Genomic DNA, 72,089 nt, shown 5'->3' with positions numbered 1-72,089 from the left:
AAACACCGAATAGACTGCCCCCGTGGTATGATTTCGCACATATTTGCGATTTTACCCTAACATGCCACAAGAAAAAAGAAACACCGCTTGAACACATAATGCAAGATTTCTTAGAATTACAAAATAAATACAATGACTACACCGAGTTTTACACTGACGGTTCCAAGACAAATGAACATGTTGGAAGCGCAGTTGTATCGGAATACTGGGAAAATTGTCTTAGGTTGCCACAGTCTGCTTCAGTTTTTACAGCCGAAGTATATGCCCTGCTTATGGCCTTAGAAAAAATTGTAACAGAAGATTATAAAAAAGCGGTTGTCTACACAGATTCCCTTAGTTCACTTAATTCTCTCCATAGAAAATCAGAGTGCGAACCTTTTCTCGGCTGCATCCGGAGAATGCTCGGCAAATGTGAAAAGCATGGTAAAATAATTCGTCTCTGTTGGGTTCCAAGTCACGTGGGAATCCCGGGAAATGAAAAGGCGGACAAATGTGCAGCACTCACTGCCTGTAACAAAATTAGACAAATAAATCTTCCATTCAAGGACTGTGTCCGGGTGGTCCGTGCTGCGATCACCTCAAAGTGGCAACACGAGTGGGGCTGCCAAGTAAATAACAAACTACAAATAGTAAAACCCATACTACAGGAGTGGAAGACATCTTATCACCAGGAACGTTTCATGGAAGTCATTCTATGTCGCATTCGCATCGGACACACACATCTCACACATAACTTTTTATTGAAAAATGAACAACAAACGGTTTGTGATCACTGCCACAAATCCCTAACTGTGAATCACATTTTAATAACATGTCCGGCGTTGGAGGAAAAAAGACAGAAATAATTTTATGAACTTTACAAAACACTAACACCACTTCATCCATCCCTGATCCTAGCTGAAAATGCACTTGTATCTCTAGACGATGTTTTAAATTTTTTAGATGAAACAGGGTTCTTAAACAAATTTTAAAGTAAATGTACTTTGTTGCTTGAAGCACTTTTATCAAATTATATATTTTCAACCTGTGCATGGCGCATCATAGCCTTAGTTGCTTTTGCGCCACAAAACCTTACATAACTAACTAACTAACAAACAAGACGCTCTGGCGAAAGGCTAAACACATTCTGCATGATATACCGTGCTAACCTTGGAATCGACAAACGCACGTACATGAAACCTCTTACACAGCGTCCCACTCGTTCTTTCCACTCAAACAAAGTTTGCGAAATTTCTCTCAGGACTAACACATGCTTTCTTCCCCCATACCATCCGTGATTGGAATCGTTCGTCCAGAGAAGTAATCGAGAGCTCTTCTGTTGCCGCTTTCACTGCCGCACTTCAAAATGTGAAATGCTAGTGTCTTATCGTCAACGGTCTAGCAACGTTCCATGAAAGCGTCGCACTTATCCCTTGCTTTTCTTTGTTTGATGTTTTTTTCAGTTATGTTTTCTTGATACTATGCACTACGTTGACATGTCTAACGCATCTAACCAAATGTTTTCTTTTGTTTTCTTTTTTCACATTGCCAAGTGTTGGGCAACGCTCTGTCTAATTCGTCCCCTCACGTGTTCATATATGAACTATGCCATCTGAAATTTTATTATTGCATGGAGTGCCGTACTTGACACACCAATCGCATTTCTCCAATTCCTTTTGCTTGTATGTGTGCTCTTTTTGTTGTTCAGGTACATTTGTACCGAAAATTGTAACCCACTTATGCTTAAGGCCTGGAATTCAGGCTAGCAGTACTCAATAAATAAATACAATAAAAATAAAAAATAAACAAGTTGGCCTAAATTAAGACAGTTAATTTGTGTCAAGTGACAGTTATAAAAAATCTAGGTTCAGTATGGTGGTGGATTACACCAATCACCATAGTGAAATCCGGACTGTGAACGCGAATATAGAAGGAAGGCGGCCTGGAGAAAGTTACTGTATAATCGATGTCCACGTAATTGGAATGACTATAAATTTGCTGCAGCAACATTCAGGCAAACAGTTGATGAAGCGAAAGAAAATTATAACACCAAACATTACAGTTACATATTGCAATCTAGGAATAAAAAAGCCCTATTTAGATTTGTATGGTTTAAAAAGTTTGTTTCAGCCCCAATAAATGTAGAATATGTTCGCTTAACTTCCATTCAATGGCTCTAGTCACTGGAGGAGATTGGAAAAGGCTTAGAGCGTCGTTACAGATCAGTTCGCCCCTATCATATACCGGCGCCTGAACCAGCTAATGATTACATAGAAGTCATATTAGAAGAATTAATGAGAGTGCTAAAGATGCTGCCAGCTTCAGCCCCAGCTCCTGATGGCTCAACTACAGCAATTATAAAATTATTATTCGAACTGTCTCCCCAGGATTTGCCTAATCTTATAAATTTCTCGATTAAAATGCATGGTTTCATCCAGAGTGGGCATGGCAGCAGCCTCAGCGGCAACATGCTAAGGAATCCCTTCTGTTTCGTACTGCAGGTTAGTCAGTACTTACCTACTAAATGCTATCGAAGCGATAATCGCTTCTTAGTGCTGCTGCCCTGCCCACTAGCTTTTTTAAATGTTTTCAGTTATGTCATTTCTATGCCAAGTGACTTGCTGGTGTGTGGCGATATAGAGGCAAATCCGGGTCTTACCGAAAAAGAAATGCTTTCCGAATTATTTATTGGCCAGGGAAAGTTGACCACAATTGTGGAAGCCTTGCAGAGTTCTCAAAACGATATTGAGAAGATTTCCGCAATGACCAAACGCATAGAAGGCTTTGAAAAACAGCTGGCTGGTTTGAACGCTTTGAACAACCGCATGAAAACAATGGAGGACACTGTTGCGAAGGTTGATAAACAGTTATCTGCACTCATTTCTAAAGTCGATGACTTAAAAAATAGGAGTCGCAGAAACAATTTAGTTATATACGGGCTAACTGATGATGACCAAGAGACAGCAGCTGAACTTGAACGTAAGGTAGTGACTGAGGTCTTTCAGGCCAAATTAGGAATAACTGTCTCTGGCGTTGAGAGGTGTCATAGAATTGGTCGCAAATTTAAAGACAGGAAACGCCCTGTGATACTGAAATTTTTAGACTACCGAGAAAAGGCGTCAGCACTGAAATCCGCGCACAAGCTAAAGGGTTCCGAAATATCAATCTCTGAAGACTTTTCCACCAGAACGCGAGAAATACGAAAGCATCTGTGGAAGAGTGCCACGCAAGAAAACGCTAATGGAGCCAAGGTGAAACTAGTGCACAATAAATTGTCCGTTGACAATGTAATGTACGGCTGGGATGAAGTCAAAGGTGCCCGTTACAAGCTGAGCAATAAAAATAAGTGACAGCACAAGCCCATTCCTAAATCACTAAAAATACTAAATGCAAATTGTAGAAGCATAATAAACAAAATTAGTGAGTTGGAAGGAATTTTACTTTGCGAAGATCCTGACATCGCGGTCTTAACGGAGACACGGTTAAATGATACCATTTACGATAGTGAATTTGTGCCGGCTTCCTACACTGTACTTCGGAAAGACCGTGGTGGTAAAGGTGGAGGAGTTGCCACACTCTTTAAAAAATATTTAAATATATTGAGCATGCCTGACGTACCTAATATTGAATGCATTTTTTGTAAGGCATACCATAACAATGTCCGGTATATTGTGGGAGCACTGTATAGGCCGCCTGGATCGCCTGTCACAGTCTTGGATAACCTTAAAGATTATATGACAACCTTTATTAAGCTAAATGATCGCATTATTTTAACAGGCGACTTCAATTTGCCGGACATTGACTGGTCAACGTTTGCACTAAAAACGCATAGTGATGAATCAGGTGAGGCAATGCTTGATATAGCTTTCTCATTTGACTTGACGCAAACTGTAGAGCACCCAACCCGGATACAAGGGAATTCAAAATCTATTTTAGACCTCTTCTTTGTTTCTGGAACAATTTTCGATGCAACTAAGTGCGTAGTGATACCTGGTATCTCCGATCACCAGGCCGTTCTCCTGACTCTTTACGGCCTGACTGTTGATAAAAATTGCCCTCAAATGCATTTTAGAAACTTCTCCCGTGCTGACGATGTTTCCATTATTGATGTTCTTTCCTTTAATTTTTATACATTTTGTAATAACACTGCAAGTGTTCAAGAACTTTGGGACCAGTTTAAGACCATGGTACATGAATGTATTGAATGTCACGTGCCGGTTTTTGTTAAAAAGAAAACAAAAAACCCATGGACTTCTCGGGCGACACTGCAGCTAAAAAAAACTGAAGCGCATAAAACAGAAAAGAAAAGCAAACATTCTTTCTCCGGAATTGGAACAAAATATAACTTGTCTTAGCTCTCAGCTGAAAAAGCTAACGGTCATTGACAAACAGCGTTATTTTGAAAAATCTTTGCCCAACTTTATATCAGAGTCTCCTGAGAAATTCTGGCGTTTGGTTTCCCCAACCTCAAAGACCCATGATCAGTTTGAAATCAAAGGTGTTCTGGTTAGTGATGCACAAGAAATATCTAATGTCTTCAATGAACATTTTAAGTCCGTATTTACTAATGACAATAACATATTTCCAAAATTTGAAGCCTCACTGCCGCCTTTGGAGGATCTTGTCATTAGTGAGCATGGTATCCTAAATATGTTGCTTAACCTCGAGGTAAAGAAATCACCTGGACCGGACAACATACCTAACGCCTTCTTGAAAAGATATGCACAATGGACATCTAAATATTTGTTTTACTTTCACACAAGGACCTTGTAAATAAAACAAATTCCGAGAGACTGGGGGACTGCCAGAGTGAAACCACTTCACAAAAGTGGAGACAAGCGATTGATCAAGAACTACCGCCCAATTTCGCTAACATCGAGTGCTTGTAAACTACTTGAGCACATAATTCACAATCACATATCAAACTTCCTTGAAGCGAATAACTTTTTCACTAAATATCATCATGGATTCAGGAGGGGTTACTCAACTTGTACACAGCTAGTAGAAAGTATACATGATTTTTCCTCCTCAATTATCAATGGAACACAGATTGACGGTGTATTTATGGATTTCCCGAAAGCTTTTGACAGGGTCACTCACGAAAAGTTAATTTATAAGTTAGACACGATACTTCATAACAAACAATTAGTAAAGTGGATTTCAGCGTACCTTTTAAACAGAGAACAATTCCTTGTTTTTAACAATCATTGTTCTGACAAGCTTAAAGTTCGCTCTGGTGTCCCTCAGGGCTCTGTTCTTGGGCCTCTATTGTTCTTAATATATATTAATGATATTGTGTCTAACATTCCTGTAAAAATTAGGCTTTACGCCGATGATTGTGTCATTTATACAGAACTGAGAAGTGTCTCAGATCAAGCACTACTGAATAGCGCATTGCAAAAAGTTTCTGCATGGTGTGAATCATGGCAAATGTCCATTAACGTTGAAAAAACTGTATTGATGAGGATTACTCACAAAAAGAATGCCTTACCGTTTGATTACAGAATTAATAATGTGACACTCGCAGAAGTAACAGAATATAAATATCTAGGGCTCTGGGTCACTAACAATCTCAGCTGGAACAAACACATTGATTTTATTACGTGTAACGCTTTCCGTAAATTGTTTTTCTTAAGACGGGCGTTGCGGCTATCTACTCCATCTGTCCGCCTCCTTGCTTATAAATGTATTGTTTTGGCTACCTTAGATTATGCTGCTGTCATTTGGGACCCATTCACTAAGACCAACATAAACAAAGTAGAGAAGGTTCAAAAGAGGGCTGCTCGATACATATATAATAATTACCGACGTACATCGGTAACACATCTCTTAATCAAAGCTGGTCTGCCGACAATAAATGAGCGAAATCGTTCTGCAAGACTTAAATTTATGTACCAAATAATTAAAGGACATTACAGAACTGAACTCACCCATTTAATTCATTTTTCGTCTGGGTATGCGACCCGACAACGACATCAGCTATCTTTAACTCCTTTTCGCACCCGTAATAATAATAATAATAATAATCTTTATTTTCATCAGTTCACTGACAGGAAAGCTGCGGGTAAAAGCTGCTCTTTGTAGAGGCAGCTTGACAAGAGCCCGCAGCTACCTTTGTGTAGTACATACAGCAGTGGCAAGAAGCATAGCACACTTTAGTCAAACAAAAACAAAAAGACATACATAGCAGTAACGCAACTTATATTCCTAACATATGTAGCTCACGTAGCTTAGGCAGTGTACTGTTTTAAATACTCATTTCTTCCACGAACGATTACCGATTGGAATAACCTCACTAACAATGAAGTGTTGCTACCTTCACTGACGTTATTCGCAGAACATATTACTTAGTGTGTGTTACTGCATTTCATCACTTGACTGCGCTATTGTGTATTTTATTTTTACTGTTTGATATCTTGTTCAATTGTTGTATTCCTGATGCTGGCTGCAGAGCTTCAACCTGCTCCCTTGTTACTTTTGTTTGCATTTTGCCAGTTTTGTGAAACTGCTTATTTCTTCTTTCCCACCCTGCTATAATCCCGATACCGGAATTGCAGTATCAATAAATAAAATAAAATAAATATTTCATCCAGAAATAATTCCACTACTCAAAAATGCGAGCGATGGATATACAAGAGATAACATGATACATATTTCTTTTACCTCAAGTCTCGTAAAATTAATCGAGAGAGTTCTGTATGGTCACAGCCATAGGCGGATAGGCGAGAACCAAATATTAAGTAATTGTCAAATAGGATTCAAGCCCGGCGGCTCAATTTGGTGTGCCCATGTTAACTTGGAGAGTCGAATTCAACTCGCTCGCTGCAAGAACCAGTACGCCGCCTTAGTGACATTAGACATTGCGAAGGCGTATGACAGTGTCGACCACAGTACCTTAATCAACAGACTCGAAAGTGTGAATCTCCCACAGTATATAATAGCATGGATTGAAAATGTTCTAAGCGGACGAACATGTTATTGCTACTAAAACGATGTTTATTCTCACGGTTACAAACAGACAAGGGGCGTTCCTCAAAGTGCAGTACTTTCCCCCGTATTATTTAGTATTTTACTAAATAACATCCCGACGCATCATGACGTTCAGGTTTACGTGTACGCTGATGATATCTCATTTTTCGCGGTATCAAATGATACACATAGCCTACATAATACTTTGCAGTCGTATTTGAATCCAATTGAAATTTGGCTGAAAGGAATACAAATGTCGCTAAATGTCAACAAAAGTGTAATCATTGTTTTCCCCTTAAAATTTCCTATCCGAATAACACTGTCACATGGCCAGGAGATTATTCCGCAGGTACAATCTTTAAAATATCTGGGAATGATTTACACCGAAAAGCTTAATTTGCAGACACACATCGAATACATCGCATCTAAAGGAGCACGCGTTGTTGGTTTATTACGATTAGTCAGCCGCAATTGTTTTGGAATGCGCAGGGAGACCTTGCTGATGATTTATTGTATGTATGGCCGCCCCATTCTAGAGTTTGGATGTGTGTTGTTTTATGGAGGTCCCACTTATAAGTTACGCCCTCTGGTTCTTTTAGAACGGGAATCAATGCGTCTATGTCTCGCCCTTCCAAAATTTGGAGCGAATAATGTTCTTTATCATGAAACTAACCTGCCTTCTCTTCAAACTCGATTTCGTATGCTGACAGTCCATGCATTACTGAACATCTATGCGTCTCCCCAGAGACGCTCCTACTATATGTTTATTCGAAAACCGACTGCCTTCTTTGAGAATCATTGATCCAGACTGCGTTGTCCCCAGGTAGTTTTTGTGCAGAAGCTATTAGAGCCATTACAATTATCAATCCGTGATGTGACTTTTCAAAATTTACCTACTGCGACAGTAAGCGTTGAATTCGATAATATATTTCCCAATAACGCTAAGCCCTTGCCTATTCGATACCTAAATGGTTCGTTAGATGATCATCTCGAGAACCTCCGAATAAATACAGTAATAGCCACAAATGCTTCTGTCAGTGAAAAGAAGGCAGGGGTGGGAATTTTTTCGGCCTCAATAAATTGGTGTTTCTCTCTTCGACTACCCGACTTTACGCCAATATTTCAGGCAGAGTTATTCGCGGTCATCCTAGCTCTACGAAAACTTCCCACACCTATTTCTTCAGCCGTAATCTTAACCGAGTCCTTGTCTGTTTGCTTTGCTTTATCAGTGCCCCATTTATCTATCATTCTCCGAGAATGTGATTCAACCATCCCGCAACATTTACGCCTCATCCATCTGGTATGGGCGTCAGGGTGTCATCTCACTTTAAACGAGTCAGCTGACACACTAGCAGCGGCATCTCTCAAAGGCCCCCGGTACTGAGGATCCTAAGACCTTCGGCATACGTCAGTTCTGCTAGATTAAAAAAAAACTCCGTCCAAAAAGAACATGCCGAATCGTGTGTAATAAATACCGCCGATTTTCAGCACCTTACATTTCCTTGGCACAGCAGGTGGTCTGCAACAAGAAAATTTGAAGTGTCATTTACGCGAAGATGGTGTCGAATACCAAGGCTTAATTTCTATTCCCATAGGTCTGGTTTCACAGCTTCCCCTCTATGTTTTTATTGCAATGAACCCAAAACTATGGACCATTTCTTTATAGAGTGTCGTAGGTTCAGCGTGCATAGAAAACTACTTCTAGAAGGTCCCCTCCGCCAACTTGGATTAGCCATTAGGCTACCTATTATTCTGTTTCAGGAGGCGCCAGCACTAGGACACTGCACTAGGAACCTATGTGATGCCACATTTCATTTCGTAATGGAACTAAGGAGACTGCCAAGCTAATTTTATTGTTTTACTTTCCACAAGAAACAAAAATATTATTTCCAATTTTAAGATACTATACCAAGCAAATTAATACTAACGATTAGAATTCGTTTAATTTTTCATTGTTAAGTAAGAAAATTCAATTTAAATATTCATCCTTTTTCTACCCACTGCCGCCCGATTCATGGCCAATCCCCCGTAGTGGGTTGCGCTATATCTATAGGCGCCAAACCAAACCAAACCAAAGCCAGCCCCGACGGACGCGTTTTTCTGCTCTACCGTTTATTAAACCCACAAGCCTATTTCTGAAGGCTCGTGACAGTATGAAGCGCTTGGAATACATTTCTAGCCCCGCTTATAGTAGACGGACCGTACGGCTTGTATTCGCTGCTGGCTCCGTTTGTACGAAAATGAGCTCCAAATGTGCTTCAATGCCCTCTGAAGATTTGGTCAAAGTGGCTCATCGACCAACCAGCCATTGCCAACGATATCCGCCGAAGAAAAAAAAAGGTTTGGTGAGCCGTACCGGGGGTGTCACGCGTATTCATTGCAAACATGGAGGCAGCGAGGCAGTTCAGGCAAGAAATAGGCACGTCACCAGGTGATCAAACACTGCAGCGCCCACGGGATCACAGTGAAAAGGGTCAATAGCAGTCTTAGGCACTGAATTGCAATAAAATACCCCTTAAAGTTTCCAGGACATCTTTCTATGTAAAAAAATTCTGAAATGTGTGACATGTAGAAAATGTTAATACGACTATTAAAGAGAGAGAAAAAATATTTATTTGGACCATCATTGCTCTTGAGGTCGAGTGGGTGGTGTCTTCATTCTAGGACTCCACTGGCCATGGCTGCTCGACGTACTTGCTGGACGAGAGCTTCTTGTCCCGCCAGGGTATCGCCGGTTAGCTGTACGTCCCACCGTTCAAATGACGTGCTAGGCATCTTTAAGTGTTGTGGTTTGCCCTCGCACCCCCACGAGATGTGAAAGATTGTAGGGCGTGTGTGGGCACCAGAGGCAGATGCCGCGATATGTTTGTGGGTACATTTTTCTGTATCTGTGTAGGTTTGGGAAGTTCAAATCTTGTGACATGCTCAAGTGTGTCATTCTCTGAATGTTCACGACTTTTATATCTTTAGTAGCTGCGTGGGTATTGCAAAACGCCCTTCATGATATACAAACGTATACTCGTATGACAAATTTTCGCGGACGGCGAACACGTGGTCGGTGCTTGGACGTGCGGAACGTCCTCTTAGGGAAAACCGCACCAACCGCTCACCATCTCCCCAGCGCCGTCAGTCCCGTTCGCCCCAACCTCGCTGCTCTCTGTCTCCCTTTCACCGACTATCAGAGAACTACCCGTGCAGCCCCCGGAGGTGATGCTGCATTTACGACCCGGCCTGCAAATCCTCTGATTATCCCTGATACACCATGCAAACTTCCTGCAGTTCTGTTTGATGGTGGGGCAGTTACAGCTGTTGTTAAGGGTGCGCAAATCTCCGTAATAAGCTCGAACCTCCACCGCCGCCTACAGAAAGTCCTGATGCCCGCGGCTTCCCCTACCTTACGAGTAGCTGATGGAAGTACACCTGCCGTACTTGGAATGTGCACAGCACGCATCACCATTTCTGGTCACCACACGTCTATTCTTGTTGCTGTCCTAGAACGGGGCCCCCATGATCTCATCCTTGGAATTGACTTTATGTCCAACCACGCTGGCCTTATCGACTGCTCCGCGGGACGTCTCCGGCTAGAACTTCCTTCGTGCTCCGACATTGTCGATGCAGGCCACCCCACCTACGCTTCGTTGAATTTCTTCGACTGCCACCGCAAGCCGCATTACATGCCCGGCTTTCACTCTTTCGGCTCCTACACGACGGCGACTACTTTGCCTGCCTATTTCTGAGATCGCCATGAAACGCAACGTCGCACTCTCCTATACGGTGGTGACAATTACAAACAACCGAATCTCTTTCCCCATCCTCAATTTTGGCTTCCCGACGCAAGTTCTTCCTCGCGGCTTATCACTCGCTCATATGACCCTATTGGCCGAACACACTGTTCCTGCCTTGACGAGACACCTCCGCTGGATTTGTTACCGCCGTCATGGCAGTCAGGTTTGTCCTACGACCACTTCACACGCATGATATCAGACGACTTCGCTTCAGCACACGCCACAGCTCTTTGCCGCTTGCTGGTTTCCTACCAGGATATCCTTGACTTTGGTGACCGTCCTCTGGGCCAGACTTCCGTCGTCACCCGTCGCTTTCATACCGGCGATGCGAGTCCCATTCACCGACGGCCTTACCTTGTATCAGCACCGGAGCGTGCTGTGATACTACAGGAAGCGAACAAAATGCTAGGTGAAGGCATAACTGAGCATTCATGTAGTCCTAGGGCCTCGCCCGTCATGCTAAAAGAAGGACAATGGCTGCAGATGCTGTGCCGACTACCGCCATCTCAACCAGATTACCAAAAAGGATGTGTATCTTCTTCCAGATATTGATGATGGGCTCGCACTGGTTGCACGGTGCCAGATATTTCTCTTCCGTCGACCTGCACTCATGATACCGGTAAATCGCTGTAGATGACCAAGGCCACGAGAAGACCGTCTTCGTGACTCCCGATGGCCTCTATCAATTTAAAGCGATGCCTTTTGGCCTATGTAATGCTCCTGCTACTTTCGAGCGCACGGTGGATTTCTTCTTCGAGGCATCAAGTGGTCCATATGTCCTTGCTATCTGGACGAGGTCATCGATTTAACGCGACATCGTTAAGGGCCCCGTGTCGCAGAAAATCCGGCGTGGGCAACTGGCGCCGACGTGCGATGTCGGCGGGTGGCGGAGAAAATCATCCCCAACCACCGTGGACAATTAATAATATATTAAACAATTATTACAATAACAGGAAATGGTGCTAGGGCCTTCACATTTTAATAGAAGCCCACTCATATGCGCCCGTGGAAAAACGTCTTTCCAGCAATACATTTCTGTTTCAAAGTGAAGACGACTTTAAGGGGATCAGTGTAAGCTTAACGTTTGTAAGCTGGCTTTCCCACATTCAGTGTTGCAGTAAATGAAGCCTACTTGCCGTATGCGAACGATGCGATGCGAACGGGTCCCAATAACGCTATCGCGTTCTACTCTTCAAGGCAAAGCTTAAGCGTCCTCCAATTTTTTTCGACTGCTTATAAAAACCATCTCACTCACCTGTCCACCGTGCTTGATGTTTTCGCCATATTCCTCTTCCTCTTGACTCGTCGAAATGTCGCTTTGGGGGACGTCAAATCTGCGTACTCGGCCATCTTGTTGATGCTCAATGTTTGCAGCCAGACCTTGACGAAATCCGCGCGGTTAGTCATTTCCCTACTCCGCGGTCGGCAAAGGACGTGCGCAGTTTTTCTTGATCTGTGCTCGTATTTCCATCGTTTCGACAGGAACTTCGCGACAGCATCCCACCCTCTAACTGGCGTACTAAAGAAGTACATCCTTTTCACTTGTAGTCGTGAACAAGCGGACGCCTTTTCATCGCACGTTGGTACCCAAGCAAAACCACGTGTTCTAGCGCGTTTTTACCAATAACCCCCCAAGGGCGTTCGTACCGATGCCAATGGCCACGGTATAGGCGCCGTCCTCGCACAACAGCAGCACGGCCTACGCCGGCCGCTTTCTGTCACCATGGGAGCATAATTACTCCAGAGAACGCGAGTACTTAGCTGTCCTCTGGTCCATCGCACAATTCTGACTGTACCTGTATGAACACACTGTTAAGAAATTACAGACCACCATGGACATTGTCAGCTTTCTTCAGTCAAGGACCCCACTGGTCGCCTTGGCTGTTGGGCACTACGCTTGCAAGAATACACATTTTCTGCATTCTACAAATCCAGATGACGTCGACAGCTAGTCACGGTACTTAGTCGATCCCCCTGATACACTGAAAAATTTGTCTGACACCTTCGTTCTGGACATTACATACTTCTTCCACGTAGATTACGAAGAGCGCAGCGAGTCATTATTGACTCGCTGCGCTGTTCAGCGCGAAGATGACTCGCTGAGCTGTTCGTCATCTTTGCGGCCTACTATAAACGATCTCAACACTCCATAAGCTGACCCTTCCCTACTAATATTTGTGCTTCACAGCGAAACCTTACACCGCTACAACGTCCGGCCTGACGGCGCGTTCCCGCGCATCTTCACTCTGCTGTTTTGTGCCAGCTTCAAGATGCACCGAGTGCCGAACACATGGGCGAATCACTTACGTATGATCGCATCTGTAGACGCTTTTTTGGCCTGGTCTCTACCGTTCCGTACGACAGTACGTTGCGGCGTGTAACCTCTGTCAGGGACGCAAGACTCCTGCCTTATTGCCTGCTGGCAGCCTTCAGCCCCTAGATTTCCCTCATAAATCATTTTCCGGGTGTTTACCTTCTAGGGCCTTTTTTCATGTCAACTTCTGGCAATATATGGGTTGCAGTCGCTACTGACTACGCAAGGCCGTACGCTGTGTCACGAGCACTTCCCACCAGCTGTGCTACTGCTGTAGTAGATTTCATTCTTCACAATGTCATCCTGTGCCATGGTGCTCCTCGTCAGTAATCACTGGCCGCGGCTGCTACTTCGTGTCTGAAGTTGTCGACGGCATTCTTCGCGCCTGTTCGACCAACCACAAGTTCACCACTGCGTACCATCCGCAAACAAATGGCCTGACTGAACGCCTCAACTGTACTCGTACACACTTGCTTGCTATATACGTGTCTGAGGACCACTGAGACTGGGACAATAACTTGCCTTTTGTGACCTTCGCCTACAACTCTTCTCGTCACGACACAGCTGGCTACTGCAATTTTTATCTACTGTTTGGCTATGACCCACCATTGCCTATGGACACCATACTTCATCCTCACGCAGACACATTCTCTGCCTATGCTCGTGATACTGACATCGCCCGCCAGGTTGCCCGTGATTGCTTCTCGGCTTCACAGGTCAGTCAAAAATCTCTTTATTGCCGCCGACACCGGGAGGTGAACTTCTCTCCAGGATCGCTCGTCTTGCAGTGGTTGCAGTAACGTCGCGTTGGCCAATGCGAAAAACATCTCTCACGTTATGCTGGCCCTTACCGCGTCATACGCAAAGTCACTAATGTGACCTATGAGATCGCTCCGCTAAATGCTAAGTCAGCCTCTGCAACATTAGCGGGTGACATTGCCCATGTCTCACGCCTTAAACCGAACCACTGTCGGCCCGAGCCCTAATTGCACCGGGACGGTGCTTCTGCCGCCGACGGTTAATATCATGGGTGGCGTGCATGTGGCCGATGCTTGGACGATGAAGACGACGATGGTGTGGCCATCTGGTGTCCACGCGCTAGCTCTACCACTACTGCAGCGTCTTCCATCTCGCCTTGTAAATATATCAATTGTATATAGAATAAAACCGTAACAATATGACGATGATACCAGCCGTCATAGAGGCATTGCGTAATCAAGGAGTACAGGAAGCTTACGTGAATATCTTGGGAAATATCTACAAAGATTCCACAGCTATATTGGTTCTCCAAAAGAAAAAGAGTAAGTTACCTATCAAGAAAGGAGTCAGGCAGCAAGACACAATTTCTCTAATGCTATGCGCTGCGTGCTTAGGAGAAGTATTCGAGCTCTTAGACTGGGAAGGCCAATGAGTTAGGATCAACGGCAAATATCTCAGCAAACTCCGGTTTGCAGATGACATTGTCCGATTCAGCAAAAATGGGAACGAATTACAACAAATGATTGAGGACCATAGCCGAGAAAGTTTAAGAGTGGGGTTGAAGAATATTGTCACGTAGTAGCGATAGTGAAGAAAACAGTGGCAAAAGTATGATTGGCGAAACGGAGATTTAATTGGGAGAACTGTACCCACAAAATCAAGTTGCACTCCAAGCACAACGATAGCGGCTTTTATACATGAGTCATCGAAGGTTCCAGATTATTCTCTGGTGCCCGCGTGTCTTGCAGAAAGTACTAGACAATTCGCGTCGCTCATACAATCAGATTAAATAAGCGTCGGTGACAACAGACAACGGATAGAAGCATCCATAACGTTCGAGAAACTTCCGATACATTCAGGCGCGTCCCGTGTATAGCGATAACATTTAACATTTGTTAGCCGGTGAAAAGCGGTCACCGGTGAAAGATCAACATGTACACGTGCCAATACCCTCCCCTTAAAGAGCATCGTCCCGATGCTACAAACACGAAAGAGAAAACAAAACCACGCGTAATAGAGAGACGAAAAAAAAGCAATGACAAAGCAAAAACGTACCTAAGTTCGTCAGCGGGCATACAAAGGCTTAAGGCGCACCACATGGATGACTTCAGGTCGTGCGCGGCGAGAATTGATTAGAAGATTCCCAGGCTTTATTCATGCTACGGGATTCCAACTCCGACCGAATGTTCCAGAATCCCCGGTGAAAACAATAAAAGCGCCGTGCGGGAAACGGAAGGGGGATCAGACCGCGCCGGTGAAGAGATGTGACGTGAAGACATCCTCGCCGAACCTAAATGGCCAGACGTAGGGTGGTCGTGCATAGCACTCAGAATGGCTATGCGAAAACTCTCCGGCACCACTAGAAGAAAACGTGCGCCAGTTCTGGAAAAGTTATTCTTATATAGGAGTCCATCACGTACACAGAAATGGTTTGCTGTAGTAGAGGCGGTCGAGTCGGTGAAGAGCAGTGTTAATTTAGTGTCCTTTCGCTGTTTGGCTTTGAAACAGTCGAGGTCTGGAAAACTCGGCGATAGAGAAGCCACAAGGTGATCGAAGTCGTCGGCGTCACAGTCCCTAGTGCTAAGTGGTATAAGCGAGAGGCAGTCCGCCTCAGCGTGTCGTCGACCACCCTTACAAGAGACGCTGAAGCTGTATTCTTGTAGTCGGAGCGCCAAGCGCGCAAGGCGGCCACAAGGGTCACGAAGATTTACACGCCAACAAAATGAGCGGTGGTTGGTGACCACTGCGAAGGGGCGTCCATACAGGTAGGAACGAAACCGCTGAACCGCAAATATTACCGCGAGGTATTCTTGTTCCGTGACAATGTAATTCTGCTCGGGCCTACTTAATCGGCGACTTGTATATGCGATCACATGTTCGCGGTAACCGTGGCGTTGAACTAGGACAGCACCAATACATGTGCCACTGGCATCCGTATGGAGTTCCGTCGGAGAGCTGAAGGACTGGAGTATTGACGAACAGGTTGTGACGTCAGCGGAAACTTCAACTGACGAAAAGAAGAGTCGCACTCCGGAGTCCACTCAAAGGGGATGTCCTTTCGTAGCAGACAAGTCAGCGTACACGCACGTCGGCAAACTTAGGGATAAAGCGGCGGAAGTAGGGAACAAAGCCCCAGAAAACTACAGAGCTCCGTGACAGAGCGTGGTGCACTAAACGCTTTAACGGCCGCTGTCTTTTGGCGATCAGGGCGGATGCCGTCCTTATCGACAAGGTGCCGAAGCACAAGGGTTTGGCGGTCTCCGAAGTGGCATTTCTTTGAGTTTAAAACTAGGCCAGCGATTCTGATGCAGTTCAGGACAATATCCAGACGCGAGTTGTGTTCACAGAAGGTGCGGCCAAAGATGATGACGTCGTCGAGGTAGCACGTGCAGATGTGCCACTTCAAGCCGCGCAGAATAGTGTCCATAAATCTTTTGGAAGTTGCTGGATCGTAAGTCTACTGAGGAAAAGTAAGAGGTGGAATGAAGGCAGTCTATTGCGTCATCAATAGGTGGAAGTGGGTACACGTCTTTTTTTTTTGTTACCGCATTCAATCGGGGAGAGTCGACACAACATCCCCAAGATCCATATTTCATTTTCACAAGAATCACTGGAGCAGCCCACGGACTCGCTTACTCGTGAGAAAAGACGCAGTTGAAAACTTTGTAATAATTATGACCACCTTGGGCGCAGAGAAATATGTCTAAAAAAATTGACAGCAACAGCATTTAAATTGCATATATTGTACTTTTGTTGCAGGCTGTCGCAGCTGCCATAACTTTTTCTTGCAATACAAAGTCGGTAAACAAGAAAACTACAATTGCCCTCACCAATGATTAGATCTTAGCGCTTAATCGTGAGGGTGTTAGCCATAAGATACCCTCACACCCTTTAAATACTGATAAAGTTAGAATTCTTTTTTTTTTAAATGTAGGCTTAGCTATGCGGCCGGCTCCTTGCTGCTTTCGGGATGTGTAACTACGCGAAAGATGAACTGATGGACTTGTGGATGGTCTCTCTGAATGCCGCTTCTTGACTTCTAATATGTCGAATACGTAGCTTTCATTGTGACGTTTCATATAAAGTCCAAGTGCGATAAGATCCTATGGCGTGCCGTGTGCAATGGGTGGGAGAGAAAATATGTGAAGAGCCGAGAAGGATGTTGGTTTGATGCACGCCGTCTGCCTGTGCGCCCGATGCTGGTAAACCTCTGTTGAAATAGAGAATCCTCAAACATATATGTGACTCTATATCCTATCGGCAGACTGTTAAAGGTTTTTTCTGCTTTTTGCGTTCCACCAGGCTATTGAACTTGGTCAACGCCCATAGTGCAATTAACAATTTCATTCCTCCTCTCTCCATTGAAAGCCGCTTGTCCCCAACCCAAGTGCAGGGCAACAAACCAGTGTCCTGCTTCTCATTAACGTCCATGCTTTTCACTTTTCTAACCACCTTGTGTCATGTATGTGCGCTTCTGAACATCAATGCTACCGTGGAATCAAGATTGGGTACTCTCATGTACGCTTAGTGACGAGACTTGTACTGTTGACAGTGCGATAGGTGTAATAGTAGCAGCGATGTTTCCACTCTCCTGGAAAAAATTAAGGTAGTAAGAATGTCACGATGATTCTAAGTTAATGGGACAGCATTCATGCAAACATAGACACACACACGGTTGACCCCCCCCTCCTCTTCCACACGCACACACATGTTTATTTAAATTACATTTCAGCGTTTGCCGTGCCCTTGACAGCAACAAGGAGACTGTGAAGTCTTTAGCTGTTTGACACGTGGCTCGATGCTCATTGCTTTCTCGCAAGTGCTGTAGCCTGAGTTCACGTTATTGAGGTGTTTCTCGTGGGAGTCGTTGCCGCTGTGTTGTTTGCTGTTTTCATAGCCGGCATTCTCTGGCTGTCGCAGTTTTGCGTCATAGCGAAGAGGTACTGTTTCTGCCTGCCACCGCTTCTAACTTCAATTTGTTCTGCTGATGGAGTTCTTTTCCTAGGACCCATTCTAAGTGCGGCTAGACGTGTTTTGGGGTTTTATTTGTAGCTGTACAATGTAAGGCCTTGCTATTAGAAGAAGCCTAAGTTACTCACTCGCGACTAGCGCTGCCTTCTCTAATACTCCGTTTTCTTAATCTCGCTCATGCACGAACACTTCGGTTTTAATTCTGCACTTCGCCTCGTTAGTCACGCGTATTACGCCCCCCTTCTCCAATTGACCCGGCAGTAGAATTTCCTTGGTGTGCTGCCAAGTAAAAGCACTGGCGTACTACGCTGCGGACCCGGGTTCGATTCCTCGTCGGGGACGGAACTTCGTAAAATTCGTTTTCATTTTTGACGACGGCGTCCGAGTCAACCTACCGAGGTATAAGGCCAGGCAGAAATGGGTCATCATCATCAGCAGCAGCAGCCTGTTTTTATGTCCACTGCAGTACAAATGCCTCTCCCTGCGATCTCCAATTACCCCCGTCTTGCGCTACCTGATTCCAACTTGCGCCTGCAAATTTCCTAACTTCATCACCCCACCTAGATTTCTGCCTTCCTGTACTGCGCTTCCCTTCTCTTGGCACCCATTCTGTAACTCTAATGGTGAACCGGTTATTCATCCTATGCATTACATGGGTTGCCCAGCTCCATTTTTTACTCCTAATGTCAACTACAATATCGGCTATCCCCGTTTCTCTCCAATACACACCGCATTCTTCCTGTCTCTTAACGTGAGGCCTAATATTTTTCTTTCCATCGCTCTTTGTGCTGTCCTTAACTTTCTCTCGAGCTTCTTTGTTAATGTCCAAATTCCGCCCCCATATGTTAGCACCGGTAGAGTGCAATGATTGTACACTTTTATTTTCAACGACAATAGTAGGTGTTCGCAAAGAAATACCCTCGCGTTGAAGAAATGGCTCGTTGAGTATAGCAAAAGCACTCCGTTTCTTCTCTACAGGGTAATAATTATTGCGTTAATGATGATACGCGCACGATATGAATCATGAAAGCAAGTGTCCTGTGGCCGGCCCAGCGACACGGAGTGCGCACGCTACACCACCGCCGTCTACATGCCGATAATAATTTTTATTCTGGCGAAAGTAACTTATATACAGAGCGCTTTGGCGCAATCTGTCACATGTGACCTGCGTCACGTCGGCAGTGCCATGTGTTGCGAAGGCACGACACTACATGTAGCCCTCCCTCAAAAAGAGAACGCAGGTTATATACATACAAAGAAAAAACCGTCACTGCTTGTGGCAGCCAACTAAATTATTGCGCTAACAAATTGATAGTAAAGTAGTATTAGGCGTTTGCGTAATAAAGTCACTGCAATGAGTAAGTTCATTTCACATAATCCCTGAACTTTGCTGGCGGCCTTCGCTCGCGTGTAGAACGGCGGAGCCCTGACTCTACTGGCTGATGAGAGTTCCCTGATTCGCCACCACGATCAGCACACAGTCCAAAGGTCATGGTTCCAGCTAGTGGACTCTCTGGCCGTGTAGGTGGGCTTGGCGTGCAGGGAGGCAGTGGTGACACCAGCAGTTCTGCAGACCGTGCGTCATCAGGCGTTGGTGTTCTTTGAAATGTGGTGCTCTGTGTTCTTGAGGAGTGTGTCCGAGTTCTGGCGTTGCCTACCGGAATGTCTATGTCCATGTCCCCCTGCAAGGATTCTCGTCTCGCCATTGCTTCTTGTACAGCTCAGTGGAGCACATCGGACAATTAAGAGGCGTTCCACGTCCGGCCGTCCTCGCGGTGGAATCACCAACGTCCTATGGGTTTCAGGATTTTGACTGGAGCACCAAAACTGGGGGTGCCTTTCATTCCAGGTAGAGGACGTTTGACATGCACATAGGGACCCACTTTCAATTTAGGCTCCCTGGCTGCTCTTCACTTGTATGAATACACCTTGTTTCTGTGTTCTATATAGTGCGCCGAAGTCTACGCAGTTTCCGGGCGGGGTGGGTGCCGAAGTCTCCGGTTGGCTGGCTGATGACATCTAACGATGTCCTCATGTGGCTTCCATGGAGCAACACTGCTGGGGGCAGACCAATGGCGCTTTGGGGGGTGGTGCGGTAGATACCCAGGTATTCTTTAACGGCGGCCTTGATGGGTCACTCCTCCAGTAGAGAGAGTTGTATATACAGGGATAGAGGGTATTTCAGCAAACACTTTCAAAGTTTATTTAAGTTTGCCTGTGGCAGATAGCCCAATTCTAGTTAATGAGCTGGTCAACTAGAAGAGACAGACATTACTTGCACTAAAAATTGAAATGCATAATTGACTAATTACCAAAAATTTACTAATTAGGTTTTTAACTAATTACCTGATGGCCCATATTGCAATTTACAAATTGTAGCCGTTGAGTTCGCAAGGCGGATCCACTTAGAATTAATTCTTAGGATGACACCAATTTCGAGATATTAATTCCCGAACTTTGCGCAGAAATGCATTGGCGTTCCAGTTAATTTTCTGCTTCAATGCAAAAAGCGACGTTTTGTTAAGAACCTAACTGGAGCGCCAATGCATTTCTCCGCAAAGTTCGGGAATTAATATCTCGAAACTGGTGTCATCCCGAGAATTCGTTCCAAGTGGATGCGCCTTGCGAACTCCACGGCTACAATTTGTAAATTACAATATGCGCCATCAGGTAATTAGTTAGAAACCTAATTAGTGAATTTGTGTTAATTACTCGATTATGCACTTCAGTTTCTTGTGGAAGTAATGTCCGCCTCTTCGAGTAGACCAGCTCATGAACTAGAATTGTGCTATCTGCCGCAGGCAACCTTTAAGAATTTTTGAAAGTGTTCGCTAAACACCCCGTATGATTTAAGGACTCTGTTAAACCTTTGCGCCGCACCATCGGCTTGAAGGTGGTAAAGTGCAGACAAGAAATGTTTAATACCCCTGTCCTCTAGGAAACACTCGAATTCACTTGACGTAAACTGTGGGCCGTGATCCGAGACCAGTTCTGTAGGGTAACCCTCTCGTACACAGGCACCAAGGAGGTAGTTGATCACCGTACGGGAAATTATGTCACTGCAGAACACAATCTCTGGCCATCTGGAGAAGTAGTCCACCACCAGGATTACAAAGAGCCCCATTATTTCTATTGACACTTTGTCTCAGGGTCTGTCAGGCAGTGCGACAGGCTGCAGCAGCGCCTGTTAGTTCTTCGCGCACTTGTCAGAGGCTTGGCAAACAGTGCAGCTTCGGATGGCGGTCTCCACTTGCGTGTCAAGACACGGCCACCAGTACTTTTCCCTGATGCGTTGCTTGGTCTTGACTATTCCCGGGTGGGACTCGTGGCCTAACTGGATGAAGCTATCAGTTGGCTTGGCAGGTACCACAGGTGCTGTGCGCAAAGCAAGCCCGTCCACTATAGAAAGCTCCTCACATACACCATGGTACGGTGTCACTTCTGTATGGAGTGTTTTCCGGGTTGGCGATGATGACTGGATGATGTGCATGACCTCCTGTAGTATGCCATCCTCAGCGGTAGCAACCCGAAGATCCTCTAGATGTACAGACGATGTAACTAAAGACAACGCCGCCCTCTGTTTCTGCAACAGGCAGTCGGGACAAGGCATCTGCTACTTGGTTGTGTAGATGTAACCTACATTCGAAGGTTACATCTTTGCGTAGTAGACGGCGCATTATCGATACCTCATGGGCCAGTCGTGGGACAAACTTGGCATAGTATTCAACTAGCCCTAAAAAAGAGCGCAGCGTGACTGCATCTGTAAGCGAAGGAGCCTTAACAATCGCGTCAACCTTGTTCTGGAGTGGTGCTATACCCCATGCGCTGACCCAATCTCCTTAGAAAGACAGCTCCGATATTTTGAAGACGCATTTCACGTTGAGCTTGAGCCCAGCTTCCGCTCTTCGTTCAAGGACTTGGTTCAGGTTCTGTGTGTGTTCGCTCTCAGTCTTCCCAAAAATGATTATGTCGTGCAAGTAGCACAAGACCCATACTCTAAAGTGCCTTTGTTGCATTTTAGAACACTGCAAGGCAGGCTGCGCGGTCACGATCTCAGAGCCCTTGGATGCACCACTTCGCTCTCCTGGTCTTCGCTCGCTCGTCCAAACGCTGCTATCTAACACTTCCCCCCTCTAGTGAAAGCTTAACATGTTTTAGTCAATTTTATGTTGACATGTTGAAATGCCTAGTCACTCTGGCGCCTTCAGAACACGACTATAGCGACGGCGTGGTAGACGATCGGGAGCGGCTTGCGACTGTTCGGATCGCTGCGTTCTTTCGGATGTCCCTGCTCCAGTGGACAAATCCGGGGACGCATTAGGAGACGAGTCAAAAGCCCTGGGTGCATCTTCTGTCGGACGCACGGCCCCGGAACTCAGTAACGGTCTTGTTGTAGTGAAATGGTTGTCTTTTGAGTGAGTCATTTCCTGGACACGAATAATAGGGTGATTCTTGAACTCCGTTTTCAATCAATGTACATCTTTTTATATAATCCAGGTAACGCCTGTGCCGCCTGCCATCCTCAGTCATCGTTGCAAAGGACCTCTTGCCGCATTCTTCAACTACAACAGCGGGTAGCCAGGCGGGGTTATTGTTCAGGGAGTTCTTTATCCACTCCTTGTCACCTGGCACATAATCGTTTCTCATGTTGTCCACCCTCCCCTTTTAGGTGTCTTTTCGGGGGCGCATCAACATGAGACGGAAGCTGCCTGCCAAACATTATTTCTGCAGGCGTTTTCTGCATAGTGGTGTGCGGTGCCGTATGCTGCTTAAATAAAAATCGTGACAGCCGGCGGGAAAGGCTTCCATCCGTCAGTTTCTTGAGCGCCATCTTTGTTTCTGCAACCATGTGCTCCGCTTGTCCATTTGTAGCCGGGTGGTATGGTGCTGACGTTACGCGTTTGATCATGTTCAATGTGAAGAAGTGTTGCATTTGCGACGAAACAAATGCTGTGCCATTATTAGAAACTATCACTTGAGGTATGCCAAAAGTGGCGAACAGTGACTGTAGCACATCCGTGGTTGCGGACGTAGGCTGTGACGGCACTTGTCTTACGTCTAGCCACTTGGAGAAGGCATCCACTACGATTAAAAAGCTCTGATTGTTCACCGGCCCTGCAAAATCAACATGAACAACCTCTCAGGGTTCACCTGTACAGGGCCATTCCGGCATTACAACTTCTAGAGAAGATGGCTGTGCATCTGACATGTTTCACATGACCGTACCTTGGCCTTGATGTCGACATCCAATCCAGGCCACCATAGGTCACGGCGTGCGAAGCGTTTCATTGTAGTCATTCCTGGGTGGTTAGAGTGAAGGGCCTCTGCAGTAATAACAACCCGTGTGCCCCATTATACGCAACCACGGTGTGTAGAAAGTTCTTGTACCCGACCCTTGTAGGGTTGGAAGTGTATACCTTGCCATGACGCTGTTGATCCTGTTTGCAACCCTTTGTAAACTTGAGAAAGCATGGAGTCTTCCGCTGTCAGCCTTGCTATCTCCTCCGCAGTCAATGGAGGTCTGCGCAACCCATCAATCATCAACACGTCACCTAGTACCGCTAGCTCATCGACATTGGAAGCAAGAGGAAGTGGACTGAGCGTATCCTCTTTCTGATGTTTTTTCTCTTCTCGGTAGAACAACTCGTAGTCATAGGCGCTCAAAATTACGCACCAACGCAGCATCCGGGGTGATAACACTTGGTGAATTTGCTTCCTAGGGTACTATATTCCAAGAAGCGGCTTATGATCAGTCACTATGAGTACATGCCGACTGGCAATATACTGATGGAAATGCATGACTTCAAACACAATCGCAAGCCCTTCTTTGTCGATTTGGGAGTAGTTTTCCTCACATTTGCCGAGTGTCCTTGACGCAAACGCAACTGCTATTTCGTTTACGTTTCCGTTTAACTGCGCAAGTAATGCTCGTAAACCATAAGGTAAAGCATAACAGCTGAGCATCAGTGGACGAGAGTCGTCGTAATGCGCAAGAACAGTAGACTCACGTAGTGCCTTCTTAAGTTTGTTTAAAGCGGCTTTGTGCGGGGCTCCCCATTTCCAATTAGCTTCTATATCGAATAGACGATGAAGAGGTTCGGCGATGGACGTGTTGTCTCGGAGGGACCGGCTGGAAAAACTTCTCATTCCTAAGAATGATTATAGCTAGGACTTGTTTGTTGGTTCTGGTGCACTTGTTATTGCTTCAACCTTTTTAGACGTCGGCTCAACTCCCTTAGCGCTCACTTTGTAACGCAGGAACTACATTTCGCGTACCCCAAATATGCATTTTATTGCGATAGCAATTATATGGACACTTCAACCGGAGTTCTGCCGTCGGCGTCGTCGTCGCCGTGAGGTTCCGTATAGATTCCGAGGGCGATAAAATCGTCGCCGCACGCGGGGGACGCGCGCTATCACGGAGGGCAAACCTCCCCGCCCTCCCCCCCCCCCCCCCCCCCGAGCTATCACGGAGAGCGAACGCTCGGCGGAAAGCAAACGTGGCCATCGTGCGAAAGACCGTGGGGGTATGGGAAGGAGGGAGGGAGAGAGGGAGGCGGCGCTGTGCTCCGGCACCAAAGGCGTATCTTGCCACTCAATCTCCCACGCGAAAGCAACAAAGCGGGAAGAGGAGGGGAGGGGGGGCAACTTCTCCTCTGCCAACAACTTCTCCTTTGCGCTTTGCCCAGGGATGCCGGTCGTCCGCACGGTCTCTTATCTCCACACGGCTCTGACCTTTGTATGCGCTGTGCATTCGCCGCTCAGTTTTCGTTGAAGCGATAGACCGCGCTAACCTGCGCTTGCTGCCAACGTTTTGACAGTCGTTGGCTGCGGTCATTCAGTGTGATCTATTCATGTTTGCTTGTGCGCGCTGACACCACGATTGTTAATTCAGTTAGTAAGCCAGTGTGTCCAAGTTTATGCAGCCGATAAAACTACTATCCCTACTCCGAATAGCTCTCAACTAATTTGCTATCGAAATCGATGCTTCGCCTTTCGGGCGAAACTGCGACATTTTTTTCCATGTTTGCTTTGAGACCTGCTTGTTGCGAACGCTGCAAAACGTCTTCTAGTAGATCTAGATGCTCTTCATTTGATGCTCTCATAATGAGGATATCGTCTAAAGAAGCGCAAACACCGGGCAGTTCTGCGATCACAGTATCGATGAACCATTGGAATATACATGGTGAGGCTGAAACGCCGAATGGCAGTTGCTTCACTGCGTACAAGGCTTTAATTGTGTTGATAGTCAGCATCTCCGAAGTGGCCTTGTCGACGTGCAGCTGTTGATAAGCCGGTGTGAAGTCAATCTTTGAAAAAATCTGTCCTCCTCGAAGAGTTGCAAGCAACTCAGCTGCAATTGGCAGAGGATACGCCATTGGTTTGATGCTTGCGTTTACTGTGCTCCTGTAATCCCCGCACAATCGTAAGGATCACTTCTTATTCCTCACGATGACCAATGGCGTCGCCCAGTCACAGGCGGAGATTGCCTCAATTATGCCTTGAGCCTGAAGTTTGTCGAATTCTCGACATACGACATCTGGCAATGCAAATGGCCCTTGCCGGTACATCAGAAACTTTGGTGTCGCTTTTTCAGCAAGGTCAGTGCGTACAGGTGGCCCTGAATTTGCAGTGAGAGCTTCATCAAACACCGCACAGAACTTGGCTATTGTAGCGTGAATTGTTGTTCCCGTGAGATTGTTCAGTCCACGCTGCGTAATTCCCAGTTTTTCGAACCAATTTGTTCCTAACAAGCTGGCTCCAACTCCTCCAGCCACGAGCAAAGGTCGCTGTGCTTTGTTGTTGTTGAAAGATACATCGATAAGCACTAAGCCTAGGATGTCCAAACATTCTCCCGACCATGTCCGTAAAGCGAGCTTGCGCTCTCTTAACACCGGGGCATCGTCAGGCCAGAGGCGATTGAACGTCACTACACCTATTATTGAAAACGCTGCTCCCGAGTCTAATTCTATCTTGAGTGGTCGACCAGACACTCATGATGTCACGACGAACCTAGCTGTTGTTGTCATCTCTAGTCCTGTGTGAAAAAGAATAAGGAGGCCGCCTTCCTGTTCCTCTAAAACTGCATCCTCCTCTAAACGATGGCTTCTTTGGTACTTCTGTGGTTTAGCCTTTTTCGACAGGCAAGCTTTCGCGATGTGACTGTTTTTGTCGCAGAAATTACACGTAGCATTCTTGAAGTAACACTTCTCGGCATTATTATCTGCTAAACATCGGAAATACAGAGCACACGTGAACATTCTCACGATGTACGTCGAACTTTTCGGCGTGTTGCTGAGTGCGTTGAATGTGTCTCTGCTGATCTCTTGCTGATTCATCAGTCAAAACGAGGTCGTACGCTTTCTTAAACATTAGAATATCCTTAGCTAGCAACCGTTGTTGAAGATGAGAATCGTGCAACCCACATACCAATCTGTCTCCTAGCATAACTTTCAAAGGAAGCCTTGTACTCTCTGGTTGAGACTGCAATTCCGCGCTTCCGCCCGACATATCAGGGCCCACCATCGTGAAGTCTGTGTTGCCAAAGTTGCAGTTCTTTGCCAAAGTTCAGAGCTATCACATTGTCTTTGACCGATTCATTATCTAGCTAATCTCCTTTCTGGAAACGATATCGTCCCAGTAACTCGGAAGGCCGGGGGTCGAAGTGCTGGCTCATTAACTTGATTATGTCCACCAAATCCACCTCAGAAGGTTTCCGGGGTGCACCCAGGGCCCTAAGCGTCTCGTAGGTCTGCTCACCGCACAGCGTGAGGAGAACCGCTCGCTTCATGGAAGATTCGACGATGTCGTTGGCTTCATAGTAGAACTCCAGGCGCTCTACCCACGATGACTAGTCGGTGCCAGGCACAATTTCTGGTATCTTGCCTTTAGGCATCATCTTCCAGGAAAGCTTGCTTCGCGGGGTCGTGTTCCCTCGTCTCCAGCATTGTAAAGTGATTTTTATTGCATCTTAGAAAACAGCAAGGCAGGCTGCGTAGTCGCGAGCTCGGAGTCTTTGGTTGCGGCACTTCGCTCTCCTCGTCCTCGCTCGCTCGTCCAAACGCTGATATATAACAACACCTTTGCAGCCTTCAAGAATCTTCGTCATGATCTGCTGGAATGCAGACGGTGCTGACGCCAACCCGAAGCAAACCTTCTTGAACCTGAAAAGGCCTTCATGCTTAATGAACGCGGTTAGGTCTCTGCTTTCTGGGTGAAGCACAACTTGATAGTAGGTCGATGCCAGGTCCACCTTGGAGAAGCAGCGTGCTCCGTTGAAGGCATGGAGCAGATCCTCCATCTGAGACAACGGAAAGCTGTCCGCTACTAGAGCTCTGTTAGGCTCTCATAAATCGACGCACAGTTGAATGCTATGGTCTGCCTTGCGAGCTACTACGATTGGAGAAACCCACTCGGAGGCGTTAATTCTCACGATAACGTCGGTTGCAAGTAGCTTCTTGATCTCGTCGGAGACCAGCTGGCGGACAGAAAATGGTAGGGGCCTTAGCTTCTGGGAGACCGGCGTGACCGAGGTTTTAATCGTTATCTTACGTTGCACGCCTTTGACAAGTCCCAAGTCAGGCAAAAGCAAATGGCCAAACATGGTCCATAGTATTGGCGGCATACCAAATTTTGGAGGGCCTAGCGCTGCTTTTGGTGTGTCGCTTCGAGGTTGTAAAACCGGGGCTCATGGCGGAACTTCTGCATGTCCCTCCGCGGACATGTGCACGCACCGCAATTCTTTTCCCATAATGCGAAGGTTGAGGGCTTGAACCACATTCAGGCCGAGGAGAGATGTCCCACATGGCGTAACATGAAATGTTATCATGGCTGTTTTCCCTTTGTACCAGACTCGAGCGTGAAATGCCTCGAGAACGTCAAGTTTCCTGTTGGAGAAGTCCAGCAGCATGAGGTGCAAACTTGTCAGCTGTGCTTCGTGGCTAAGCAGGCTTTGGAATACATGCTCCCACATAATGGACACGGCCGAGCCTGTGTCAATCAGGAACGTCATGGCATGCGCAGGTGTCGTCGCGGTAACTGGCGTAACCTTGACATGGATGTGGATGCCGGTGTTCTTTTCCGCACGACCGCCAAAATGCGAATGACACTTGCAGCATCTTCTTCCGGTGCGATTTCGTGGACCTCGGCAGAGTGCCATTCTCGTGTGCGGCGGGAGCTTCGACAAGCTCTCCGAAAGTGACCGTGGCGTCCGCAGGCAAAGCATGTGTGACCGCGAGTGGGACACGCTGATGGCAAGCAACTTGCTGCGCCGTAGTCTGCGCAGACAGTTGCAGCTCCGGTCTCCTGGGCAATGGTGGCGGCGGTATTCCGATCAGGCGCGGATGCGGTGTGCGTGCGTGAGCTGAATCGGCGGTGACTCGGGGGGCGTATGCCGTTATTGGAGCGATCCACTCGTCTGCCCTGTCTCGTTAGATTGTCCCATAACTGCTGCTGAATTCAGTGCACTGGATTGGCGAAAGCCTCGGATTCGCGTTGGGTTTGCTCACGCAGAAGTGCTATCTGGACAGCATGATCGAACTTCAGTTTGTCACCCTCGAGCAGCAATATTTCCCGGAGCTGCGGTCACATGACACCGGCTACAAACTGCTCACACATGTTGTCGTCGGCTTGAGTGGCGAAGTCGCGAAGAACCGCCAACTCGCGAAGTGCGGTAGCGAAGTCCGTGATGGGCTTCCCCTGCAGTTCGCGACGCTCACGGAATCCATGGCGTTGCAGGCGAATCTTGCAAGGGGCAGCGAAATGCCTTGTTAGCGTCTCGAGGCTCACGTCGTACTCGTCGGGTAAGCGTGGGGCTTCCGCGGTTCCGTCGTGCGGCCGCGTCTGCGTTCCGGCAGTTTCCGCGGTTTCTCTGACATCGGCGGAATGTGAAGTGGGCGTGGCAGCGGCTACGGTGCTCGTTGCTCTACCTTGGTTTGCAGCGTACTCGGCAGAAGCACGTCGAAAATTTGCTGTCCTTCGGTCCCAAGATAGTGCAACAAACGAGCTCGGCGGCGGGTTGCGGATAGTTTGGTCACTCTGGATGCCAGTAAAAATGTCTCAGGCGTATCTAGCGGGGCCATGGCACAGCCGGTTTACCAGGCGTGTCAATGAATGTGGGAGGTGGTGAAATTCCGGTGGAAAACATCCTCGTCGCCAGATTGTCCTGTCGCCTGCCCAACGACCTGGAATGAGCACGCTACACCACTGCCGTCTTCATGCCGATAACAACCTTTATTGTGGCGAAAGTAACTTTCATACAAGAGCGCTGTGGTGCCATCTGTCGCATGTGACCTGCGTCACGTGAGCAGTGCCATCTGTTGCGAAGGCGCGACACTAAAGAAAACAATACAAAATCGTTTATTTTTCGAGGGTGCATGATGTGCGAAACTGATTTCGGCAGTTTAACCTTCCAGAAAGAACAACCCATACGCTCTTAAGCAGAAAATAGTCACATGACGGAGCCAGATGTTACGATGCTGTATGATAAGCGAGTTGGATAACAATAACTATCAGTTTTCCGATACTGCATCGAGGACAGTTTTAACTATTTGCATTTCCTGAAGGCGTTTTAAACAAGCTGACAAACACTCTATGAAGAGTAGCTTGCCCGCATTGCACAAACTTCATTATGGCTAGTACGCGTAGCTAACACGGCTTACACAGGCTATATAGTCATCATCGCCATCATCTTATAATTGTGTTCACTGTAGAACGAAGGCCTTCCCCTGTCTTATTACAGCGTTAGCTGTTATGAGCCCATTATAACAGCCGTTTCGGTTGGCCATTGTGTCTGCCGCCTCCACCGCCGGTGTCCGTAGCAGCTATCAACGGGAATGAAGGAAAACAAATTCCCAGATCCTGCCGGTATTGGACCCGGGTTCACTAAGCCACGCCAGGGCTTTTTTTTTGTTGAAATATGATAGTTTCATGCGACAATTAGTTACGCGCGCTACATTTATACACACATGAAAAACAATTGCACACATGCTATGTAGTCCAGTGAAAGTTCAAAAATCAGGCAAGCAAGCACAAGCGTTCAGATACGAGATCTACTCAGGAACGGGATCGGAGGTAGTAACCACACCACACACTTGAGCAGTCTATTCTCGAAAGACAAACCTTGTCAAGAGAGGTGGCTCGGCATGTCTGTCGATCATTCGTGTTTTCCATAATGAATTAAGTTTTAATACCATAAAAAACTATAGGCTGTATTACTCACTGTCTTTTTGAATTGAAGGAACCGGATACCGTCAGATGTGAGAGGAAATTATTTTTTGATAGTTTTTTGTAAAATGTTCCAAAAACAACATGCGTCACGAATAAGAATAAAGCAATGGGCTACTGTCTTGGGTTGATTGCAATATCTGCCATTTGTATTCCAGGGTACATATAATACTTTTTATGAAGCCATGTTTTAACTGGAAGGGTGAACTTGTGCAGCTTAAAGAAAAATGTTTTCGCTGCTGGTGTTATACACATTCTACAGACAGGGCTTTCGATACAGACGTGCAGGGAAAAGGTTATTTACAGGTGCAATATTTAGCGACGTTCCATCAACGCTAAACAAATATTCTACCGTGGATCTGTGTTTTAGAAATGAAATAGTGTCAACAAGGTATTTTAGGAAGCTTGCTAGCTTGCAGCGGAAAAATGTCCTATAAATGCACCCTAGCGCGCGAGGAGACAGACGATGTGACATGCGCGCCGCGTAGCGTCAATTCGTTCACACTTTGCATTGAAGTTGGATATTATTACACCAGGTAGAACGCCATGTAGCAGATGCACAGGTAGCGGTACAAGGTTGTTAGAGAAGAGTTGAGAAAGAAAGGAAGAAAGAAAGAAAGAAAGAAAGAAAGAAAGAAAGAAAGGGAAATGTATATAACAATGCTAGATAAATAAGGAATTCTGTACCTGATTAAATCAAGCTGACTAGGTGACTGTGTAACGGTCGCATTTCAAAGGGGATGGCAATAAATGATCACCATCATCATCATTAGCATCGTATCATGCCACCTTTGCGATGTTTGATGCGCGCCGAGTTGCGTCCATACGTGAGCTCTTTGCACTGCAGTTGCAAATATTTGCACCAAGTGTAACGCCAAGTACAATTTGCATAAACAGTTAACAATTCTACCGCCGCAGTGGTGTCCACCATGAGAGTGCTCAGGCTGCTGCTACAGGACAACCTAGTGAATCAAGGAACGATTAAACGACTACAGACTCTGGTGACGGGGCTACTAAGAAGAATGAGTGCAAGAAAATTTGGCCTCAAGAAGAAGGATGCCAAGAGGCTGGCTCAAGCCTTTTTCATTTGTAGAATAGCATATGTTCGTACATGCCCATTCTTATACCTTACAAAGACCGACCTAAACAAAATCAACGGCATGATAAGTCTACAGAGCGACTCTCGGGATACTGAGCTGGGCCAGCAATGACCATAGCACAGTAGAAGAAATCATCGCAGCGCAGAGAGCATCGCAGCTACGGCGCCTCGCCTACACTCAGCGAGGACAACAGGTCGTTAAAAACCCCGCGCCTAGCTGCCATCATCAAAGATGATAATGTATCGAAATGCACATATTGTGGCCCGGCAGAGGCGAGCCAGGACCACATTCTATGGGGATGCCCCAGCAATCCGCCCCCTAGAGAGCTCACGAAGCAGGCTACCTCACCGGAGGCGTGGAAATCGCCACTGCGATCGACAGACCTGGTCATTCAAACCAGGCTGGCAGAGTGGTCGGCTAGTGATGCGGCTCCGTGGGCCCCGACCAAGTCACCCTGACCAGCCTAGGCTCCATTTCCCTTCCCCTCTGTATACAATAAAGTTTATACCTCCCCCCCCCCACCCGTTACAAAATAGATGGAGAAGTCTTGAGGAAGGAAAGGAAGATTGGGGAGATGTATAAGTATTACTGTAATGAAAAACATGTATGGCATACCAGATTCAATAATGCAGGCAAGATGACTGTTTGTCACCGTCCCATTTCAATGGAAACGCCAATAAATGATCATCATCGTCGTCATCATTAGCTTCGTATCACGCCATTGGACTTGCGATGTGACATGCGCGCTGCGTAGCTTCGACACTTACAAACTTTGTATTGCAGTTCCTTTATATTCCACCAGGTGTGCCGACGTGTAGCAATGGCACATAGTTTTTAGCAGGACTGTGATGCGAGTTAGTCGGTTCATTTCGTCTAGTTTTCTTCGCGCTGGTCAAAGTTTGCGTATAGTATTGGGATGTTCCAAGTAGCTGGGCCTAGTTACCTCAAGCAGGCAAAGTGACTATTTTTCACCACCCGTTTCGAAGGGGATGCCAACAAACCATTATCATCAACATTATCATTACCAGCAACGTACGGGGCCACGGGTCAAGGGATGTGACACGTGCGTCAAGTAGTCTGGATACCTGCGTTTACTCTTCAGTACACGTTATGGCGTCTCCTCGCAAGGTGCGAACCGCTGCTGAAGAAGCGAATCGTAGAGCTACGTGCGCGGCTACAACCGGGCATCATCGGGCTCAGCAAACTGCTGTGCAGGGAGCATTACAAGCCGCAGCTCGCCGTCGACAACGGGCGGACAGTTTAGATCGTTCTCGTGAAAACAAGGCGAAGAGACTTCGCAGCGAAGACCTTGTAGCATGGTGCCGAAAATGGAGCTCCTATGGAGCCACTCCTCCAGCTTACGCTCTCACTCAGCTGCGTGTGCCGCGCAGGCCTGTGACTTTTCTGTCTCTCTTTTTTTTTGCTACTTTTCACCGGTAGCTCATTTTACCGAGTTATCAGTGTATCAAGTTATCGCTCGGTGATATGCACTATCGCCATAATTCCGTCAGTTTTGTTGCCAAATTCACAGCGATGGATGTGTGTCTAGCAGGATTGGTCGTACGACAACAGTAGTTGTCGTACGACCAATATAGTTTAACTATATTGATTAAAGGTGTGCACCAGCTGTTGTTTTGAAATATTAGAAATGAAATTCTCGGGTTTTAGGTGCCATACCCACAATATGGTTATGAGGCACGCTGTAGCGGGGGGCTTCGGATCACTTGTTGACCACCTGGGGTTCTTTAACGGGTACCAAATGCACGACACACAGGTGTTTTTGTATTTCGCCCTCATCCAAATGCGGCCGCCGCGGCCAGGATTCGATCCCGCAACCTCGGGCTTAGCAGAGCTACAGCAAAGCCTCTACGCCACCACGGCGCGTCGTTTTCAGATATATGCTGGCACACTTACAAGTATTAAAAAGACGTCTTTCCATGAGTTCGATCGCCGAGTTGGCGGTCGGGGTTAACGCTATTGTCACGCTTTCACCGTTGCATTGCTATTGACTATATGTGTGCCCACTAAATGTCGTTTTTTTTTCCTTTTAATACGAAACATCAGTGACCTTCAGGACCACAGTACACGCACTGAAATAGCTCCCACGGCACGCGCTGCTGCTTGAAACCTTTTGTGATACAGCCACTTCATCCCATTTCGCATGTCTTGCTTGCATTTTCGAAATACATATTCAGTAAAGTTGTGCCATATCTTCTCGGTAAGAGTTTCGTTTTCCTTAAAAACTGCGAAGGACTGGAACGGTGGAGTAGAATTTGTTACCACCATAAACTCGGTCACATGCACTCCTTCCAGTGCCATTTTATTCCCTGAAAAGAGAGAAGGCGGTCAGAACACACCCAAAAGGCACGCTACAGGAAGAGACATGTACATAAGGGCTGTTTTGAAAGTAGGAAATATTCAAAGTAGGAAAAACACTAGATAAAACACGCTAACAGTTCAAACTCATACACAGAAATATGCATTCGTGGAAATGTTTCTTACGCTTCATTGCCGATGCAGCCCACTAATGTGATACACCATGTAAAAAAAGACTCACTAGATTAGCTCTTTGATTTGGCAAACATGAACACGTTGTCTAATACATGTCTACAGAAAGAGTGAAGTGCCCTGTATTCTCAATAGAACGGCCCACGATTTGGAATATCACTGCACGAAATTAAGAATAAAAAAGATCAAAGTTTCACATAAGAAACATGCGCGTATCAAAGGTAAAGTCATTTTACGACGAACCTTGATCACGACTAACGTTAATGAAAAACTGACTACGATCGGACAATTATTCCTTTTCTGGGAGGCTTTGCTGACATTAGATTTCCAGGGAATGTATTATCAATAAGAATTGAGCACACTTTCTTGAAACTGTCGCCCTGGACGGCGCTCATACTAAATGCAACGATCCTTATTGCTGCCGGCTGATGAGCAGGCATCGAAAGCATGTTAAATGCGCTACAACGACAAAATAAAAAACAATTTTAACAGATTTTGTGCACAATCGAGCGTCATCACCGAAGCCTAAATATTGCTGTGTTTAAAATGAAAGAACGTAAATAAGCGCTTTTACGAAGTAGTTCAGTTCTAAATCAAAACTTTAACCTTTGCATAAAGTACGGATTCATAGTAATGAAGAACAAGCAGCTTAAGATCAAGGAAAAAGAAAGTAACGGACCACACGAGCGCTCCCTAACTAAGGAAATTTCATGCAGATGCCCACAGAATAAGAAATTAACCGCATATCCACGGGGTGAATGATGATGAGTGGGCGAAGCTCCGGAGGGAATCATCGGTAAACCATGAATCTTCCGTGTAATTCGCCCAGTCTCGCCGCACTAAATCGAACGATTGACTTCCACCAATGGCACGCGCCATATGTGACGTCATTCCTATTTTATAACAGCGCCCTTCATTATAATTGCACCATCTCCCGCCTAAGGGGACGCTAGCACAAACGCGTTAAAAACGTGCAGTACTCTCTAGTAAGGGGGAGAGGCCACAGCGTCTGACCATATGGTCTTACGCAGCCGTTTACACATGCCGGAACGTGCACCGCGTTTGCCGACGCCATCACATGACTGCTGAGAGAGTATAACCCCCGTATTCAGAAACGCTCCTCGACTTGAGCTTGACTTGCCACCGCCTTCAACGCGTTTCGAACGCGCTGCCCAAGGCGGTGGCAAGTCAAGTTCAAGTCGAGGAGCGTTTATGAATACGGGGGTAAGGCGGAGAGGCCACAGCGTCTTACACCAGCTTCTTACACGGGCCGTAACGCGCTAGCACAAACGCGTTAGAAACGCGCAGCCTTTCGTTAATGTTGGGTATTTATTGTCATCGTGGTGCGTGTGTCCATGTGCGGTTCGTGGCGTAGTGGTTAGCGCCGCGCGTTCGGAAGCGAGGGGTCCCTGGTTCGATTCCGCGCTAGGGACACAACTTTGGGAATTTTTTTTCCTCATAGAAGTAGACGTGGCTACCTACTACGACGACTACTACTACTACAGAGGAGGGACAGACCCACACCCTAAGGAGCTTCGCCCCTAAAATCAAAGCCCCTTTCTTAAAGAGATGGTTGAACGGCAAGCTTTCTACCATGCAAATTGAGTCAAAGTCCAAAGCGAACGACCACGCAGAAACGCTGAGCGACCCGATTTGATGGATATGTGATCTGATTGCTTGTTTAGGATTGTATTTCTTGAACGTTGAAGATGAATGAAGACACATTTTGTTAAGTTGGATAGCCTCTATTTTAGATCAAGTAGCCGTTGATTACACGCACACACTTAACTTTTCGCGGGTGGCTGTGCACTTGCACAGTATTGCCTTGTGATCACTGTGGTAGACGGCCAGAGGCTCTGCCGTTGCCGATACATGGGATCACCTTACGGGCACGATCACGCTCGCGCTCACGTTTGCGTACGGCAGCCTCTTCTGTCGTGCGCTGCACGCGAGGCCGACCCATGGTGGCGGTCGGGAATGCATTGCGTGACGTGCGTAATGCAATGCAGATATATACAGTTCATCTGGGTAGCGTCGCGTTGCAGTTCTGTTCTTATCGGTACAATTATTGGTACTGTTTATATCGATACAATTGCGAATGAAAACTGTTGTGTGCTACGACACGTACGTCAAACGCCTTTGTTCTATTTTGTGCGCAGATGCGCAGATATTTCCATTGTGTAGGTTGGCTTTCCGGCAGTTCGCTTTCGGCAATCATGGTCGAACAGTGAGACATAGAAAACTTGCCTTTATTATGCGCGCACAGAGGCCAAAAGTGTGCTCACATTCTAGTGTGATTATAATGGAAAAACATATCTCGCAGTTTCACGGGAAAGGCGAAGCATCAATTCCGATAGCAAATTAGTAGAGAGCTATACGGAGTAAGCATAGTAGTTTTATCAGCTGTATAAACTTGGACATGCCGCAGCACCAGCAGCGCGCAGAACTGTTGTCGACGCCGTCAGCGTTTTGCCTGCGTTCGCACGGAACGCGCGCGGCGTTGGTGACTGTTGCCGGTGCCTCTGGGGGCGGCTCGGAGGTTTTTGACGACATCAGAACGGGGCATTCGTTGAGCAGCGTCGGAAGCCTTTACCACATTCTCGCCTCGCAACGTTTTTATATAATTACGCATTCGGTGCAGCACCTAAACGTCGTCTCCCCTCCCTCCCTCCCTCCTGTTCCCCCACGGCCTTTTGCGCTACGGAAGACGCGTTTGCTCTCCACCGTGCATTCGCTACCCGTGAAAGCGTGCGTCCCTCCCGGGCTTTCACGCGCACATACAGCATACATCGCCGTGAGTGTCCATATAATTGCTATCGCAATAATAAATGGTGGCGTGTGCTACTACAAAAAAAGAATATAATTTTATTAATGGCCAATTTCGTCTATACTCTTGGAGAACAACAGAATAGTGTGAACTTCAACGCGGCCGATTTCAGCATGCATAGATGTCTTACTAGGCGGCCGCGTCTCGCTCCACGTATTGCCCGGAAGTGGCAATACCAGAATTCAGAGCCACATAGTATATCATTGGGGAGAGTTTGGTTATTCTGCAATGTTACCGTGCTCCTGGCACCGGCTGACGCCTTCCACGTACCGTGACGCTGCGCCTCTGATGTAGCCAACCAGGGCCGATGGGGATGATAATTTATTGTCAACTCTTTTTAAACGGGGCGCTGACAAATAGTCGCGTAGATTGCTTGAGTTAATCAGGTCTGCTATACATGCTTTTCATTCTTACTGTTTCGTATTAATTTCCTTTTTTTTCTCTTACCTAAAACTTCTCATCTAAATTGTACCGCTATCTATGCCTGTAACGCATACACTCGTATCAATCTCTTCCCTGTCTTTTAAATGCGAAGCATTTCTTGCCGGCGGCTCTGTTCGTCCCTCCCGCGGCGTTCCACACCCCCACAGCGCATGCGCGTCCCCTCCCCCTCTCTCTCCTCTCCTACGCTCCCCCCTTTCTCTCCTCTAGGAATCCTCTACGGAGCGGCGCCCGCGTGCCACACCCCTACAGCGCTTGCGCTTCCCCTCCCCCTCTCTCTCCTCCTACTCTCCCCCTTTCTCTCCTCTAGGAAACCGGAGCGGCGTGCACGATAGGTGGTGCGACAGCTGCATACTCCGCTGGGGGCGCGGCGCCACGGTAGTCCCGCGGTATGAAAATGATGGAGCGCCCGCGCCTCATTCTCTCTCCTGTGCAGCGCCGCGATGATCGCTCGGGCGGCTGCCGCGAAACCATTTCCCGCTCAAGCCAACCATCTCCCCGCTGCTTCGCATCCACACATGGTTCCCTTTAGTAGGAGATGTAGTATTTTTGTCCACCAATACTGCAAACGTCGCTTGCCTTTTTCGACTTCTGACCCCGGTTGATGCTTCAGTTCCCTTTAAATCCGAGGGTTTCTGGAAGGTCCACATTATCTTCGGGTACTTACTTTGTGAATCCCTTCGCATTCTATTGGGATGTGCCGAGTGGACTCCAGAGTTTTTCTGCAGGAGACATGTGTTTCATCTTGTTGCAAATGTTTGCTCTGGTATATTTCTGTCCTAAGACAACCAGCTCCAGCCCCAAATATCAAGGCCTTTGTGTTGCCTTACAGTAGTTCCTTTCTAAATTCTTACTTGTAATTGTTGTTTTCGTGGTGTTATTCGTTTCCATTCTTTCCATCCAATTTACTCTCTTTTTGATGACCCCTGGTTGTCCATTTGCACTTTCAATTATCCTGCACTTCATCACCATCATCATCAACATCAGCCTATTTTTATGTCCACTGCAGGACGAAAGTTGCCCACTTCTTTTATATCTTCCTCCATTCTAAGTTCCCGCTTTTCAACTACAGATACTTCTTCACTTTTGCCGCCCATTTATATTGATCCGTGTCCCTGAGTCTTTCTTCAACATTAGTTTCGCGTTGCGTGTCTGGCTTGAAAAGAGGGCCAACCCACGCCACCATTATCTACCTTATTCGTGGTTTTAGCGTTGGCTCCCAAAGCCAACCAGCCTTTCAATATTTGGTAAACTTCCTACGTCAACAGGACATCCTATTTTGAGCATGGAATGGCATTTGTGAAATTTAGCGCTGGCACCATTACTCCTTTCCCGATTCCACGCACCACCTCATATCTATTGTAGCCCAAAAGTGCTCTATCTTGCCATATTGCTGCAACCGCTTCCCCTTTGTTTTCACATTATCTTGGTAGGTGCTCGAGTAAGTCTTTCATTCGTTTATGTATACGCGGAGGCATTTATATTGCTTGACTATGGGTATGACTTGCTTTTGAATTGACGCCACGTTATGCCCGTTTCTTCAATGAAGATCTCAATTCGCTATATCTTTCTGCTAAACTTAAAGCATAGATTCGTCGCTGAGTAGCCACATACATTTTAAAATATATGCAAATATCTTGTATCGTCCGCTTGCAGCACTATGTCCACCGCATGCATCAGTCCAGGCTACTTCTGTTGCACCCTCTGGGTATTACTATTGTAAGCTAAATCAAACCCTAATTCACTGTTTTCCAGTTGCTTTTTACGCCCTTAACATAACGCGTGAACAACAAGCAAGAGAAAGGACACCTTTGTTTGAGTCCTTTGTGAATCTGCACCATTTGATTGCATGCCCAGCCTTTTCATGCAATTTGTACTCGCTTGTATCTATATATCTCCCTCAGCAGCTCCATAAAATCGTCATCTGTGCCTTTGAGCTTGAGAATATGCCATAATTATTCCCTGTCTGCATTGTTCAAGGCTCCCCAAATATATAGAAATGCTATCCATAAAGGTTTATTTTGAGCTATTCAAATCTCTATGCACTGAGTTAGCACAAACATACAAACATATTAACCTCTAAGCGTATGACTAGTCTGAACCCATTTCCCAATTCCCACAGTACATCATTTTTCTTCCCCCAGTACGAAAGTTTAAATTTTATGGCTTACATTACCATTCTTTATATTATCGACGTTACCTTAACTGGCCTGTACGAGCTCATCTTACCGTTATCACCTTTGCCTTTCTTTGCAGATGAGGTTCATCTGGCTTCCTTGCCATCCAGCCGGAAGATTCTTTGTTTTAATCACTTGCTTCATCGCATTAGTAATCAGCGCCTCACTTTTCGGACAAAGATTTTTGAATAAATGTATTGGGATTTCATCGGGTTCTCCTGCGGTGTTAGTACGGACATTTCCTTGTGTTTAAAAAAAAATGAAACTGCTCTATGCGAAATTTTTATGTTATGCTTCTCTGGTGTTGTTGGATCTGTTATAAGGGATAACTTTGTGCAAAAATTATCGCTAATGACGTCTGTGACGTAATGGATGGCATCGTCTCCTTCGAAGATGTTACCTGATTCATCCCTTATAGCAGTTTGAGAATTTTAGTTGGATCTGCTAGGGCTCTTACATGGTTCCAGAATATTTTTGGTGCTCGTTTGTCTCTTTTGCGAAAAGTTTTCACCAAACACTCACTTCTGCGTTTATTTTTACTTGCACGAGTTCATTCGCCACCGATTTATTTTGTCGGTACTTGTTCCATCTAAGAAGCACCTCTCCCTCATTTAATCCGAAATTTTGGCTTCTCCATAATCCCTATAAGCCTGTTTAAGCTCTTCTATAGCTTGCTTTATTTCCTTTTTCCACCACTTGCGTGGTTTCCTCTTTCTAATCCACGAATTCTTTGCCTTGTCTGTCTTTATATTCCTAGGCTGCTCATTCACTTTGTTTGCTATGTCTATTTAGATTTTTTAAGCACTCTGATGGTATTGGTTCGTGTTTTGCATTAGCATATCTGTCCCGAATTTTACAGCTGCACGTTTATGATCGCTGCCCACGTTACCTTTTCCACGTTCATCTATCGTCATTTAGTCTAGTCGTTCGTAGACCGTTTCTGAGACAGGCGTAGCCGATACGTAACTGCCAGTTTCCGCTTTGTCATGCTACGTGTCCATGACACGTATTCTCTCTGTTAACTATACCACATGGTTCTGTTCAGCGCACAAATCCTCCACTGGATAACTGTTTTAATCAGTATGTCCGTTGAAATCCTTCAAGTCCACATTTATTTCTCCACCACGTGGACCAACTTACTGAACTCAAAAATATAGCTTTTATTGCAATCCCTATATTCTTTATTTCTATCTCTGCTGTTAGTAGGCTACTTCGAGCCCCCCATAGGTAGGCTACTTCGAGCCCCATCGTTTTTTGTTCCGATGTACATCTAATCCATGAATGCTCCTTACACGTCCATTTTAACCTTTTCAACTTCATCACCATCATCATCATCAACCTGTATTTATGTCCACCGCAGGGCGAAAGCCTCTCTTAGTGATCTCCAATTACCCCTGTCTTGCGCTAGCTCGTTTCAACTTGCGCCTCAAAATTTCCTCTCAACTCCTCACCTAGTTTTCTGCTGTCATCGAGGGCGCTTCCCTTCTCTTGGTATTCATTACGTAACTCTAATGGTACACCTGTGAGCCATCCTACGCATTATATGGCCTGCCCAGCTCCATGTTTTTTCTCCTAATGTCAATTAGAATATCTGCTATCCCCTGTTGCTCTCTGATCCACACCGCTCTCCGCCTGTCTCTTAACCTTGGGCCTAACATTTTTCGTTCGATCGCTCTTTGTGCGGTCCTTATCTTGTTCGCGAGCTCCTTTGTTAACCTCCAAGTTTGTGCCCCAAATGTTAGAACCGGTAGAATGCAATGATTGTACGCTTCGCTTTTCAACGACAGTGGTAAGCTCTCAGTCAGGATTTGGCAATGACTGCCGTATGCACCGCAATACAATTTTATTCGTCTGTAAATTTCCTTCTCATTATCAGGGTACCCTGTGAGTACATAAACTAGATAAATGGACTCTTTTACAGACTCTAGAGGCTGAATGGCGATTCTGAATTGTTGTTCCTTTGCCAGGCTATCGAACGTTATCTTTGGTTTGTGCATATTAATCTTCAACCCCACTCTTACTCTTTCTCGGTTAAGGTCCTCAATCACTTGTTGTAATTTGTCGCCATTGTTGCTGAATAGGATAGTGTCATCTGCATACTCAAGGTTGCGGAGATATTCGCCGTTGATCTTCACTCCTGAGCCTTGAATACTTCTTCTAAGCGTGCAGTGAATAGCATTGGAGAGATTGTGTCTCCTTGCCTGACCTCTTTCTTGATAGGTATCTTTCTCCTTTTCTTGTGGAGAACCAAGGTAGCTGTGGCATCTTTGTAGATATTTGCCAAAATTTTCACGTATGCCTCCTATGGGCCATGCATCATGCCATGCCACGTATGGACCACGCCTCACCGAAGCGCTGTCATTTCCGGCTGCCAAATCGACAGACGCATCAACGCCGGCACGCCTTAAACGTAGCTGGAATAACTGGCGCCTCTTCAGTGGGAATGGAAGCACTGCAGCCGCCAACATGATTCAAACACATTTTCGTTTTTGGATGCAGAACTTTATGGGAATCGCTGCGTGGGCCAACCTGACCGGCGCTGCCCATGCGCAAGTGGTGGCTGTTCCGGCAGCAAATGGTGGAGGTACCAGCTCGCCCGACCGGTCGACCGAGGACCCGTTCCGCTGTGAGGTCACCGAAGCCTTCTTTCATGCAAGCGGACCATGCCTCACCGAAGCGCTGTCATTTCCGGCTGCCAAATCGACAGACGCATCAACGCCGGCACGCCTTAAAAGTAGCTGGAATGACTGGCGCCTCGTCAGTGGGAATGGAAGCACTGCAGCCGCCAACATGCTTCAAACACAGTTTCGTTTTTGGATGCAGGTGAGCGCTGCGCCTCAACTTTTCTGTAAAAAGTCAAACAATGTTTGGCTGCTAGTACTTCCAGGCCCACAAGTATTGTTCCAATTAGCATGTGAATGTGTTCTTGTTTCCAAGTTGTTATTTATGGCCGGCAACGTTGAGCTAAACCCTGGACCCCCTAAAGAAGATCCTACCCTGCTTAACAAGGAGTTGCTACAGCATGTTAAATCGCTACACGACAAATTTGATTCTAAGCACGAAGTAGTGATGACTGCCTTGAGTGAAGTCAAAGAGGCTCAATATTCAATGGACCAACAAATAGCCGATATCGACAACAGACTCTCGGCAGTTGAACAGTGCATTCGATCGCCTGAAGAGCAGCAGGGTGAAAGCCTCGTGCCGCAAGTAGCCGTATTGAACCATCGGCTCAATGAACTTGAAGACCGTTCACGTCGCGAAAATTTAATATTTCATGGGGTAGCAGATAGCGCTGCGGAAACTTGGGCGCAGTCGGAAGAGAAAATTTTCTCGGTTTTAAATTCAGCATTAAACCTGAACCTAAATATGAGCGATGACCGCATTTCCAGGGCACACAGACTTGGTCGCTTTGTCCCTAACAAGTCCAGGCCTAATATTGTCAGACTTTTTATCGTCTAAGCTAAGGGAAACGATTCTTTCTTCTAAAAATAAGTTAAAGACAACTGGTGTTTCCGTAAGTGAAGATTTTTGTAAGGCAACTAGAGCTGTCAGAACTAAACTGTATGAATTTGGCAAAGAACGCGGCCAGTTTTTCACTGGGAAGTACAACAAGCTGTATATCAACAAAAAATGTTATATTTACTCCCCTCATAACGACAGTGTCTGTGAACTGCAATTGGGCAATTTTCCCTACACTGCTGAATTATCTTCAACTGCTACAAACCGCCATTCTGACGCGTCTTTTTCTTAACAGAAATTAGACACCAGCAACGCAGCCAACCTTGTAGCGATTTCTCTTTTTGATTGTCGAATGTGCGAAGTGCAGTTAATAAACGTGAAGCTCTAGCATCTATTTTTGATTCCTGTGCCGCTGACGTGGTTGTATTGACGGAGACTTGGTTGACCGGTAAAATTCTTAGCGAAGATCTGTTCCACTGTGACAAGAATTACGTTGTTCACCGTCATGACCGCGACCTAAAATCAGATGGTGGTGTATTAATTGCCGTCGCTGACAATATAGTGTCTTATAGGATTTCACTTTTGTCGTATTTAGAAGTGGTTTGTGCTCGTATTGTTATAAACCATCAAAGCCTATTGCTTTGTGCGTGTTATCGGTCGCCAAGTGCACCATCTACTTTTTGCGATGAACTGCATGACATTCTGAATTTTCTCGTCTCAGAATTTCTACACTCACCGTTATTCCTTTTAGGCGATTTTAATTTTCCTAAAATAAGGTGGACTTCGCTATCGCCCTTCGTTGTCGGTACATCCGCCGAAAGTCAATCTTTCCTTAACTTGTGCCTAAATTTTAATTTTACGCAACTTTTTTCTGGGCCTACTAGAGCTGGCACTACTTCATCTAACACGCGACACTTGATCCTTGTCACTGAACCAAACTTAGTACATTCTTTAACTTGTTTCCCCGGAATAAGCGATCACTGTTTTTACATTTTTATTTTGTAACAGGCCCCGTTAGATGTGAGAAGAACAATGCAAAATTTATCAGAGATTATGCGAGTGGTGATTACACTGCAATTATAATGAGGTTGCCGTATTAATTGACGACTGTATACCAGAATTTTTCAGCCGTACCGTAGAAGAAATTGGAAATTGTTTAAAAACAAAGCCGCGTCACTTGTCGCTAAATATGTGCCACTGCGCAGACTTTCCGGAAATAAACGCTCTCCTTGGTTTTCCACAATATTAAAAAGACTGCCAAACAAGAAAAAACGGCTTTTCCATCTTGCAAAACGCAGTCGAACCTCTACTCGTTGGAATGATTATTATAATGCGAGCATGCTTATCGTACCGCGTTAAAAGAAGCGAAGGATGTTTTTTTTAATACCAATCTTCCCTCACTTCTTTCTACAAATCCATCAAAATTTTTGACTACTGTTCAAATGAAAAAGAAAAATAGCATATCTCTTACAGATACCGATCCTAACACCATGAGCAATGCAGAATGTGGCAATGTCCTAAATGATACTTTCGCGAAATCATTTTCTGTTTGCTGTATTGATACAGAGCCACACATGCGCAAAGAAGATTTCTTTCCCATGGATCCACTTGTCGATTTTGCGCGAATATTGACGTTAATTCAAGATTTAAAACTATCGTCTTCCTGTGGTGCCGACGAAATTAATTCGAAATTTTTGAAGAATACTGCTGTCTACTTCTCTATATGTTTATGTACCTTTTCACCCAATCTAATGAGTGCTCAACTTTGCCAGCAGACTGGAAGGTGGGGAAGGTGGTCCCTCTGTTGAAATCAGGTAACCCGCATTCTCCTCTCAATTGCAAAGTCATTTCACTTACCAGCGTCCCTTGCAAAATCCTTGAACACGTCATATTTTTCAATCTTGTCTCATTTCTGGAGTCCAACTCTTTCTTCACTTAATTTCAGCATGAGTTTTGCAAAAACTACTCCTACGATACGCAACTAATATCGTTTATACAAAACATTTCTTTCTCTTTAGACGAAGGCCAGGTCATTGCCTGTATCTTTCTAGATTTTGTGAAAGCATTTGACAAGGTGTCTCATCGCTTATTGCTTCTTAAACTTAGTGCTCTTAATATTGATCCTAATAATCTGAAATGGATAGAATGTTTTCTAAACAACCGTACCCAGTTTGTAACAGGTAACGATTCTGCATCCCCGCACTGCGCCGTTCCTCAAGGCTTTGTTTGGGACCATTACTATTCCTAATTTATATAAACGACTTACCTGCCGTAACTAATAGTTGTAATAAACTTTTTGCCAACGATTGCATTCTATACTGTGAAGTAACTAATCAGCATGATAACTTTACGCTTCAGTCAAATCTAGATAACATTTCAAGGTGGTGCTCACAATGGCTAATGTTCTTAAATCCGACTAAATGCAAAATTATGTCTGTCTCGCGTCGGTCAAAGTCACCCACTCCTTTCGGCTATATTATCAATGAAACCAACCTTGAGCACGTGACTTCCTATAAATATCTTGGAATTCAGCTAAACAGTATCCTTTCGTGGCAGGCGTGCATTGAACACATCACTAACAATGCAAACAGATCTCTTGGCTACGTTAGCAGGAATTTTTCTAAAGCCCCACCCCACTTGAAGTTACTGCTCTACAAAACACTAATCAGACCGAAGCTAGAGTATGCGTCATCTGTTTGGGACCCTGGTCAAAAAACATTAGCAGACACCATTGAGTCAGTTCAGAACAGGTCGGCACGTTTCATCCTATCAAACTATTCTCGCACAGCTATCGTTTCTTTAATGAAGTCAAAGCTTGGTCTTGTTAATTTGCAGCTTCAAAGAAACATTTGCCGTCTCTGCCTTTTTCAAAAAATTCTTTATCAAAATAACTGACTTAAACAAGAATTTATTTCAGAACCTTCGTACATGTCATCGCGTCTTGATCATCGGTATAAAGTGTTCATTCCTTTCTGTCGCACAAATGTTTTCTCCCATTCATTTCTGCTAAAAACCAGTGCCGAGTGGAACCGCCTTCCCCCCTCCATCGCCCTGCGTCGAGGAGGTATCATCTTTCAAGATTGCAATAACTGATCATATTTTGAGTTTATCACTCTAAATACTACTAACTGTTTGACCATGTTGTTTTTGTTATCGTTTATTGTACCCACCCCCTCTGTAACCCCCTTCTGGGCCCTGAGGGTACTGTAAATAAATAAATAAATAATACTCTTGATTAAGCAGTGCCTCTATGACTGTTGGTATCTCTACTGAATCAAATGTTTTTTTTTCATAATCAATGAAAGCCGCATAGACAGTTTGATTGTACTCCACAGATTTCTCGATTATCTGATTGATGACATGGATATGATCAATCGTAGAATATCCCTTCCTGAAGACGGCCTGTTCTCTTGGTTGACTGAAGTGTTGCCCTGATTCTATTGGAAATTATCTTGGTGAATATTTTATACAATACTGAAAGCGAGCTTATGGGTCTATAATTGAATTCATTAACGTCTGCTTTCTTGTGTATTAGTATAATGTTGGCGTTCTTCCAGCTTTTTTATTTTATTTATTATTTTATTTACAGATACTGTCGGTCCACATCAGGACCAAGAATGGAGTGGTAACAATACATCAACATACAGCAAGCAGTGAACGGAACAATAGAACACAGCGATACAGCGATATATGCCCTATTGTTGAAAATATTCGGACACAAGTGCAGAAAACTGCTCACGAGTCCCTGCGTTTACAATGTCTGCAGGGAGACAATTCCAGTCATGTGCTGTCGAAAGGAAGAATGAGTATTTGTAGCCATGCTTGTGAAAAAGATTTTCCTTAACGTGTCTACTATGTTTATTTCGCACTATGCAGGTCTTAGATTGATTTATGTAGCGAGACTCATCAACAAGTAGCAGCTCATTAATGATTAAATAGAAAAAGCTAAGTCGTTTCTCCTTCCTCGTGACATTAAGTAGGGGCAGGTTTGCCATCACGTAAAGTGGCGTTACGGCGTCTTGCCGACAGTATCGGAAATAAATAAACCGCAATGCACGTCTTTGAACTTGCTCTAGTTTTGACACTGAATCTTTCAAATGTGGGTCCCACACTTCACATATTCTAATATTGGGCGCACGAGCACTTTATAAGCTGTCAGTTTCGTGCGTGGAGAACCGAGTTTAAGGACACGTCGAATATAACCTAATTTCTGGTTGGCTTTCCCTACTACTTTTTTAATCTGTGGTGTCTAACTAAGGTCAGATGTTAGTAAAATTCCGAGATATTTGTACTCTGTTACGCGATGAAGTGGTTCACCATGTAGAGTATGTGAATGACAAAGGTTCATGTTAGTGTGTGATGGTCATACATACTGACACGTATACATGTTTATCTTTCACCGGTGGCCGCTTTCCACCGGCTAACAAATGTTAAACGTTATCGCTCGGCGCAGGACGCGCCTGTGTCGGAAGTTTCTAGAACGTTATCGATGCTTCTTTCCGTAGCCTGTTTTCACCGACGCTCATGTTATCTGATTGTATGACCGACGCGAATTGTCTAGAACTTTCTGGAAGACCCGCGGGCATCAGGGATTAATCTGGAACCTTCGATGATTCAGGTATAAAAGCCAACGCGTTTCGCCGCTGATCAGATTTCGACGATCGCCGACTGTGTTCGCCGCTTTCGTTGTGCTTCGAGCGTAGCTTGCTTTTGTGGGCACAGGTTCGCCATATAAAGAATAAGTTTCGTCATACACAGTTTTACGACTGTTTACTTCAGCGTCACTACTAGGTGACATCTGGTGGAGGTGCTAGTTCGTTCATGCACCGAACGCCCCCGCAATGCCGCGATCCAAGCCCGAAGCCAGAGGACAACGCCAACGTCGCCAAGGACCAGCGAGCTAGCCGCAGGCAGCAAGGACTTCTGCCGGAGTACGGACTTCTTCTCGAAAAGACCACTGCAATCAAGGCCCAGTCAACGACCAGAATGGCAACACCAGCGTCCCCCATCCTGCTGCGACAACCACGGGAGCCACCGACCCTTCGTGCATCATCGGCTGAAGACCCTGAAACCTGACTGGAGACATATGAGAGGACCGCGACGTTCAACAAATGGAGCGACGACGACAAGCTGCGCCATGTTTATTTTTCATCGGATGACGCTGCTCGAACCTGGTTTGAGAACAGAGACGCTGGTGACGTGGTACCTATTTCGTGAGAACTTCTTGAGGACCTTCACGAATGTCGTGCGAAAGGAAAGGGCCGAAGTTTTATTAGAAACCAGAGTGCAATTGCCGAACTAGAACATCGCGATGTTCGCGGAGGAGATGACTCGCCTCTTCCGCCACGCCGACTCCGATATGTCTGAGTAAAAGAAAGTTCGGTTCTTGATGCGGGGCATGAAAGAGCATCTATTCACCGTATTGATGCGCAACCCGCCCAAGACTGTGGCAGAATTCGTTGCGGAGGCCACAACGATCGAGAAGACGCTTGAAATGCGAGCCAGGCAATACAACCGCCGTGGGCTCACAAACTACGCCGAAGCTCAACCGCTAGGTGCCGACGACCTGCGCGAGACGATCAGAGCGGTTGTACGGCAAGAGCTGCAGAAACTATTCCCAAGGTCGCAGACTGAGGTGACTTCGATCGCTGACATAGTTAAAGAAGAGATTCGGCGGTCACTGGAAGCGCCAGAAGTTCCGGCATCGCCTCAACCACAGCCCCAAGCGATGACCTACGCCGCCGTCGCCCGTCGTCAAGGCCCCCCTCGGCGCTCGCGCCAGGGCCCCGTAACGCCGCAGTTCCGTCGTCCACCGCCGCCGCCGCCAGCACGCCTGCCCGTTTCCCAGCGCAGCTACCAGAGGAAGACGGACATCTGGCGCGCCCCCGACTACCGCCCACTCCGCTATCACTGCGGGGAAGCCGGCCATGTCTACCACGGATGCCCATACCGCGAAATGGGCCTACGAGGGTTCGCAGTAAACGCGCCACGTCCACAGCTTGGCGAGCGACCACGCGACATCGCTGATTACCTCGCCGGAGCCCAGTGGCAACCACGACGACCCTCACGCTCGCCGTCACCGGGCCGTTACATCTCGCCGCATCGCCGTCAGTACACCGGTCCCACCCGGGGCCGATCTCCGAGCCCTTACCCGGGAAACTAAAGGCAGCAACCGATGGAGGTGCGGTTGCTGTACGACGTAATGCCGAAGATCCTCCGCCGCCGCCGACGACGATGATTCGCGAATCATCACGAGATATCAGCATGCCGCCTAGCAACAGCCTTGATAGCACTTCGCCGCAGAAAGAAGACCTTCCGACGCGACGTAGCAGCAGCAGAGCAAGCCGACGCAGCCGTGATCCGACGCCACGAATTAACCGCAACGCCAGACGCCAGTATACCGATCTAGACGTGCTCATCGATGGTCATAACGTGACCGCTCTCGTCGACACTGGCGCCGACTATTCCGTCTTCAGTGGCGCGTTCGCCGCCAAGTTGAAGAAGGTGAAAACAGTCTGGCAAGGACCCGATATCCGGACAGCGAGAGGCCACCTAATAACGCCGACTGGAATCTGCACATCGCGAGTCACGGTAAATAACCGCACTTACCCGGCAAACTTCGTAATCCTGCAGCACTGATACAGGGACGTCATCCTAGGCATGGACTTTCTAAATCAACACGGTGCAGTCATCGACTTCAGGTCCAAGTCGATAACGCTTTCAACGCACAACGCGATACCACCGGATACAAGCATAAGTTACCATGCCTTGAATGTGCTTGAAGAACAAGTCACCGTTTCGCCTCGCTCCAGCGTAATGATTTCCGTCGGTACCGGAGTGCTTGCAGACATGGAGGGCGTCATCGAGGGCGATCATCACTTACTGCTCGACCATGAAATTTGCGTCGCTAGAGGCATAGCTGAGCGGCGTGTAGGGAAAGCAAGGGTGATGCTCACGAACTTCAGCCCCGAATACAAGCACATTAACAAAGGCACCACGGTCGCCTACATCGACGAAATAGTACAAGCCAGTAGTGCACCGGCAACGACGACTATAGTATCTGAATCAACTTTCGACGTCAACCAGAACCTTCCCAGGCATCAGAAAGAACAGCTAAAAGCTCTGCTCCTGCAATACAAGGACTGCTTCTTGTCGTCGTCAAAAGTTCGACAAACCCCTGTCGCCAAGCACCGCATTATAACCGACGCATATGTCCGCCCAATCCGTCAGAGCCCGTACCGAGTTTCGGCGCGCGAACGCGAGGCCATAAGGCAACAAGTCGACGAAATGCTACGCGACGACATCATCCAGCCTTCCAAGAGTCCGTGGGCGTCCCCCGTGGTGTTCGCGAAGAAGAAGGATGGAACCCTACGTTCCTGCGTCGATTATCGTCGCCTCAACAAGATCACGAAGAAGGACGTATACCCCCTCCCACGGATAGACGACGCCTTGGATCGACTCTACAACGCAAAGTATTTCCCGTCAATGGAGCTCAAAACCGGTTACTGGCAAATCGAAGTCGCCAAGAGAGACAGGGAGAACACTGCCTTTATAACACCAGACGGACTGTTCGAGTTCAAGGTCATGCCGTTTGGTCTTTGCTCGGCACCTGCGACTTTCCAACGCGTCATGGATACAGTACTGGCAGGGTTGAAGTGGCAGACTTGCCTCGTCTATTTGGACGACGTCGTTGTGTTTGCCTCAAGCTTCGAAGAACACCTGCGGCGCCTTGAAACAGTTCTTCAAGCAATCAAAACCTCCGGACTCACGTTAAAGCCAGAAAAGTGCCGCTTCGCATATGAGGAGCTCATGTTTTTGGGCCACGTCATCAACAAGCCTGGAGTGCGCCTCGACCCTCAGAAAAATGCGGTCATCTCCAACTTTCCTCCGCCCGCTGACAAGAAGGCAGTGCGTATATTTTTTGGACTGTGCGCCTATTATAGGCGGTCCGTCAAAGATTTTTCACGGATCGCCGAGTCACTGACGTATCTCACGAAGGCCGACGTCGAGTTCAAGTGGGAGACGCCGCAAGTCGAAGCATTTCAAGAACTGAAGCGACGCCTGCAATCGCCGCCAATACTTGCGCATTTTCACGAAAACGCCGATACCGAAGTCCACACTGACGCAAGCAGCGTAGGACTCGGCGCCGTGCTTGTGCAGAGGACTGACGGACTAGAAAGGGTTGTAATTTACGCTAGCCGGTCGCTATCGAAGGCGGAAGCAAATTATTCCACAACAGAAAAGGAGTGCCTCGCCATCATCTGCGCTACATCAAAGTTTCACCCCTACCTCTATGGCAGGCCCTTTAAAGTTGTGAGCGACCACCACGCCTTGTGTTGGCTAGCTAACTTGAAGGATCCTTCAGGTCGCCTCGCACGATGGACTCTGAGACTTCAAGCATTCGACATCACAATCGTTTACAAGTCCGGGCGAAAGCACTCTGACGTCGACTGCTTGTCTCGCGCCCCCGTCGAACCGCCGCCACAGGACGACCAGGACGACGACACTTTCTTGGGACCCATCAGTGCCGACGAATTCGCCGAACAACAGCGAGCCAACCCGGAACTAAGGAGCCTTGTAGACTACCTAGAAGGCAAAACCGTCATTGTGCCGAAGGTGTTCAGGCGAGGATTGGCGTCGTTTTTCTTGCAAAACGACATTCTCCTAAAGAAGAACTTCTCGCCTCTCCGAGCCAACTACCTCCTCGTGGTACCCTCAGCATTGCGTCCAAAGGTTCTGCAAGCTCTCCATGACGACCCAACGGCTGGACACCTCGGTTTTTCCCGCACGCTGGCGAGGATACAAGAAAAATACTACTGGCCTCGCCTCTCTGCCGACGTCGCCCATTACGTAAGGACATGCCGAGACTGTCAGCGACGCAAAACACCGCCGACAAGGCCAGCCGGACTTCTACAGCCGATCGAGCCACCTCGCCGACCGTTCCAGCAGATCGGGATGGACTTACTGGGGCCTTTTCCGACGTCGACGTCCGGGAATAAATGGATCGTCGTAGCTACGGACAACCTCACCCGCTACGCCGAAACAAAAGCCTTGCCCAAAGGCAGTGCTGCCGAGGTAGCCCGATTCTTCGTTGAGAACATCCTCCTGCGTTACGGTGCCCCAGAAGTCCTCATCACCGACAGAGGTACGGCCTTCACGGCTGAACTAACTCAAGCCATCCTGCGCTACAGCCAGACAAGCCATCGCCGGACCACCGCCTACCACCCGCAGACGAATGGCCTCACCGAGCGCCTGAATAAGACCATCGCCGACATGTTGGCAATGTACGTCGACGTCAAACACAAGACGTGGGATGCCATCCTTCCGTACGTGACCTTCGCATACAACACGGCTATGCAAGAAACGACGCACATGGCGCCGTTCAACCTGATCTACGGAAGGAAACCGGCAACGACGCTTGACGCCATGCTACCGGATGTCTCCGACGAAGAAAATCTCGACGTTGCCACCTATTTGCAGCGTGCCGAAGAAGGTCGACAGCTCGCCCGCCTGCGCATCAAGAACAAGCAGAGAACCGACAGCCGACACTACAATCTTCGACGACGCTACGTCGAGTACCAGCCCGGAGACTGTGTTTGGGTCTGGACTCCGATACGCCGACGAGGACTTAGCGAGAAGCTCTTACATCGCTATTTCGGACCATATAAGATCATCCTATGCATCGGCGCACTGGACTATGAGGTCGTGCCAGACGGTATTTCGCAATCACAGCGGCGCCGCGCACGACCTGAAGTCATCCACGTGGTGCGTCTTAAGCCTTTCTACGCCCGCTGACGAACTTAGGTCCTTTGTTGCTTTGTTATTTTTGTCCCTTTCTGTACGCGTGGTTTTGTTTTCGCTTTCGTGTTTGTAGCATCGGGATGATGCTTTTTAAGGGGAGGGTATGGACACGTATACATGTTTATCTTTCACCGGTGGCCGCTTTCCACCGGCTAACAAATGTTAAACGTTATCGCTCAGCGCACGACGCGCCTGTATCGGAAGTTTCTAGAACGTTATCGATGCTTCTTTCCGTTGCCTGTTTTCACCGACGCTTATGTTATCTGATTGTGTGACCGACGCGAATTGTCTAGAACTTTCTGGAAGACCCGCGGGCATCAGGGATTAATCTGGAACCTTCGATGATTCCGGTACAAAAGCCGACGCGTTTCGCCGCTGATCAGATTTCGACGATCGCCGACTGTATTCACCGCTTTCGTTGTGCTTCGAGCGTAGCTTGCTTTTGTGGGCACAGGTTCGCCCAATAAAGAATAAGTTTCGTCATACACAGTTTTACGACTGTTTACTTCAGCGTCACTACTACGTGACAATACTGTCTTTGCTGGGTTAAGAGACATCTGCCACATGTCGCACCATTGGTGAACTTTTCCTAAGAGGTTATTTAGGAGTATCTGGTCACTAATTGATTTCACTTCTCTATATATGAAACAGTCATCTGCGAATAACCTCGCTGTAACTGTGGCCGATTCTTCGATCAGGTCGTTAATGTATACCAGGAACAACACAGGCCCAAGAACTGAACTTTGAAGCACCCCTGATTTTACGTCACATACCCCGGACCTATTATCATCAATACTGACGAACTGTCGGCGATCATTAACAAAGTCTTCCACCCATTTCACTACACCTGTATATCCTAAAATAGCCGTTAATTTAATTAACAGTTTTCTATGATTAACCTTATCAAAGGCCTTTTTGAAGTCGAGAAAGATCATATCTATTGGTCCCTTGCCATCAATAACATTACTAAAATCGTGAACACTTTCTAGTAATTGTGTTACGGTTCACAAGCCCTCGCGAAACCCATGTTGATGGTTACTAAGAATTATGTTCCGTGAGAAAACCGCGGAATGTACTCAGAAACAATATGTTCTAACACTATACAACAGCCTGACGTTAGCGCAATGGGCCTATAATTGGCAGTAGACGTGGTGTCACCGTCTTTAAATATAGATATAACTTTACTCATTTTCCATTCTTCAGGATGTGTACCTGACCGTAGTGACTTCATGAAGATAATAAAGGAGTACTTCGCAGTCCATTCAGCATACCTCTTTAAAAACAAATTTGGTATCTCATCAGGACCTGCCGATTTCTTCGTATTTAGTTTCAGCAGCAAGTTTAATACTTCTTCGTATGTTACCCGCAATTCCTCTGCAACTGGAAGCTGTTGGTGTACCTCAAATTTGGACTGCTTTCCATCATCATTGGTGAAGACACTAGCAAAAAAGTCATTGAAGGCGTCCGTTATATGACATTTATCCTAAATAAGTCCCTGTTCTGTGCATATTTTAGTGACTGTCTTCTTAGTTGGAGCCAGGTGCCTCCAAAACTTTTGGGGTGATTCGCGTAAAAAAGTATCCATAGTGACACCATAGTACTTGTCTTTACATTCCTTCATCATTAATTTTAGCTGTTTACTTAAGTTTGACATGTCATCATGAACAGCGGAATCGTGTGCACGCTTATAAAGTGCCCTACGCCTTGCCACTTTTCTTTTCAGTTGTATGATCTCTCTCGTAATCCATGGGCTGTGCATCCGTTTTGTTTTACGTTTGAGAGCAACATAATGGCTTATACATTTCTGAACCGTGCTCTTAAAGTTTAACCACAACTCATCTATATGCGCAGATTCATGTTGACTTATTTTTTCAAGCTTCTCAAAACAAAAGGCTAGTTCATCTATTATTGAAGTATCATGAGCTTCATTAAACTGTCTGTAATATGAATAAACTCTTGTACACATGAAGTCGTGAGGCACTATGAAGGGCCGCAAGCTTTTCACTCCAACAACAGGGTCATCCCATGTAAGACATAGCTACCTCGCAATGCCTCGGGAAATACGTGTGACCCTTTCCCATTTCTTTACACAAACATTAGAAGTATTCTTCCAAAACGTGATTCACTTCAATACCTTGCCGAAACCACTGAATCCAAAATTATTGCTCTTACCGAAACATGGCTAAATTCATCTGTTGATGATTCTGAACTGTTATGCACTTTCCCCGATTTTTATATTTTTCGTCGCGATTGAGGCGGTAGGCGGGGCGGTGGTGTTATGCTGGCTACCCACCGTAGTCTTAACTGCTCATTAATCAACATAGCTATGCCAATCGAAGCCTGATTCCTGGTATGTAAAACTTCATATCCACCTGCTATATTAGGTGTATGCTATCGCCCTCCTGACGCAGAACCGTCCTTCATTTTTTCGCTACACGAATTACTTTGCTCTATAACGTCCACACACCGTACCGCTTCCATCATTTTATACGGCGATTTAAACTTTCCCTCCATAAACCGGCTTGATATGTTATCTTCTTTATCAAGGAATAACGAAGAATGTGAATTTTTGAACATGTGCCTCACACTTGGTCTTATGCCCGTGCCACACGGGCAAAGTAGAGTGCACTTTGAGCGAGTGCACTTCGCGGCTAGTGTCATTCGCAGGCTGCCACACGGGAACGCTTAGTGACACTCACTGCAGAGTGCACTCGCCGGCGAGTGTGTTCGGCGAACTCACTTCGCGGCGGCGAAGTGTGTAGCCTCGTTAGCAATGCTTAGAAGATACATAAAGTGATATTGAAAGAAGTGTCAGGAGTAATTTTTAATAACATTGTTTTAAATTGCTAACGTTACAAGATAATAAAATGTGCCACACCGCAAAAAAAAACGACAACAGCAAAAAAACTCTCGCTCTACGGCTGTTCACGACCACGCCGGATAATGACTGCGCAGTTGTTTGGCGGATCGAGTAGTATTGACTGTTGCTAGTGAAGTTGCCGTCGTTGCCGGCGCTTATAAAGGTGGATTGTAAATGTTGTTTCTAACAATAATAAACTGTTTTTGTGCACACATTTTTATATTAAAAAATATATGCTTTCCCGTCTGACTCCCGGTTGCCATGACCATCAATTTGAAAGAACACTTTTCTTTCACGTGTAGCAGCGCACCACCAAAGTGACACTCAGCGCGCTGAAGTGCACTCGCTCGAAGTGCACTTTACATTGCCCGTGTGGCACGGGTATTACACAGCTAATCTTGGAAGCAACGAGACTTACTGATAAAAGCGCGCACATACTAGATCTTTTGTTGACGTCACACCCTGATAATATCTCGTCACTAACAATTCTACCTGGGTTGAGTGATCGCGTAATAGTTCATGATTCCACTCATTGCCAACTATTACATCCTAAAAAGGAAAAGAAATTATTAACACTGTACGATAAAGGAGATTATGGCAGCATGAATAGAGACCTAGCTGAGTTCTGCACTTGGTTCCTAGTTGATTTTCTGGATAGATCAGTTGAGACAAACTGGCTGTTGTTCAAAAACAATATGCGTGACCTAATTAATAGATACATACCAACCATTTATGTTACAGAGCGCGTATCGTCCCCTTGGTTCAATAACAACTTAAAACGTCTCAACAACAAAAAGAAGAGACATTTTCGAGCTGCAAAAATGCTAACAATGCATGCGCTTGGGCAAGATACCACGAGGCTGAAAAAACATTTCAGCGCTTTGCAGCGGAAGATAAGCCACGTTTCCTTTCTACTACATTGCATAGAATGTTGCGTAATAATCCAAAGCAATTCTGGAAAACAATTAAACCAGCCCACCATAAAACTGTTTCCTTATGCGACGATCACAATAACCCTCTTCCTGAAGCAGTGGTTTCTGATGTACTTAATGAAACTTTTTCTTCTGTATTCACTCTCGAACCAAATGATGAACTGCCCATTTTTCCTGAATTTAGTTACCCCACTATGCCCGATATACAAGTAAGCCATCATGGCTTCAGGAAACTAATTGACAATATTAAATTGTCATCTTCTGCAGACATCGATGGAATTAACTTCATGGTGTTAAAAAATATCAAGCATAATACAAGTGTCATCCTGTCTCACATTTTCCAACAGTCCCTGTCATTAGGAGTGGTGCCACAGGACTGGAAGGTGGGCAAGATTATCCCAGTCCTAAAGAAAGGTACTTCGTCAGCACATAATAGCTATCGACTCATCTCATTAACGTGTGTGGCTTCAAAATTAATGGAGCACGTCATTTATTCGCATGTTACCAAGTTTCTAATCTCTGTTGACTTCTTTCACCCACAGCAACATGGTTTTCAAAAAGGTTTTTCTTGTGAGACCCAGCTTCCATTATTTACTCATGACAACAGCTCAAGCATTGATCGCAATATTCCCATAGACGCCCTGTTCCTCGACTTCGAAAAAGCCTTTGACAAGGTACCACATAAACGACTATTCCTTAAGCTCCCACAATTAAATCTTAACCCCTTCGTCTTCGACTGGCTGTGTGACTTCCTACCAAACAGGCAATAGGTCTGTATTAATGGGCATACTTCCTAATTAGCGCCTGTTATATCCGGAGTTCCTCAAGGCACCGTAATCGGACCATTGCTTTTTTAATCTTCATCAATGACCTACCGACAAACATCTCCTCCTGTATTCGCCTTTTCGCAGATGATTGTGTCCTTTACCGTCCTATCCTGAGCTTCCATGATAACATTTCCCTTCAAAACGATTTAGTAACTGTTGAAAACTGGTGTTGAACTTGGTTAATATGTTTGAATATCAAGAGGACTTCGCAGATCTCATTCCACCGCCGAGCTTCCTACCAAGCACATAAGTACGTCATTTTTGGCTCCGAATTATCTTTAGCTTCATCGTATATGTACCTCGGTATCACAGTGACTAATGATCTCAGCTGGTCACATCATATAGCAAGTATAACAAATGAAGCTAACCATGTCCTTGGCTATGTCCGGCCTCACCTTAAGTTTACCCCTCCTCACGTAAAATTGCTAACGTGCCAAATGTTTATTCGTCCCAAGCTGGAATACGCATGCGCAGTTTGGGACCCATACCAGATTAACCTAAAGAAATCTCTTGAGTCCATCCAAAACCGTGCTATTAGATTTGTCTTCTCAGATTATTTATACTATTCTAGCGTCACTGATCTAAACATACGGCTAATCTTCCCAGTCTTGTGTCACGCAGAAAAATAGCGCGCCTGTCCCTCTACCACAAGTTTTATCACTCGTCTCTTGCTCACTCGATTATCATACCTGCTCATCGCCTTTCGCTCCGCAACAGTCACTATAAAGGTGTATACCCATCACCTGCGCACACTACTGCGCACCTCAACTCATTTTTCATTCGAACAGCGAATGACTGGAATCACATGCCCACCGACGCTGCGCACCACTCCGACCCGTGCCACTTCAAGTCATTCATCGAAGAACTCGTACAACTGTAACCCACCCCTCATGTAATACCCCATACCAGGGGCATGTGATGTATCAATAAATAAATAAATAAATTAAAGATGTCTCCTCCATCTTTGATTAAATCGACTGTTATCCCATCTTCCCCAGCAGCTTTGCCCCTGCAACTTCATATGTCGCCCAATTAGCGTGCCTATGCCTCCGCCTTTCCTTGTACCTGTCAGTCTCTTGCACCTCTCCCATACAGCATTGTCAATTAGAGGCGGCTGCTTCAAGTCTCGTAGATGCGTTTAGGCAAAGGCGAACAGGCTGATACCTTCATCATTTAGCCGTGGTGGTAGGAGCGGCCGTTGTAAAGGCCCGGTGAGCTTGCGGTGTCATGTTTACATCCCCTCTGGATGTAAACATGGTGTCATGTTTACATGACACCATGTAACATGGTGTCATGTTTACATCCCGCATTTAGTATGTCAGCCCGTCCTCTGGGGTGGAGATGGAAGACCAGCGAAGCTGTACTATGGTGGCAATTATGTATTTCCATCTGTAACTATTGGGATGTTATGGTGTGATTGCTTATTTTAACTATAAAATAATGAAAAAATAAATATGATCCGGTGGTTTCATTTATTTAGTGACCACATGGATCATGGCCTTATGGTCACTACGGTACACCGCCATAGGGGGCACGCAAAGATTGGCACGTTCTTCATAAACACGCCACCAACGCCGCGCGCGTTTGTTGCGAACGAGGGCAAAACACCGCCACCGTCGACAACAGTCCTGCGCGATGTTGGTGCTACTACAGGTCCAAGTTTATACAGCTCCTCAGAATATTGAGAATGACAGCCCATCAACAAACGTCATGAAACAAAAGACCGGCACTGCCTACCTTTTCTCTTAAATCTTCTCGGACTGAAATATCCCCTTCAGTCATGGCGTACACATTTGTGTACGCGACTTATTTTCGCAATTTCTCTGCAGTGGTGTCAAGGAATAGATCGCGAACATTATGCTTATAGTAACTTGAAAATTCCGCTTACCTAATGCACCTCCATTTTATTTCTGAGTGCAATGTGTCACTATAGACGACCGCTTTGGTGAAGGCACTACCGTGTTTGACGGGCTGTTCGACGTGAAGCGGTTTGGTAGCAGTTGTGAAAGAACTTTTTTGCTTTCTAGTAATGCTTGCAGCGAATAATTAAATTGTGTATGTAATTCGAGCGGTTTACTAAATTTATTTTATGAAGAAACGTAGTGTGACTGACTGATCACTAAGCAGATATTCGATAACTCTATAATTATATTGAGTCATCATAATATGCACAAGGAGTCCTTCCACTACCCTGATTTGCTTTCAATGGAGCATGCAGTACCTTGGCATAAATATTTGTAAATTTCATACATTTATCGAAAGTCTATCATAATTCGTGACTGAAGGGGATATTAAAAGTGCAAAACAAAAAAAAAGAAGCAGTTTCGCCCGAAAGGCGGAGCGCCTATCGCGACAGCAATTTAGTAGCGAGCTATGCGGAGTAGGGAGAGTAGTTTTATCAGACGTATCAATTTGGACACATTCGCTTACTCACTGAATTAACAAGCATAGCGCTAGTGCGCACAAGCAAACATGAATAGATTACACCCAATCCGTACAGACTCGCTGTGAGAACGCTGGCGTGAACAAGCGTGCCAGCAGCAGCGGGCGAACGTTCGTGTGGTCTATCGCTTCAACGGAAACTGAGTGGCGAAAGCACAGCGCATACTAAGGTAGGAGCCACGTTGGAGATCTCTTTAAACATACGGTGGCCGTGACGGCCCGGCGCCGCCACAAGTACAAGTACGCAGTTGCTCGCAGAGCAGCAGCTGCAACTCCTTCCTACCGCGCTGCCTTCCGACTTTCCTCCTTTCGCGTGGGAGATTGAGTCGCCAGTTCCCTTTGCGCCCGGTCGCAAAGCGCACCCAGTTCCCTTTGCGCCCGGTCGCAAGATGCGCATTTGGTGCCGAATCTAAACGTCTCCTCCCCTCCCTCCATCTCTTCCCCCCACGGCCTTTCGCGCGACGGCAGAAGTCGCGTTTGCTCTCCGCCAAGCGTTCGCTCCCCTTGAAAGCGCACATCATTCGCTCACCTTCGCGCGCTTTCATTCGCACTTACAGCATACGGCCAATGAGTTTTCTTTTTTTTTCACGCGTTACCTGCGTGACAACGGCGGACGAACGGACGGCGCAGCCTCCACCTACATCAGCTCTGCTGTTAAAAACTTGTAAAACGACTTACCGTGTGGAGACGAGAGGGTGAAGTATCCCGACACGTCAGCAGGATTATTCCACTCTTGAGGATATGGTGTGACAGCTGCAGTGATGTTAAATGTTTGCACGACAGGTTTTCCATACGAAAGTTTGCAGCTGTAAGTGGCGAAAGAGCCCGTGACAGGAAGGATGCAATGCACACTTGGTGAAGGCGTACGTTTGAATTTGCATATATCATAGTTCCTCCTGTGCGCCCATGTGCCAACCATGTATAGTGCCCCGCGGGTCAAGTTGAATCTGTATTGCGTTGCACTGACGTTGAAGGGGTTCCGAACAGCAAAATAATGATTTGGCAATGAAACGGAGCGCCTGGCTGGAAAGAGGCTTTGTAAAACTTTATCAGTCAGCTCCTTTCGGTATCGTTCAGCTGTAAGAGCACAAAAGAAAGAGTGTCAGTCTTCGAAAGATTCTAATCACTCGAAATCGATGGCACCTGCTACTGATATAAACTGTTAGCAATTATTGGCGTTTGATGGCTAAAGCGATTTCAAAACGCGCATTTTGCCCAGACAGATGTAATACAGGACAGTTAAAAAGACATCCACATATATTATTCCTCGCATCATGATTTGTTCTATCTAAATTATGGATGCCTATTACTGAAAAATTCTAATCAACATCAAGATTGTTTATTTACACGCTCTTCTAGTCCAGTACGTAGGTCGAGCCCACTTTCCTTCTGTGAATATTTATCTACGTTTCACAGTGTTCCAACAGAGAACAGGCATATTGAAGGAAACATACCATTCATTCTTGTTACACAGCAGTCATTGCATTGTTGCATAATGCAGTCATTGATATAAAAGAATGTTCTGTAGGACGACACGAGCAAAGCAATTACCAAGAAAAGCATTTTGCTTGGAGGCCCGCTCGCTTTCAGAGCAGTGGATTCTGGGAGCCAGAAGACAGCGTGCCATCGCGGGAAATGGAACAGAGAGCGTGCCTGATACGTTTGTTCAAGTTCATCGTGTCTGCACCCTCAAAAAACACTTTTATGCCGAGGACGTGTTTCAGAGAAGCCGCTGCACATACTGCTCTGCATTTACTGTCCCAGAATTTTCTTTTTTTTCTGCTGTCTATCCCCTTAACTATCACGTGGAGTGCAGGTCTGCGGCAGCTTCGAAGGTTGGAGGCCTCACCAAACTTCCTTTATTGATAACAGACTCCCTTTATATCTTTTTTTTAACTTTGCCTGGCTTTGGTATTTTTTCCTGCAATGCATACAAAGTACTCCAGCGATCATTTCTAGCGTTTTTAAACAACACAGGTCATTCTACGCGAAGATAAGCAAGGGCATATCGTCCACAGTCAACCATAGTCACCATCCGTAACATTTTATTGATGCCATTCTATTGCATATACAATTGCAATTAGCGATGTTTAATTACAGTGCGGTTGAAGATTAATATGCAGAAGACAAAGATAATGTTCAATAGCCTAGCAAGGAAACAAGAATTCAGGATCGCCAGTCAGCCTCTAGAGTCTGCAAAGGAGTACATTTATCCAGGTCAATTACTCACAGGGGACCCTGATAATGAGAAAGAAGTTTACAGACGAATAAAAATGGGTTGCAATGCATACGGCAGGCATTGCCAAATCCTGACTGAGAGCTTACCACGGCCGTTGTAAAGAAAAGTGTACAATCATTGCATTCTACTGGTGCTAACATATGGGGCAGAAACTCGGAGGTTAACAAAGAAGCTCGAGAACAAGTTAAAGACCGCAAAAAGAGCGACGGAACGAAAAATGTTATGCCTAAAGATAAGAGACAGAAAGAGAGCGGTGTGGATCAGAGAAAAAACAGGAATAGCCGATATTCTAGTTGACGTTAAGCTGAAAAAGTGGAGCTGGGCAGGCCATGTAATGCGTAGGATGGATAACCAGCGGACCATTAGAGTTACAGAATGGATACCAAGCGAAGGGGAGCGCAATCGAGGACGACAGAAACCTAGGTGGGATGATGAAGTTAGGGAATTTGCAGGCGAGAGTTGGAATCAGCTAGCGCAAAACAGGGGTAATTGGAGATCACAGCGAGAGGCCTTCGTCCTGCAATGGACATACATATAGGCTCATGATGATGATGACATATCACCTTCTAATTTGAAGAATTGTAATGAGTTTTTGATCATTCCATCCACATCCGCCCCTTTCTATAATATTGTTACGCGAAGGACGAGTCAGTAAGACGAGCAACTATTTACAGGTTATATTTACAACAGCGGTTGCAGCGCTGACCGGTTAGATTCACAGCGCGAGCCCAGCTCGTTCTTCCTCTTCTTTTCTCGAGTGATGTAGCAATATTTATTGGGGTGAGTAGGGTGGAGGGGCTTTTAACGTAATAAAATTTAATGAAAAATTGAGAGAAATGCTCCGCGTAGACCAGTTTTGAGTAGTGGATTCTAAACTCCGCGGCTGACGAAAACCATGGCTGTTAAAAATCTAGTTTTTCACTAATTTATTTCAGAAAAAACTTCGTTATATAGGGTTTGGTGCAGAGTTAATTTCGGTATAGCAAATTGATGACAACAATGAACCTTATCGATACCTGCTGTGGAATAGAATTATTTTTCATTAGTTTGGGAACTTTGTAGAATCGGGTTTCGCTAGATCGCGTTTTAACTGTACTGAAAATGCGAAAAATACAACTATCATTAGGCTTATAAGACGCACAGGCACGACGGGTACAAAAATTAACCTACCTTCTTGCATCTTTGATGAAGGGGAGACTCCTTAAAAATAAAGAAAAAACATCATTATGAGTTATACCTGTAACTGTGATCAACGGTCATTTATACCTTACTTTCCATTGTCATGAATGATATTCTTGTTGCGAATTCAACGTGCAAGCGGTCTGTTTAATCTGTTTGTTGGCAAGGATGCTATATTCTGAGTCTCTAAAGACAAATTTTGATGCAGTCCCTATTGAAAAAAATGTGAACGAGAATGTACGAGAAATAGTGTACGCGATTATTGCTCCGTAGACTGTGCGAGAAACTCGTTCAGTCTGCGAGAACTCGTTGAGTCTACGAGAACCTCGTACAGTCTACGCAGCAATCATCGCGTACATTTCTCGCACACATGTGTACGAGATCGCGTTCTTGTCACTGAACGAGATTCTCGTACATTATGAACGAGTTCGTTTCTACGAGCTGAGTGCGTACAAGATGACGTGCTTGTACGACCTGCGAGAGTATGCACCCTGAAAAAGATACGCACCTCATATTCATATTTAGTATAATAATGCAAATACAATTCTTGTAAATACAAGTGTTCATGCATGAACACTTGTGCTGACCTTACTGCAGTGTTGTGTCGCTGTAATGGTTTGTTCAGAAATCTACAGTAAAGAGTTATGTTGAGGTTAAAAAAAATGTAAGGTGAGGTAATGGTTTGTACTTCTTAATAAACAAGTACACGTTACACAGGTTCTTCAGCACACCTATTCAAGCTTACAATAATAGTGAAGTCCTCCGATTTTAAGCAAGAGCACGTCATACATCTCGCAAGCGTTGTTTATTGGACCTTATAATGGTACTTCAATACACCCAGTCTGTTGACAGAAGACCACTGGAATGGGTTGCTTGAGTGAGAGCTTGCCGCGCACCTGAAAAAGTAAACAAAAGCCAACAGTTTTTTTTAGGGGCGAAGCTCCTTATAGCGGCACCCGTTCCGTCCCCGTCGTAGTAGTAGTAGTAGTGTGTAACCAGTCTGAGAAAAATGAGAAAAAAATTCCGAAGTTGTGTCCGTAGCGCGGAATCGAACCAGGGACCCCTCGCTTCCGAGCGCGCGGCGTTAGCCCACTACGCCACGAAGCGGACATGGACAAACGCACCACGATGGCTATAAATACCCAACATTAACGAAAGGCCGCGTTTCTAGCGCGTTTCTAACGCGTTTGTGCTAGCGCGTTACGGCCCGTCTAAGAAGCTGGTGTAAGACGCTGTGGCCTCTCCACTTTACCTTCAAGGCGTTTCGAACACGCTGCCCAAGGCGGTGGCAAGTCAAGCTCAAGTCGAGGAGCGTTTATGAATACGGGGGGTATACTCTCTCAGCAGTCATGTGATGGCGTCGGCAAACGCGGTGCACGTTCAGGCATGTGTAAATGGCTGCGTAAGACGTTGTGGCCGCTCCCCCTTACTAGATAGTACTGCACGTTTCTAACGCGTTTGTGCTAGCGTCCCCTTAAGCGGGAGATCCGATGATTCCCTCCGGAGCTTCGCCCACTCATCATCATTCACCTCGTGGATCTGCTGTCATTTTTCACACATGCAATAAGATAACACATAGGCAAAAGCAGTTTAGCTGACATTCACACAGGTAAGAATGCTTTAGCATTCAGAACATGCGATACTGAACAAAATTTATTAAAAATAAGTGGTTTCCTGCAATGCTTATGACTCCTAAGGAAACGTGCATTATAGTTTTGTAGAATAACCTGTTACATTAGCAGATCACTGAAACAAGTGTTATTAGAGTAAAAAAAGACATTATTTGAGTAATAATAATTACTAGTACTGAAGCAACATAAGTAACATGATTAAAATCTACTTTTAGAGAGCAGCATCAACAGGTCGAGCTAATTAAATTACTTGGAAACTGCTATTCTGCCAGCAAAACTAAAAATCGTGGTGGCTTAGTGGCTTTGGCATTGCACTGCTAAGCCGAATGGCGCAGGATAAAATACCATGCACAACGGCCACATTTTGATGGCAGCAAAGTGCAACAACACCCCCATAAGGTGCATTGGGCACATACCCCCAGTGTTCAAAGTTAATCCAGAGTTCCCCACTACAGGGTCCCCCATAACCATATTGTGCAGAAGGACTTGGTGTTAGGCAAGTTGCTGTTTGCTGAACGACATAGCGCAAAGGCACAAATACACAGAAGATACACAGACACACGTCACAGGCGCTACTAACAAGTTTATTTGAAGCACAGCGAGATACGTCTTAGGAAAGGCAAGCAGAATTCCAGCTCGCCTTTCCTGACCTCTTCAGCGGCACCGGCTGCGTCAAGCGACCCTACAAAATGGTGCTACGAGAGGATGCCGTTCCAGTCGTCCAACCTGCCCGCAGAGTACCCATAGCATTGAAAGGACGCCTGCGACAAGAACTCCAAAGAATGGAAAAGGCCTCAATCATCGTCAAGGTGGATGAACCAACCGATTGGGTAAGCCCCCTGGTTGTTGTGCACAAGAAGGATGGTACGCTTCGCATTTGCATGGACCCGAGAGCAGTGAACAGGAGCATTAAGCGGGAGCACTATCCTATGCCTTCACGAGAGGACATAGAGAGCGAACTGGCAGGAGCAAAATACTTCTCCCGGCTCGACGCCAATGCCGGCTTTCATCAGATTCCTTTGGACGAGGCCACGTCACAAATATGCACTTTTGCGACACCATTTGGGCCGTACCGTTTTTTACGTCTTCCTTTCGGAATTTCATCGGCGAGCGAGGTGTTCCAAAAGACGTTAACAGAGATGTTCGAAGGGCTGCCGGGAGTGCGCGTCTACGTAGACGACGTTTTAATATGGGGCGACTCTAAGGAAGAACACGACGAACGCGTCACTGCTGTGCTGAGACGGGCACAGGAGGAAGGGCTAACATTTAATCCAGCTAAGTGTGTGTTCTGTACCACACAGGTTGCATTCCTTGGCGATGTTATAGGACGAGACGGAATTCGTCCTAGTCCCGGTTTAATCGAAAGCGTCCGTGCCATGCCAGCTCCAAAAGATAAACAGGGTGTGCGTAGACTGCTCGGTGTCGTGAACTGCTTTCGAAAATACCTGCCAGCATTGAGCGACAAAACAGCATTGCTTCGAAGCCTCGTTAAAGAATCCTCGGTGTTTGAGTGGACAACAGCCCATGAGCACGAATGGGACCATATCTGCGCAGCGCTTACAAATCCCCCGTTGTTGGCTCTTTTTGATGAAAAAAGGAACACAAAGATAACGGCGGACGCCTCGGGAACGGGTATCGGTGCTGCATTATTGCAAAGACACGGGGATGACTGGCGCCCAGAGTGACCTACGCGTCAAGGGCGCTGACGCCGAGTGAAGACCGATACGCCCACATAGAAAAGGAAACACTTGCAATCGTTTTCGCTTGTGAAAAATTTCATCAGTTCGTATATGGACGAAAGATTACGGTTGAAACTGATCACCGGCCATTATTTGCGATTGCCCAAAAGAACATTGGAGATATGCCACCCAGACTGCAACGGTTTTTCATCCGTCTGATGAAATTTGATTTTGTATTGCAGTTTGTACCTGGGAAGGACCTGTTACTCGCAGACATGCTGTCCCGGGCCGCACTACCAACTGGCGGAAGTGACCAAGTCGAGGACGTGGACGTGCACACAACGCAAGTAGTCTCCAGCATCATAAGCAAAGCGACTATGGTGCGACTACAAAAGGATACCCTTGAAGATCCGCTTCTCAGCCGCACTATGAAACAAATGGAAGATGGCATGGCAATAGACGGCGTACTGAAGCCGTATGCGGAAGAGCTATCCGTGGTCAATGGAGTGATTCTCAAGGGTTGCAAAGTGGTTGTGCCTAAATCAATGCGTCCGGAAATTCTTGAGCGTATTCACGAAGGCCACTTGGGTATGAACAAGTGTAAGGCTAGAGCTCGTAGATTGGTTTTCTGGCCGGAAATGAGCAGTGACATTGAACAACGAGGGCGAACTTGTAGCGTATGTCGAAAGTACGCCTACAGCCAACCGAGTGAACCCCTCCTGCTACAGCCAACGCCCGACCGACCGTGGCATCGCGTAGGAATAGACCTATTTACATTCGCTGGAGATCACTACGTTGTTGTGTTTGATGCCCATTCTAACTTTCCAGATGTCGAGAAACTGAGAGGTACCACGGCGGTGGAAGTAATCGACAAGATATCTGCTATCTTCTCTCGATACGGCATTCCCAGTCAAGTTTGCACCGACAACGGGCCTCAATTTGCATCGCGAGAGTTCGCGTTGTTCGTACGCCGGTATGACTTCGAGCATATCACGTCAAGTCCCGAGTTCCCACGGTCAAATGGCTTAGCCGAAAAGGGTGTGCAGATCGTGAAGCGTATTCTAAAGAAAACCCACGAGTCCCGAGGTGATGTATGGCTCGGTCTGTTGGCGTATCGATCTTCTCCTCTTGACAGCGGTCAATTACCCGGAGACTACTGCAAGGTCGCCGCCTGCACGCAACACTTCCTGAATACAATGTCGACGGAGGGATCCCCGTATTGAAACAGCGTCAGTCTTCCCGAGGCAGGCCACTACCACCCTTGGAAGCCGGAAACGTGGTCCGGATCAAACACAGAAGCTGGTCACGCCGAGCGAAAGTGGTAAAGGAGACTGCACCACGATCGTACGTGGTAAAAACAGAAGACCATGGCCTCCTGAGACGCAACCGACAGCACTTGCTGCAAACGGATGAAAACTTCGACGGTGAGGTTAGCGACGTGGGTAACGGTAACCCGCACCCCGACGCGAGGCACCCTGGCGCACCCCGACGCGAGACGGAGTGCAGTGATAGACATCGAGGCAACATCACGCAGGGCAACCCATTAGGCAGTCACCAGGCAGAACCAGCTCATCCAGGTGAGGACCCCAACGCCACTTCCCCAGAGACTCCAGGAAGCCCACTGGCTGGACTGCGCAGGTCAGGATGCGAGCGCAGCGAACCGAAGCGCCTTCACTACGGGCCTTCCTTCCATCAAGTTAACGAGTGCAAATCAAATCAGTGTTTTGAAAATGTGTGAAGAGAAGATGTAACAGACCGGACTATCTGCTGTCTGCATTCGTCCTCGGCGATATCGCCTTGTCCTCCTCTCCCCCCTTCCGTCTGCATTACTTTCCTCCTGGCTTTCGTTCGCCCTTCCCCGCTGGGAACACGGCTACTTAACCGCAGCAAATAAACGGCCGGGGGTCTTTTCGTCTTGGCAAGGCCCAGCCAAATGTTGATCGTCGTTTCGTCGGTCAGTCAAACGTTACACAGTATATGTACTCCTCACAACGCGCAGGCGCACCAGCCACTTCGGGCAGAGCACAGAGGGTGATTATCAGGGCTAACACGATCATTTTGAAGATCTAAAGAAAGCAAGTTCCACATCATGAAAACAACATAGGTCAACTTTCACAAGCACTACTTTTTTTCTTTTATGTAAAATGCTTCCAACAGCTCACGTGCGGTTTTATCTTTAGTTTTGCCCAGGATCTTCCCATAATGAAATCTCGCACGACAAGGACAGGCTTTACAGTGTGCTGAAAGATGCGCATTTATGTCTTTCGTCGTGTTATTAGCATGCTCCATGATTCGATCATTGATGCAGTGGCCAGTTTGTCCTACATAGGACTTTCCACAAGACAGTGAGATTTCATAAACCCCTCTGGTAGCACATTGCCAGTAAGGTGTGACGTGTTGTACTTGGCAGCCTACCTTAGATCTGCCCATTATGTGGGGACACAGTTGGGCCAGCATATTGGGAAAAGAGAACACTACAAAAGCGGGCACACTGGTGAATGAGGCCAGAGCTGGTGAGCCGAGTGGCCAAAGACCGCAAGTTGTACCGTATGTGCATAAGTTGAGCCACAATTTAAAGAAAGTGGCGAACAGGCATGCAGTGCCTGTATTGTTCTCTGTTCCCAATAGGCTGGCCCAAATGTGTCCCCACATAATGGGCAGATATAAGGTAAGCTGCCAAGTACAACATGTAACACCTTACGGGCAATGTGGTCCCGGTGTGGTTTATGAAATCCCACTGCCTTGTGGAAAGTCCTATGTAGGACAAACTGGCTGCTGCATCAATGATTGATTGAGGGAGCATGCTAAAAACATGACAACAGACTTGAATGCGCATCTATCAGCAAAAAAAAGCCTGCCCTTGTCGTGCGAGATTTTATGATGTGAAGATCCCAGGCAGAAGTAAAGATAAAATTGCATGTGAGCTACTCAAAGCGTTTTACATAAAAAAGTAGTGCTTGTGTAAGTCAGACCTCTGTTGTTTTGTACGACGCAGAACTTGCTTTCTTTAGATCTTCAAAATGATTGTGTTAGCACGGATAATCGCCCTCTGTTGTCTTCCCGAAGTGGCTAGTGCGCCTGTGCATTCGGAAGAGTATATATACAGTATCCTGTTGTGTTTCGAATTAAGTTATTAGCAGCACCTGTGACATGTTTTCGTATATCATCTGTGTATTTGTGCCTTTGCCCTACAATATGTCGTTCAGCAATCATATTGAGGTTTTGACAAATAAAACCCCAAAATTTTATTTAAAGCAAATAGTATTGCATAAGGCCAAATGCTTATATAGAATCATCTGACAGCAGCTACGTTTAACAAAATTTAATACTTTCTAAAACAAGAAACTATCAGATGGTTTGAGCAAAAATCTACTTGTGCCAAAATTATTGCCATTAATTTTAAATGGCCCATTCTGCCTTACTTTCTTTTTAACCAAAATTATATATGCAGTGCAGGTGCTCCCCACACCTAAAGAAATTGTCACCGTTCCTTAAAGTGCTTGGTTTTGTTTCAAATGACAGCACAAGTATGCTTTGCGATTGTTAGCCAATGAAATGATTGTTAAACTTCTTCAAATCACGGACTTCTGGACAGGATAACTAGTCACATTGGGCACCCTTTCATCAGTTTTTGTCCACAAAATCAAGCAAGACATTACCCTGAGTCTGCAATTGTTAATGCGTTCAGTTTGGTAATGATAATTTTATGGTCATTGACCCAAGCCAAGCCAAAAAAGCTCCCTTTCTGGAGCCGAGACAGGTTCCTGGATTACACCATGGAAGGTAAGCTCGTGGGCCCTTCTCCTGCTTCAGAAAGATATTACTGCTGGCACGTTACACGATGCAGCTTATTTTCGTCAGTGTTGGGTGAAGTGCCAGTGTTGAAGTTGTCTTTTGCGCAGAATGGCAGTTTCAGGTTTAGTGGGCTTGTAGGAAGACAAGCTCAAGATAACTTCCTGGTTTGAACAGGCTGTTTTGGTTATAATACATCAAACTTTCTTGTGACTGCCCGCACAGGTGGTCCGTTAGTCTCGTTGTGAAGTTGACATTCAGCTGTATGTCCCAGAAGACCCGAATAATGGTCTGCTCTAGTTCACACGCTCTTGATTTTCTGTCAGCACTCTTGAACTCTTGCTGCCAGTAATTTCTTCCCAGCTGGCCGAATTATCTCGAGGCCCCACGCTGACACTACCGATGCTTTCAAGTGTAGACTTTTCAGGATGAGGTTCTTTGCAGGAAAGGTGGCACTTACAGATTTCTATTCTGGACGCGAGTGAGACGAACCAGTAAGTCTTGGTAACAATGTTTTGTACATAAGTTCTGTAGAAGGTATTATCAAGGGTTCGACGAAAATTCATTTAGCCAGGTAACGACTATGAAGTTGTGGTGAATGACCAAGTGCTCATCATCGTGTTAGTGACTATACAATTTTTCGTAAAACGTTTAACTCCAACAGGACTACACACAAGATGTAACCAAGACTTGCCGGTTCATTTCACTCAGGTCTTGAATAGCCACCTGTAAGTGCCACCTTTTTTTAAACCACACTTGCAAAGCCAGGAGTCCTATCCTGAAAAGTCTTCAATTGAAGACATCAATAGTGTCAGTGTGGGGCCTCAAGATAATTCAGCAAGCCGAGAAGAAATTGCCAAGAGTACAAGTAAAAGTATGCCAACAGAAAATGAAGGGCTTGGAAGCCGATGTATTCTTCGCAAAGTGTCAACTACAGGGTCATTGTTCACGAGTTCCCGGATGCGTAACTCCATGCCAACTTCATGCCGACGCTAAGGAAACACCAGGGCAGGCAGTTGCAAGAAAAGAAATTTAGTGCTCTAAGAAAAATGCGGCCGCTCAAACCATGAAAGTAATGTTTAACTTGTCTTTTTACAACTACACTGAACCTAAACATGCTGTTTTGGGCAAGGGAACAAACATCAACACTGGTGCCTTTCCTGACTCTATGAGAGTCATCTGCGCTGTGAATGGTGCCGTCAGTGCACTTCCTTCCGAAGATGAGGCCCGCACCTGCACTGTCAGTATGCTGTACAAATTGCAGAAGCACATCCCACAAGCTTGTCTGCCTAGCAAGGAAGCTGTGTGGGGCTCCAAACCCATAGAACCAATGAACACAAACCCAAACCTCGTCCTTTCAACTCTCGCTTTATATTGCTGTACAAGCAGTAAAATTGGATGGTATTAGTAGTGTTCTGTCCTGTCACCTCCTTGCCTTTCCTATGAATTTTGTGCTAAATAAGGCTTTTTCTTGGTGAAAGAGTGGTAGTTTAAGTCATAAACCAGCTCTATGGCAGTTTGCAATTAAGGAATGTAAACATTTGCTGAAAATCGGTCCACGAAGAATATTTCAAAAAGAGCACTTTAAAAAAACAAACGTGTATCTATCACCAAGGCCAACCCTTGTGTCTTCTATCTTAACATATTTCTCAAAACTCAACCTCAAAACTGATATCCAGGTGCAAGCTCTCCATATCATATTACCTTGTCAATGATGAAGCAAAGCACGCTGGTGCCTGGATGTTGTGGGACCAACTCAGGCGTGGAGATCAGCACTGATCAGCAACACAGCACAGTCTGCTTACACTTTCTCTGCAGGCCCAGCCATACCTGCATTAATACAAGTGGGCTTAGTGTCACGTGAGTATAATATAAAAAGTGACACCATGAACAAATCAATCCTTGTTCGGTATACATATGAAAAAATGTAGATATTCTCCATATAGCAAGCTTCACTTTGAGTAACAAATCCT

General features: G+C 46.1%; 2 protein-coding genes across 2 annotated transcripts; one reads left to right on the top strand and one right to left on the bottom strand.

Moving 5' to 3' along the window:
- Positions 1-33,365: 33,365 nt before the first annotated feature.
- Positions 33,366-63,032, bottom strand: LOC125945458 (uncharacterized). The gene is made up of 3 exons (XM_049667208.1): positions 63,006-63,032; positions 60,275-60,673; positions 33,366-33,649 (listed from the first exon to the last, which is right to left on the bottom strand). The coding sequence occupies exons 1-3, from the start codon at positions 63,013-63,015 to the stop codon at positions 33,393-33,395; spliced, it is 666 nt and encodes a 221-aa protein (XP_049523165.1). The 5' UTR covers positions 63,016-63,032; the 3' UTR covers positions 33,366-33,392.
- A 2,262-nt stretch (positions 63,033-65,294) lies between these two features.
- On the top strand, positions 65,295-67,547 carry LOC125945779 (uncharacterized protein K02A2.6-like). Its single transcript, XM_049668069.1, has 2 exons — positions 65,295-65,475; positions 66,567-67,547. Exons 1-2 carry the CDS (start codon positions 65,335-65,337, stop codon positions 67,545-67,547), a joined length of 1,122 nt encoding a protein of 373 aa, XP_049524026.1. The 5' UTR covers positions 65,295-65,334.
- Positions 67,548-72,089: the final 4,542 nt, after the last annotated feature.

The sequence above is a fragment of the Dermacentor silvarum genome, chromosome 5, assembly GCF_013339745.2.
Source record: "Dermacentor silvarum isolate Dsil-2018 chromosome 5, BIME_Dsil_1.4, whole genome shotgun sequence".
In the NCBI taxonomy this organism is placed as follows: domain Eukaryota; kingdom Metazoa; phylum Arthropoda; class Arachnida; order Ixodida; family Ixodidae; genus Dermacentor; species Dermacentor silvarum.
Note: the sequence above shows the minus strand (reverse complement) of the source record. Positions and strands in the feature narration are given on the sequence as shown.

Excerpts from the sequence above, each read along its gene's own strand:
- LOC125945458 (XM_049667208.1), bottom strand. Across the intron at positions 33,650-60,274 it reads CACCCTCTCGTCTCCACACG|GGAATAAAATGGCACTGGAA; the intron begins GTAAGTCGTTTT and ends CTCTCTTTTCAG.
- LOC125945779 (XM_049668069.1), top strand. The coding sequence starts at position 65,335 with ATGGTGCTACGAGAGGATGCCGTTCCAGTCGTCCAACCTGCCCGCAGA. Across the intron at positions 65,476-66,566 it reads TGGATGAACCAACCGATTGG|TTTGTACCTGGGAAGGACCT; the intron begins GTAAGCCCCCTG and ends TTTGTATTGCAG.